The 72,089-nt window shown below is 35.5% G+C and overlaps 3 protein-coding genes and 1 long non-coding RNA gene across 7 annotated transcripts; 2 read left to right on the top strand and 2 right to left on the bottom strand.

Annotated features, from left to right (window-relative positions):
* Positions 1–34,507: 34,507 nt before the first annotated feature.
* On the bottom strand, positions 34,508–36,609 carry LOC133814126 (uncharacterized). Its single transcript, XM_062247123.1, has 2 exons — positions 36,508–36,609; positions 34,508–36,409 (listed from the first exon to the last, which is right to left on the bottom strand). Exons 1-2 carry the CDS (start codon positions 36,607–36,609, stop codon positions 34,508–34,510), a joined length of 2,004 nt encoding a protein of 667 aa, XP_062103107.1.
* A 180-nt stretch (positions 36,610–36,789) lies between these two features.
* LOC133817646 (uncharacterized) lies at positions 36,790–37,578 on the bottom strand. The gene is made up of 2 exons (XR_009885621.1): positions 37,523–37,578; positions 36,790–37,023 (listed from the first exon to the last, which is right to left on the bottom strand). It is a non-coding gene; the product is annotated as an uncharacterized LOC133817646 (long non-coding RNA).
* A 3,091-nt stretch (positions 37,579–40,669) lies between these two features.
* Positions 40,670–46,847, top strand: LOC133817645 (G-type lectin S-receptor-like serine/threonine-protein kinase At4g03230). 4 transcript variants are annotated; one of them, XR_009885619.1, is made up of 9 exons: positions 40,670–42,037; positions 42,162–42,668; positions 42,993–43,142; positions 43,239–43,450; positions 43,561–43,771; positions 43,878–44,115; positions 44,241–44,391; positions 44,500–44,867; positions 46,486–46,847. XR_009885619.1 is itself a non-coding variant. In XM_062250223.1 (8 exons), the coding sequence occupies exons 1-8, from the start codon at positions 40,765–40,767 to the stop codon at positions 44,797–44,799; spliced, it is 3,042 nt and encodes a 1,013-aa protein (XP_062106207.1). In that variant the 5' UTR covers positions 40,670–40,764; the 3' UTR covers positions 44,800–45,377. The 4 variants fall into 4 exon arrangements, 1 of the variants encoding a protein (XP_062106207.1); XR_009885618.1 differs by having other exon boundaries at positions 45,638–46,847; XR_009885620.1 differs by lacking the exon at positions 46,486–46,847 and adding an exon at positions 45,419–45,630.
* Positions 46,848–55,829: 8,982 nt separating this feature from the next.
* Positions 55,830–57,254, top strand: LOC133814125 (uncharacterized). Its single transcript, XM_062247122.1, has 3 exons — positions 55,830–56,564; positions 56,643–56,942; positions 57,195–57,254. Exons 1-3 carry the CDS (start codon positions 55,830–55,832, stop codon positions 57,252–57,254), a joined length of 1,095 nt encoding a protein of 364 aa, XP_062103106.1.
* The last annotated feature ends 14,835 nt before the right edge of the window (positions 57,255–72,089 follow it).

The raw sequence follows: 72,089 nt of genomic DNA, 5'->3' as shown, positions 1-72,089 counted from the left end.
TAAACATTGTTTCATAGCATTAATCAAACACATGAAACGATGATCATATACTCGATGATCTTAATCCTGAGGTTTTTATGAACTATATATGTCATATGATCCTCTAATTCATGCGTAAAGGTTTGTTAGAATGATCAGGCTAAGAACAATTATTTTGGGGACTCAATGATATATATGGCTGGGGACATAGTTTAACAGATATGGAATCTATACCTTCTTATAGATTGAATAATGGTTCCCTATTGGGTTGACTTTTGGAACTGAAAAGGTTATGAGCGCTCACGTCACAAACTTGTTGTTACATAACCTTCACTAGTAAAGTCAATGGTACTCTAGGAACAAGATATAGCTAAAAAGGTACAATGGTAATTTTATTCCATTTTAATTATGAACCATTAATAGATGATTAACGTTGTATGTAATGATTATATCAATAGACACTTTATTCTTTAATAAAGTACTTTGTAATATATGTCTATAATTATGAAGAGTTCAATCTCATATTTATAGTGGAGTAATCATGAGATTAATCAAAGAGCTTTGATTAATAATCAAATATTTATTGGAGCATGATATTATAGGTCCATAGGTCCCCAAGGTGTCTTTATCAACACCATATCAAGGTAAGAGTTGATACAAGGGTAAAACTGTAATTTGGAAATTTGAGAAGAATTTTATTCTTCGGGTCAAGTATGCAATTATATGATAATTGAGGTTAAATAATTAATTTGGAATTAATTATTAAATTTTTTAAAATATGTTTATTAATTTAAATATATAATTTTGAAATTCATATATATAAATAAATAAATAAATTTTGAAATTAATTATTTATTTGAGTGGAAGAAAATAAATTGGTAAGTCAAAAATAGTTTTTGATTTATTGAATTTCGAAAGATGATGATAATGATGATCATCAAATTAAATTTTTAATTTAAAATTTAAATTTTGAAATATGGTTGTCATCTTTTCCTTAAAAAGATAAATACCTTAGTTTGTGGAAGATTGATATTAGTTAAATAAATAAATAAAAGTAAAATGAAATATCCTTGAAAAAGGAAAATAGCAGTTCACGCATGACACAGTCCTAGGACTGTGCCATGCGTATAGCATTGCACTGATATTGTATCAGTGTTGTTTTTATTTTATTTTATTTATTTAATTAACTAATTATTTGAAACTATATTTTTTTTCAAATTTGGTAAGTTAGATATTTACCTAAATCAATTTCTATCATCATTATGTTATTATTATTATTATTATATTTATATTATTATTAGGAATAATAAGGTAATAGAATCATCTCTATATATATGATATAGAATAATAAGAATGAGAGACAAAGCAATACAAGTGCCATACACATGTTAGAAAGAATTCAGAATTTTCGTCAAACAAAAGATTATCTTCTTCTTATTTATTCTAACCATTCTCAGACCATAATCCAAGTTCTCATAAGTTGGGAAATACTGATGATTCCTAAATTACAAACTCATGTTCTCTATGTACCCACACACATTTTGAGTTGTAGAGAACACTCTGGAAGATCGTGGTTTGAGTACTCAAAGCGTTGGATAGGAAGATCGATATATATATACAAACAAAAATACTTAAGGACACTTGATAGGCTTCAAAAGGTAAAAACTCATGTTCTTGAATATTTATATATATGTTTATATGATATATATATATAAATATATTGTATATTTATATATATGCTGACACGGTTTTTCACCAACAGTGTATTAAGAAATAAGAAGGGAAGATTAGTGCTTAATGGTAAACCATAATGAAAATATCAAGAATTCACTCAAGAACCCAGAAATTTTACGTGGTTCAGTGATAAAAATCCACCTAGTCCACGAGTCACTATTATTACTGTTTCTCTCACTATTTTGGCAGAGTTTCGATATTACAGAATAATTCTGCTTCGTAACCTTTCCAACATTCCCAGTATTTATAGGGGAATTCCATGGACAGGTTTGGGTAACCGCGTGAGTCAATCACGTATTTACATAATGTCTATATTCAATACAAATAATTCCCATTTATATTGGTATACGATTTGATAACAGAATAAATATATTCCTGCTATCTCGAATAATAAGTATGACAACCTGGTCATACATAAACGTATAAACAGATCCCGAGTCTCTAGGGATCCCTGAATATGCATTATATTTGAATCGCCACAAGTTGGATATATCCTCCAAGCTCGGGCTTCGACAGTTATCTGATTCCCAGCTCGTGCTTAACAACCATCGTGCTCTTAGTTTGTGATAAACTCAGGACGCCTAACACCATGTCTGACATTTCTGAATCTCGAGCTGTCCATATGGATAATAAGCATATATTCTACTTGGGTATTTTTTCATGTATTTATATGCTAGTTGTACCCGAGCTGAGGGAATGAACTCGTGCTAAAAGTAGGGTACAATGTTTGCCCCCCAAGCTTCTGCTTGTGTATGATGTCCACATTTTCTGACCTACACAGTAGGGGCTTTTAGACTTCTACTACATAAAACCATGTCTGCCTACTACTCGAGTACTGGACACGTGGTCTAATGCAATTGGCATCTGTTCGGGTTTCGAGGATTGCAATAAATGTATTGTCTACTTTTTTCTGTCGTGTGGTCTGTTTGACCCTAACCCTTGGATCTCGAATCAACCCCATCGAATGATCTAGTTCAATTTCTGTGGTTTACGTATAAATAGGGTGATTAGTCTCAGACCTCATCACCGTAGCATTCAAACTTCCTTTTCTTCCCCAGAATTCTCAAAATTGTTCGTCGTGCTTAAATACTCATAAGCTTTTCAGGAGCTTTTCATGATCCGAATCTACATTCTTCGATCATCGAACACATTTCCTGTAAGTATCTCATCCTTTGCTTTGAATGAATTTCTTTATTCTTCATGATCCATAGAAACTTCTTTTTCTTCTTTTTTTTAGCAATGTTCATCATTCGATATCGTTAGACTTTTTATGAATGCCAATAGGGAATAGGTATCGGCTTTAGGCTCCATAAGTGAAACCGAATACGTTTTTCTAAAAAAAGTATCCATAGAACTGGGTAAACTTTTGGGTTAATCTGGGGTAATTCTAATCACATTTAGGTTTAGATAATACCTATTTGGGGCATAGAAATCGTAACGTCTCAAGGTCAAATACCAGGTAGCTTAAGGGTTACGATTCCTTAGGCATTTTTAAACTAAACCTCTTTACAAAGGAAATTAATGACCCGATATTTCTGACACACTGATCCCTAAATATCAGGGGACTGTTAAGAAATAAGTCGCGTAGCTTTGGATATCGCGTGGCACCAAGCAATCAGTTTTCGATAACTTTAGCTCGTATAACAATAAATCTGGCATTTCATCCTTCGTACCCTTGCAACATAGTTATAGATAATCTTAGGTCGCCTACAAACTAGGCTGCTTTGTCGTCAAGCGATCTGATGGCACCTCCCAAGAAGAAATCCACGAGCTCATCTACCCAACGCAAAGACAAAGGGAAGTAGGTCGCCCCTGACTCTTCTATTCAGCACTTCGATCTGGTTGTGGAGAAAGAATTTTTCGTCGACCCCAATGTGTTCTTCGAGGCTGAGCACATAGTCTCAAAAATCAAGACTCAAGGGAAGGTGAATAATATCCTGTTAAGTCATAACATCGAGATGGGAGCTGGCAGTCTCCTCGCCCGACATGTGTTCGAAGGGGAATGGTGGGCCTAGAACGATGAGCATCTGAAGGCTGGCGCGTTCCTTCCCCTGGACCAGTATTTCATAGATTTCTTAAACTACGTAAAACTTGCTCCCTTCCAGCTCCCCCCAAATTCCTACAGACTTTTGGAAGGGCTAAAATATTTTTTCTTGAAGCATGGGTGGGAGGTCCCCTCTCCAGCAGATATTTTATTCTTCTTCTATCTCAAAGCAAGCCCTGACAATCGAGGACGCGGTGACTGGTTTTACTACCTCACGCGATTCCCCAGCTCTGCCTTCGTCATCGAGCTTCCCAGCAATCCAAACGACTATAAAGATTTATTCTTTATGTTGAATGGCTTCAAGAATTGCGAACACCGATACTTCAACCGACCTCATAAGTCTTCTACCTTTGCAAATTCAACTCGTGAATGTTTATTCCTTGAAACATATATATTTTTTTTTAACACGTCCTGATTGAGTTTTTTTTCATGCAGCCATATTTGCCAGGACGAAAAAATTGGTGACCCTCGGGAGTCAGTACGAGAAACTGTCCAGAATTTCCCCCGGGGAAAAAGATTATTTCCAGGTCGAGAATGATGTTACGATGCTGGTCTGTAAGCTAATAGGTGAGGGTCAGACATTGGCACTGAGGATCCGAGTTCCCCTTCCGGTGATCCCTGAGGTTCCCTCCTCACAAGAGGATCTTCCAACCGCCGAGGACACCGATGAGGAAGAGGCCAAGGTGCCCCTCGTTCAAAATAGATGGGCTCCAGAAGCTGATCAGCGACCTGATCCTGACCGGGCTGCTTTTGGGGCAGCAGCCAGCCCCTCCAGCCAAGGTAACCCATAACCTTTTAGGGAGTTAGACCGAGCTGCTAGTAGTTTAGGTTAATATGTTTTAACCCCAACCAGTTAGTTCCCCACTGACCCGAATCTATATGTAACTCTCATTCAATGTGTAGATCGTTTAGTAGTACGTTACAACCACAGTTATCCCACTCACACCATTGTAATTGACAACACGCTGAACTTTAGGTCTTCTATTTTTGAAGAGTACGGAACCAACCTTAGGACATGGCCTTCTCTGCTCCAAGGAGCATTTGCTCCTGGGTTTAGGCAATATGTAGACGAATCCAGCCCCAAGGAGGGACCTGAGCCCCCTAGGGTTTTATAGATTATACCCTTAGATTCTTCCTCCCCTCCATTAATCCTAGGGCCGGAGGTCGTGCCTAGCCCAGCTCATACACTTGAGCTGGTGATAATAGACTCCACCAGCCTTGAGGGTAGGATCTTTATTTTCCCCTTTTCTTTACATGTCTTTAAAACATAACTTTTTTGGATTAACTCCCTTTGTTCTTTGCAGGAGAAGAGATGTGTAGTACACCAAATTTTTTTTAAGTTATTAAAATTTTGTGTTTTATTTTAGACTCAAGTGTTAAGTGTGATGAATTATTTTATTTATATGTTTGTTTGCTTTATTTAATTGTTTGTTATTTTATTTAATTGTTAGAATTGTTGGTAGAATTTTTGTGAAATTAAATGTTAAATGATAGGTAATTATTTTTTTATTTCTAAAATGTGATTATGTGAGTTTTGGTTGAATGCACTAAGGTACATGGTAGGAAGTGATGCACCCTAATGATTTAGTATGTGCAAGTGCATGGTAGCATGGTACACATGTGTAGATTTTTTCTACACGTTTTATAGTTTCCTTATATTAGACTTAATTGATTAATTTATAAAAAATAAAATAAAAAAAAGGAAGGGAAACAAGGCTTGGGCGTGTGGCTTAGAGTGGGAAAGGAAAAAGGAGTTTTTCATTTATTTTATTATTCAAGTAAATTAAAATTGGAGGATAATAGCTATTTTGGGTAAGGTAAGATCATATTCTTATCTTCTATCAATTTTTAATAAAAATAAATAATGAAATTAAAAGAAAATAAATAAGAAATGGGAAACTTAACTTTTCTCTTGAGTGGACCATTATGGAGAGAATTAGGTTAAATGGGGAATGAGGTGAAGAGGAGAGCCATTTTGCTTGTGGCTGCCGTGTGTTGAAGAGAGGAAGAGAGAGAGAGAGAGAGAGAGTGGCGAACTAGAGAGAGAACGGGGAAGGGGCTGCCATTTTCTAGAGAGAAGGAGGAAAGAAAGAAGAAGAAAGAAAAGAGAAACCAAGTCTAGAGTATGTTTTCATTGTGATTTTGTTTGTCTAATATTTTCTCTTGATTATATGATATTGACTTTGTTTTTATTGTTATGTGTGGTTGGATCTTTCTTCTTCTCATGGTGGATTTCGAAAAACCCTAGGTTTGAACAAGGGGTGGTAAAATTTGGTATAAGTCACCTTGTGTTCTTGATTCTATCAATCAAGAAAGGTAATGAACCCTTGGCTTTTTGGTTTATGTATTGATAGTTTATATGAATAGGAGATTTGATCTAGGCATGGTTATGTTTTTGTGTGAAATTTTGGAGTGATAATGTTCTTATGTTCATGGTGATGAGTTTGAAAGGGAGGGTTGTTTTTTTAGGGTTTTGGCCTATGTGGTTTGGGCATATTGGGTTGTTTGATTTTCTTGTGTTTCATACATGTTAGGAACATGCTAGGTTTCATGTGTATATAGATGAGGATTTTGTGTAAATTCTTGATTGGGTATCCTAGGTGTTTCGGCCTAGGGGTGATGTTCAAGCATGATTTTTTTCCTTGTATGTTTTAAAATCAATTGTGATTCTAGAAACATGATAGGGTGTATATGAGATTATGTATCAATAAATTATGGTATGCATGGAAAATGATAGGAACATGTTAGGTTTAATATAAAGGCATATATGAATATTGGTGTTTATGTTATTCATGCATGTTGTATTATTATTTTGTTTGGGATGCATGCATGAACTCATTGGAGATAGGATAAGGTTTTGGAAGTTTGTAATTGAATATGTGTTGGTTATGTTCTTGAATTGTTTGTATAATAAGAGCATGTTAGGATTTGTAATTTATTTGTGCTAATTAGACATATATGATTTTGTATGAATTTTTGAGAGGAATGAGATAAAAGATAAAATTCATAGTGATTTATGCTTGCTGATTTTGTGATGAAATGGTGAAAAGATTGATGAAATAAGGATATGTATGCATAATAATGGCTCTAATGATTTGTGGTGTTTGTGAAAATAAAATGGTATTTTAATTCACACTTAAAATGATGTTTTTGCACAAATATTTACCCACAGATTTTTTTTATATTTTGATGAAAATATGAATTTAAAAAAAAAAAAAAAAGAATGGTGATTTTATGATAAATTTGATTTTTGGAATTTTTTGTAAAAAAAAAAGTGTGAAGTGTGTTTTAATAAGAGGGATTTGATTAGTATTTGAAATAAATTAAAAAACCATAAACTATGGTAATATTAAAAATGATATTTTTAATATAGTATGAGTGTTTATTTTAATAGTTATGATTTTTCTTTATTTTGATTAAGAAAAATATTGAATTTAATTTATTGGTGATTTTTTAAAGAAATTAAATGGTGGCTGAAAGTTTAGCTTATTAAGTTTAAAATAATTATTTAATTGTCACCTATGAATTTATGTTACATAAAATTAAGCCTTAAAATAATTCAAGCAAAAATATATTTTTCCACACTTAAAGTATATATTGTTTCTCACATCAATTATGTAACACAATTAATTAAAATTGAATTGATATTTTCTAAGGAAACATGGTAATCTTGGGTATTTTAAATAAATTTCAAGCCTTTGTTATTTCTTTGTAATTTGAAAATAATAAATGGATTTATCAGGTATTTTTTATGGCTAAATAAAATTATTTTTATGAAATAAAAAAATAATGTCTTGAGAGATTTAATCAACCTAGTAATTTTAAGAAGATAATTAATAGTAAACAAAGGATGTTACAAGTCTATTATTTTAAAAAACGATAAAAGTAAGACGCATAGAATTATCATTTTACACGCCACAATTACGCAATGTTCCCACGTATGCATGTTACATGCAAATTCACTTTTACATCCAAACTTATGTCTATTATGCAACCATGTAGTTTTTATAGAAAGATCATGCATGCAATATAGGTAGAATGTGCATTATTCTTTTATGACATTATGTGTAATTATGCATATTTGTTGTGAGTAATTCTCACCATGTGTGCATGGCCCATGCACACATGAGTTATATGAGTGGGCAAAATAGTGATTATGTGAAGCTAAGGAATGTAATTTTTATTATGGTATAGGCTCGTTGAGAAGTTGTCGTTTTACTTAGCTTAGACCTGAGGTAAGGAAGTCAGATAGAATTTTATTTACTTATGCTGTGAATGGTGAGATTGTTTGTATGAATGAAAACGTTTTGATGTTTTGCGCTATGAATTATGATATGCTTGGCATGATGATATGTTTGGATTGTATGAATGTTGTATGCTATGAATGGATGTTAGCGTAATGAACGCGACACATCAAAAAGGGGTTGCTGAGGATATGAAGACATAACTCGAGTTACTAAGGATATGAAGACGTAGCTCAAAGGGCGGACGCGCCGAGGTTATTCAGGGACCAGAGATCATGTTTACCTCAAAGGGTGACATGGACAAGTTAGTGGGTCAGGTTCACAAGGAAATATGTATGATAAAGTTATTATGTGTTGTTATGATGTTTATGATATGATGATGATATTATGTTGACGTGAATATGCTTATGTTTATGATATTTACGCCATTATGACCATGATGCTATGATGTTTAAAGATGGAAGAATATGTTTGTGTTTTGTTGTGCTTTACTTGTTTGATGTTTGTACTTCCTTACTGGACTTTTAGCTCACCCCCTTAATTTCCTTCCAGGTAGCAAGGTTTCTCTATGGCACGCGTGGTGATGTGGGGAGTTCTATCGTCATGGTGTGTATGGCGTGGGGCATCCTATGAACGATAAACGATCAATCAAAACGCCATTTTTCTTTTAATAATGTTATGTTTAATGGGACTTTTACAAACTTATCAGTGGGATTTGAATTTTTGGTTGTTGTAAAAACTTTGCATGAAAAATGATATTTTCTTTTAAAACTATTGGGCCTAACTTGCATGTTTTTAGCAAGACCCCACTAGGATTTTATACTAAGTGCCTTTTCTCTCATAAACTTATGATTATGTGAATGATTTTACAAGCATTAGACTAGGGCGTTTTACAAGATGGAATTGACTGAAGCTCTCGACCTACGAACTACCTTTCAGGCTAACAAAGTCGGAGCAGGCCCTGTCATGAAGAGGCCCAGAGTGGCGAAGAAGACCGCCCCTAAGATGGGGGATACTACAAAATTCCCTTCTAAGGGTAAAGACACGAGCTCCTCTCGGGAGCCAGCTCAGGTGACTGCTGTCGTCGTTGAGCAACTTCCTCCTCCTCCTCCTTGACACATGCCTCCACCTCTCGAATTCATTCAAACTGAGGCCCCCATCGTACGAATACCGGTGGAAACACAAGACCTAGAAAAGATCTTCGAGGCCTTTCAGGGTATAGTATATGAGGCTGCGACTCATATGGTGGGCCATGCATACAAAGCCAGTGTGAGAGACCTGAGAGCCATAGAGGAGCGCAACCCGGAGAACGTCCTCGAATCTGCCATGGGGATGAACATTACCATGAATCCTTCTCCCATAACTGAATTTTTCCTTTTTGTTTAATATGTTCTTCCTTTTTTTTATTTTAACTTGTTTTGTTATTCTGCAGTCTGTCCTAGCCCAATACCGAAGCATAGATCGTGCTAAGGCCATAAATGAAGAGATTTGAGCTGAGCTGTCCATTGCCAAGGCCACCCTGAATGCTGTTCAGGAAGGTGGGCAGGCCGCCAAAGCTGCCTTGACAAGTGCTCAGAAGAATAAGCATGCTGCTAAGGCTGCTCTTACCTCTTCCCAAGAAAGTGAGCAGGCCGCAAAGACCTCACAATCCGCCTCCCAAGCTCAGACTGCAGAAGAGAACCATCGTGTTGAACAACTTCACGTCGAGATTGGTGAGCTCAAAGCGAAACTTCTCGAGGCCAATGCTAAAGCCAAGGAGGAAGCGGTCATGTCAGCATCGACTATGGAGGAGATGCCTTACCATTGTTGTGTTTTCAACCTGGATAGGAACTTCTCCTTCATGGAGCCCGGGCTGTGGGATCCGTACCTTGCTAATTTAAGGCTCAATTTTCCAAGAACCCTCGGAGACTGGTGAGGCTTCCGGAGTGGCAGAGGGAAATGGCGAGGAGGTCACTTCGACGGGGCGAGCTGACGGAGCCCAGTGATCTCAATTATAATTTTCTTTGTATTTTTCTAGCAATCTTTTGATATTAAATATTTGCCTCTAGGCTTAGTTCGAGGTTATTTCTCCTCAATGTGACAATGTATTTGTTTGTCTTATTTTTAATATATATCTAAATTTTAATCCATTTCTCTTTCCTTTATTATCTTCTCATGCTTATAAATCCTTAGACTCTTGTACATTCGAGATTTTGGGAATCTACTTTTAGATCGAGATAGATTTTATCAAACTTGGTTATGTCCAAGTTTTTGTTCTCTTATTTGCATCGCACCTGTTAAGAATCAGGCCTCGAACCTGGTTACATCTAGGGTTTTTTTTTATGATTTAAACTTAGTTCGCGCTAAGTTTATTGAAAACTCGAGCTTTTAAAAAGTCGCTGAATAATCAATTTTTCCTAGCTTCTAAGTTTTCGGACCTGGTTACATCCAGGGTTTTAGAAGAATTAAACTTAGTTCGCGCTAGGTTTATTGAGAACTAGAGCTTTTAAAAAGTCGTTGAATAATCAATTTTTCCAAGCTTCCAAGTTTCTTAATCTTATCCGAGTAGGCTTAATTTTTCCAACCTCGGTTATGTGCCCCCCAAGTAACCAGAATGTATAAAATTTCTAGGTTGCTTTTACAAATATGAGAACACGAGATTGCAATAACAACACTAAGAAATAGTTATTTAACAATCCATCTATTATTTAATCGAAATAGCTTTTATAAATAAGCCTTGCATTGATGGTGGTACTATTGATAATACTTTTTCAAATGCAGAGCATTCCAGGTACGTGGGACTACTTCCCCATTCAATTGAGCAATCTTGAAAGTTCACTCATGTAGGACTTCTACGACCTGGTATGGTCCCTCCCAGTTCGAGCCTAATACACCATCCTTGGGGTTTTTATTTTCCAAAAAGACCCTTCGAAGAACTAGGTCGCCCAATCCAAGTCTGCACCTTTTAACTTTAGAATTGAAATAGAGAGTGATTTTTTGTTGATAATGGGCGAGATGTACTTGCGATTCTTCTCATTTTTCTTCGATCAGATCGAGAGATGCGTTAAGTTGCCCGTCATTTTGTTCTTGATTAAACACCCTTTGCCTGTGAGTAGTTACCATGGCTTTGATAGAAAGCATGGCCTCGCTTCTGAAGTTAAGGAAAAATGAGTATGCCCCGTGGAGGTCCTGTGAGAAGTTTGGTAGGCCCAAAGTACTTGTGGGAGCTGTTCAGGCCATAGTCCTTTGGCTTCATCTAACCTCTTCTTCAGGCTTGCTTTAAGGGTTTTGTTTACAGCCTCGACCTGCCCGTTTCTTGTGGGTATGCTACCGACGAGAAACTCTTAGTATGGCCATATTTTTCACAAAAGTCCGTGAAGAGATCACTGTCGAATTGTGTCCCGTTGTCTGACACGATTTTCTTAGGAAGTCCAAATCGACATATAATACTCTTCACCATGAAATCCAAAAATCTTTTTGAGGTGATGGTTGCTAGAGGCTCGGCTTCTACCCACTTCGTGAAGTAATCGATCGCCACCACAACATATCGAACTCCTCTCTTTCCCATCGGTAGGGAACCTATTAGGTCGATTCCCCACACTACAAATGGCCATGGGGATGAAAGCATCATTAGCTCAACTGGAGCAGCTCGGGAAACTATGGCGAAGCGTTGGCATTTGTCGAACTTCTGAACATACGAGATCGAGTCTTTCGTTAAAGTGGGCCAAAAATAGCCCTGTCTCAATATCTTCAATGCCAAGTTTTGCCCCCCAGCATGATCTCCACAAAAGCCTTCATGTATCTCTTGTAAAATGGTTTTGGCCTCCTCGGGCAGAACGCATCGAAGGAGAGGCAACGAATGACCACGCCGATATAGGGTTCCATCTACTATTACGTAGCGTGGAGCTTGATAGAGTATTTTTCTTGCAACTTTTCTGTCATCAGGTAACTTTCCTATTGTGAGGTACTCCATTATGGGAGTCATCCAGGTCGGTCTTATGTCAATCATTCCGACCTCTATCATTTCTCCTGTCACACTCGGACTCTCCAAGAACTCCACTGGCACTACATTCAATGTCTTAGCCTATTTTGTGGTAGAAATTCGTGCCAAAGCATCGGCATTAGAATTCTGTTCGTGGGGTATCTGTTCAATAGAGCTGTACTCAAATTCAGATAATTGTCCTTTTACCTTAGCTAGGTAGGCTGCCATCTTGGTACCTCGAGCTTGATACTCTCCCAATACCTGATTAACTACGAGTTTGGAATCACTATAGCATTGGATGGCTTCCGCCTTGAGCTATCTTGCTACCCTCAGTCCTATTCGGCTACGTTGTTGGATGCCTCAAATCCAAACCTCAAAGTTGTATGAAATTGATGCCCTTCCTAGGGAGATTAAGATGATCCCAGCTCCTGATCCGTTCTTGTTTGATGATCCTTCAATGAAGATTTTCCATAATTCCTGCACCGGCTTCCTCAAGAGCTCTTCTTGGAAACTGGTGCATTCAGCCATAAAATTAGCAAGGGCCTGACTTTTGATTGAGGTTCGTGGCATGTACAATATCTCGAACTGGCTAAGTTTGATGGACCATTTTAAAAGACGTCCCGATGTTTCAGGTTTTTGCAAAACTTGCCTTAAAGGTTGGTCGGTCAAGACGTTGATTAAATGGGACTGGAAATATGGCTGGAGCTTTATGGAAGCCAATATGAGACAGAATGCCAGCTTCTCTATCAGTGGATATCGTGATTTGGCTCTGAGAAGTCTCTTGCTTACATAATATACTAGTTTCTAAGCACAGTCTTCTTCTTGAACTAACACGACATTGACTACATTCTCTGTCATGGCCAAATAAAGGAACAGAGATTCTCCAAACATAGGTTTAGATAATACCGGGGGCTCGGCCAGGTGCATTTTTAGGTCATGGATTGCTTGTTCGCACTCCTCGGTCCACTCAAATTTCTTGTTTCCTCTGAGCAAGTTGTAGAATGGCAGACACTTGTCAGTGGATTTTGAAATGAATCAATTCAAAGCCGCCACCCTTCCAGTTAGGCTTTAAACTTCTTATGTGACCTGAGTGAGGGCATTTCTAACAACGATCTGATTTTCTCAAGATTCGCCTCTATTCCCCTTGTGTTGACTATGAACCCCAAGAATTTTCTAGATGCCACTCTGAAGGTACATTTCTGGGGATTCAGCTTCATGTCATACCTCCTTAATATTCCAAAACATTCTTCTAGATCGAACAAATGGTTATGGGAATTTTTTTATTTGACAAGCATGTCATCGACATACACCTCCATATTTCTCTCAATCTGGCTAGCAAACATTTTGTTGACCAAGTGTTGATATGTAGCCCCAACATTCTTCAGCCCGAAGGGCATAACTTTATAACAGTATACATTATGTTCGGTCATGAAGTGTAATGACCCAACTTATTCTAGACTTTGGACCATTAATAACTACTATTCATAGGCACTAATCTTTAAGAAAACATACATATGAAATAATCATAACTTCATTAAAACTGTAAAACAAAAGTTAAAATACATACAATTCAGAGTAGGATATGGGATCCCATTGTTTTGAAAATAAAACATAGCATAACTTAAATCTTAAATAAATTGGTTACAAAATCAAGTGTGGAAATACATAGAAATCATAATTTAAAAGACTCAAACAACTTCATCCTCGAATCGTTCACGTAGTCCACCGAATCCATTCTCCTTCAATACACATTCCCAAGCCGGCCAAGAATCTTCCTGCCGCCATAACTATTTTCCTGCACATATAAAACATAAAGGAATGAGCCTAATGCCTAGCAAGGAAAATCTACTACAAGCATGTAATATAATCATACACATATACTATGAACATATATCATATACTATAACACATATATCATAATTCTAACCCATGTACATGGTGACTATTGGGGTTTGCTAACTAAGCAAGTATAAGCCTCAAACTACAATGAGGTTTGCTAGTTAAGCAACTATAAGCCCCAAAAACATAAAAGTGTTGGGGTTTGCTACATAGCAACTATAAGCCCCAAAACATACATTTATCATAACACATAAAATCATACTATAGCATAATCATAACATATTAAAATCATAGCACATATCACATAGGAACTATCCTATTTTCCTTACCAAAAACCGGGATGTGAGAACAAGGACGAGATTTTGGAACACTCCTAAAAACCATAATTGAGAAAGGTGAGTATTCTAAAAGAAAAAGATGAAAAGGAATGAACTAAACCACCGAGAAGGTACTTACCGACAAGAACCTCAAGTTTTAAGAACTTAGATGCCTAACCATGAATAAAAACAGAGAGTTAGGAAATGAGTAGAGAAAAACTATAAGAACTAATGAAAAAATACAGAAAGGAACTAGAAATAAGAATACCTTGAATGCACTATAACCGAACTACACCTCGATATCGGAATACACACTATTATCCTTACTTCCCAAGTGTTTAATAAGCTTATAATGATAAAGATTATAACCCCAACCCAAGTGTTTAACACTCTAAAGTAAACTTAGCAGCTTGAAGGCTCTGAACTCAACTTGATGAATGAAGAAATGGCTGGGTACTAGGTCATATTTATAGAGTTCAAGAATGAAAAGATCTTCATTTAGCTTGAATAAAAATAATGACTTTTAATTGAAAATCATTTGAATATTCGTTCAGCAGAGGCTTAAGACTCGGTCAAAAAGATTCTGGACTTACCAAGAGGTTAAGGATTAAAAAGGAACTCGGCTTCAAAATTATTCAAAATTCATGCCCTAGAGCCAATATATTGCCCATGCTAGGCGATATATCGCCTGGGCTGATATTCCCGAGGCTCGTTGAAATGGTCGTGCAAAGTTACTTGTTTTTTGTATCCCCGTGTGGCGATATATCGCCCCCTAGAGTTGTGATATATCGGCATATGCTGAAATATTATACACGTAATTACATTTTTTTCAACCTAATTTGAATTGAGTAAACATCTTCCACTAAGTCCTATAATGATTTCAAAGTTGCTGGCAGACTCTGGGATTTTCAAATATTACTCTTAATAAACTATTCCTCAAAAATACTTAATTTCTCATTAAACATGCACATGACAAATGTCATTATCTTATTGGGTCTATCTAAACCTTATAGTATAATAAATATCATCTTCATAATCAGTCATATTAATCAAACCTTAGGTTATAATTAATATTCTTAAACTATAGGTTAAACTTATAAAATCTACAAGTGTTGCTTCGAGTGTCCAACTAAGTCCCGGCTTGAACCAAAATCCACAATCATAAACATACTATAACTACTACTAGCTATTACTATTACTAATACTATCTAACTCACTAAGTAAAGTTCTTGGACTCTACATGAAGCTAGTATGTTCCTGGTCTGCAAGATTCATCGCGGTCTGGTTATACCCATAATACGCATCCATGAAGGACATGAGCTCATGACCTACCGTGGCATCTACCAACTGGTCAATCCTTGGCAGTGGGAAAAAATCCTTGGGACAAGCTTTATTTAGATTGAAGAAGTCGATACAGGTCCTCCCCTTCCCGTTTGGTTTCAGGACCAGCACGGGATTGGCGACCCAGATCGAGTATTTTGCCTCCCGGATAAACCCGCATTTTAATAACCAAGCTACTTCTTCCTCAAGGGCTTCAGCTCGGACCGTTCCCAAACGTCTCCATTTTTGGGATTTTGCAGGCACATTCTTGTCCAAATTTAAGGTGTTCATGATTACATTCAGACTTATTCCCACCATATCTTCATGCGACCAAGCGAAGACGTCCATGTTTTCCTGTAAGAAATCAACCAGCTCTTTCTTCCTTTTATCGTCAAGATTCTTTCCAATCTTTACGATTCTTGAAGCTACTTCGGGGTCGATGTTTACTTCCTCGAGCTCTTCTAGGGATTGGAACTCTAATCTATCTTTGCCAACCCGTGGGTCAATGTCGTCGCGTTGGGCGACCTCACTATCCCCTTTTTGCTGAAGTTCTTCCGTCCCGTGAGTAACTTCTAATTCCTATGACTCCTTACCTCCATCATTTATGACCATCGCTTGCTACCCGGGTTGTGATTTTCCCTTCATAGAAATGCTATAGCATTCCCTGGCAGCGAGCTGATCACCTCTGTCGGTGCATATTCCCGCAGCTGAGGGGAATTTCATTCCTAGGTGGCGGATAGAGGTTATGGCTTCAAATGCCATCAGCGCAGGTCGGCCCAAAATCGCATTGTATGCAACTGGACAATCGATTACCATGAACTCGAGCAACTTGGAAACATTTCACGACTCTTCTCCCAATGTTACCACCAATCTGATCGTCCTGATGGCTGCCGACCCTTCACCAAAAAACCTGTACAGAGTCATCAAGTTCGCCTTCAAATCAGTTATGGATAACCCCATTTTTCCAAGGTCGACCTAAAAAGTAGATTCATAGAACTTCTATTATCCACTAGTGTTCTTCGGACCCTCCGGTTGATGAGCTGAATGGTTACCACCAGCAGATCGTTATGTGTGAATTGGATGTGGCTAGCATCCTCTTCTGTGAAAATGATTGGTTGCTTTTCCAATTGCTGTTGTTTCGATAACTGTTGTTCCAGAACGAACTCCACCCCATTATGGGACTTCAGTTCGTTAATGTACCTTTTTTGGGCCCCACTGCTCGTGCCCGCCAAATGAGGTCCTTCCAAAATGGTGGTTATATCTCCCCCTACTATCGGAGGAGGGTCGACTTGATTTTCTTGAGCTTCAAGTTGGCTTGTCGGAGCTTCCAGAATAGGTAGCGGGGTTTGCCCAGCGGGCTGACTCAAATTTACCCAATTTCGGGCGTACTGGGCCAAAGGTCTCGCCCTAATGAAGGTTTCAATCTCATCATTCAGTTGCCGGCAATCATTAGTGTTATGACCGATGTTGTTGTGGAACCGACAGAACTTTGAGGGATCCATCTTCGCCCTCTGGTTCTTCAATGGTTCTGGCTTCTTCCATGGTTCTGGCTTCTTCCATGGAAGGTGACTAGAATTGGCCAGAAAAATGTGCTCACGTGTATTTGTTAGGTCGATATACTTGGCATAGATAGGCTTGAACTTCTCTACGGCCTTATTTTTCTTCGCCCCGCTCTGGTCAGGTTCACAATTCCCTTTTCTTTTGTTATTCCCCCCTTGGTTATTCTGGGTAACAATTTAGGCCATAATTTCCACATCTGTTGCTGCTCCAATGGGTTGGATAGGGGTCTACCTAGTTCCTGCAATAGAAGCTCGCACCTCCTTGAGATTTATCCACTCTTGAGCCTGAGCTAAGAATTCTTCTACGCTCTTAACTCCTTTTCTTTAGAGTTCCTGCCATAGGTAGCCCCAACGAGGATTCCCCTCCTCATTGCCATGAGTTTGGAGCTGTCATCAGCATCCCTAGCTCGTGCATCAACATTGGCAAATCTACTTAGATATACCTTCAACGTTTTGCCAGATTGCTGCTTTACGTTGGCCAATGAACCAGGCTCAACTCGAGCTGCCTGTGAAGCATGGAATGTTTTTTTGAACTCAGAGGAGAACTTCTTCCACGAGCTTATGGAATGTCTCTTGTATTACTTAAACCACTGCCTAGCTGGCCTGACCATAGTTGCAGGGAACAAAATACACCTTAGGTCAAGCTCGACATTGTGGGCCATCATCATGGTGTTAAACAATCTGAGGTGATCCGACGAATCTCTATCTCCATCAAATTTCGATAAGTGTGGCATCTTGAAACCCATGGGATATGTCACCGCCGCAATATTTGGAGAAAAAGGCTCGAGCTCCTCGTCTGAGTTGCAATTGTTTTTTTCCTTTCCGGACAAGAGATTTTTCATTTGCTCTTCCATCAGAGCTAGTCTTTCGACGATTTGGTCCCTAGTCCCTAGGTTAGCTTGGGGTTGTTCAACAGCTCTGATCCTATCATACGCGTTTGATGGGTTATTGTCCCTCCAAGCTCGAGCTTGGTTTTGTGGGGCATTCCCATTATCGCGTACTATGGACGGACCTCCCTCTTGTAGAGTATATCTAATATCTCCATCCCGAACTGGATACCTTCTGTGCGAGTTCAGAAGATCGTGCAAATTGAGTTGTGGGTCATACCGAGGGCTCTGTGCATAGCTCAAATGATTCCTTAGATCACTCTCGAATCTGCCGCTTCGATGGCTTTCGGTCCAGTAACTCCCGTTTGCGAAGCTTGTAGTTCGCGGCTGGGGCCGAGGACCTGGATTCTCAACACATGTTTGTGGGACGTAAGTATTGGCCGATGGGGGAGGATTTCTCCTACTGTCTCCATGAGCTGGAATGTCTCGTTGAGGATGAGGTGGTATTGGATGTCTTATAGGTGATGGGGGATGCCTTATTGGTGAGGCTATCCTCGTTCCATCAGGATGGACTAAATTAGCCCGCCTCAGTTCTACTCCAATGTCTCTAGTTCTTTGTGTCTGGTGATCTGATTGTAGCGTAGGAGGATTTTTTGGAGCATTTTATCTTCGTGAGCCTGTTCCAGCCCCTCCTCATGGATTGTCATGGGCATTCCTGGGGACCTGTAAAGAAGGCATCAAACTTGGGGTTACAATCCTAAACGACCGACTGACTTGCTGACGACCCCTATAATGGTCGTTGGGTCGAGCATTCTGGTGATCTCGCCCCACAGGTATAGAACTTGGAGTGGCGGTTCTGACTGATCGACTCGGTTTGGATCGATTATTCCTGTGGGACTTATGAGACTCGCTTTGCCTCTTTCCGACATTAACTTCGGTTGTAAGAGGGGATAACCGAGCCAAAACCTCCTCAATCTGCTTGCTTTCCCTAGCGAGATGGATCCTCAATTTTATGTTCTCCATCTCGACGGCAGTTAGGTAGTCTAGGTTTGGGTTTGGCAGTAATGACGCCAAACTCCCATTGTCGCCTTGAACCACTGGTTGTTTTCCCAGACGTTGCTGAATCTCAGGGCCACGTTCGTTCGGGACATCGGTATGATGGGCCTCCTGCCCACCGGACTGTTCCGTCTTATTATCGTGCATTGAGCGGGTGAGCACCATGATCGACTGGGATTTTGGTGAAGCACTAATTTGCTCTCAATGAAAGTAGCAAACTGTTGACGCGGTTTTTCGCCAACAGTGTATCAAGAAATAAGAAGGGAAGATTAGTGCTTAATGGTAAATCGTAATGAAAATGTCAAGAATTCACTCAAGAACCCAGAACTTTTACGTGGTTCAATGGTTAAAATCTACCTAGTCCACGAGTCACTATTATTACTATTTCTCTCACTATTTTGGCATAGTTTCGGTATTACAGAATAATTCTGCCTCCTAACCTGTCCAACATTCCCAATATTTATAGGGGAATTCCATGGACAGGTTTGGGTAACCGCGTGAGTCAATCACACATTTACATAATGTCTATATTCAATACAAATAATTCCCATTTATATTGGGATATGATTTTATAACAGAATAAATATATTCCTGCTATCTCGAATAATAAGTATGACAGTCTGGTCATAAATAAACGTATAAACAAATCCCGAGTCTCTGGAGATCCCAGAATATGCAATATATTTGAATCATCACGAGTTGGATATCTCCTACAAGCTCGTGCTTCGACAGTTATCTGATTCCCAGCTCGTGCTTAACAACCATCATGTTCTTAGTTCATGATAAACTCAGGACACCTAACACCATGTCTGACATTTATGAATATCAAGCTATCCATATGGATAATAAGTAGATATTCTACTTGGTTATTTTTTCGTGTGTTTATCTGCCAACTGTACCCGAGCTGAGTGAATGAACTCGTGCTAAAAATAGGGTACAACAATATAAGTTGCATGATTACTGATATTGTATGTTAATGTTTTTGTCTGTATGTTTTCTTGAACATATAAATTGTTTATATGAGAGATGGAAAATTTTATTGTTGTATACAATGGGCCCACCACGCCTATTCCCCTGCGTACTCTGATTGTTTTTTCCAACACTAGTCATATTTATAGTGACGTAATCACGGTGGAATATAAATATGATTATATGTTCAAAATAAGTTAATCCTAAGATTAGTCAATGCACAGGATTTACACTGACTTGCTAATCTACGATATAATATACTTACACATTGTAGTGTTATGTTCTTTCCAGAACATTAGCAAAGTAGATAAGATCGGATGTATTTGTTACATCGGACTGGATCGATATTGACAGTAAATATGATAAGTAAACATACTATTATTATCTATTCTAGTCATATGATATAGTTGACAATAGGTCAATTCAATCTCAATTCTGAGTGGTTAGTATTCTATCTGGTTGTATTATTTGAGTTCTTTGACTTGTTCGTTACCAGCTTACCCTACGGAGTAGCCCATACTTACATCTTGGGAACTCAATAGTATAATTGAGCGGGAGTGTTAATCATAAATATGAACATCTATAGCGTCTGATGAGGAAGTAAAACGATGATTTCCTTTTAGTTTGGTTAAATGTGCTAAATGATACAGATCTCATTTCAGTAATTAATATTAGTTTACTGAAATATCAGTTACAAGGAACTAAGTGTTTTAAGGATAAAATACAATGAGGGGTAAAACAGTATTTTAGTCCCATCTTATTGTAGACCGTCTATAGAGGATTGAGTGATAATTATGGTTGTAACAATTGATAACTAATAACGTATCTATATTGCTTATAAAGTGTTTAATGAATTCAAGAGTGCAATTCTGACTCTTTAGTGGAGTTGCGAGGAATTAATAAGTTAGTAACTTTATTTGTTAAATTTATGATAACTTATTGGAGCTTGATTGCATAGGCCCATGGTCCCCATGTACCTTAGATAAAATCGTCTAAATAGTCTCAATTAATTGATTTAATTATCAATTAGAATTATCAAAGTTGACCAGGTTAATTTTGGATAATTTCACAGAGTTATGCAATTTAGAGAATAACAGAGATTTTAGAGCAGATTAAATAATTAAGACAAATTGGTTTCTAAATTAATAAATAAGTTTAAATCAAGGTTCGAATTATAAATAATTAATTTGATGAAGGATTTAAATAATTAATCAATAGAAAATAATACACGCCTTGAGTTTTAAGTCCAACAGGTTTATAATTTAATGGGAAATTTCACTGGCCTAATGCTCGTGACAATTTCGACCTAATGGTTGATATTACCTATTATTTTTTTTATTTTTTAATTAAATAAGTGACCTAATTTAGCCTATAAAAGGAATGTTATGTGAGAGTTGAAAATAGATGATCATAAGATCTATTCTTGATGTTTTAGGGTTTTAGACTCTCTCTACACTAAAGTCCTTTTCTTAGCATCTATCTTCTCTTCTTCTCTCTGTATCTATCTCATGTGTTGAGAATTGCCTGCTATAGTATAGGTGATTCTAAGGATACTTTGGAAAACTGTGAAGAAATTAGAAGATCAGTTCAGTTTCTTGGTGCCCTGCGATTGAAAAGACACAAGGATTAGAGAAATTGAAGGAAGGACTTATTCATTCAGCTGCATATAATGTAAGTGTTCTTATGATTATATATGTTTAAATTCAATTATAGAAACAGGTTCTAGGCTTTTCTTATATTAATTTGTTTGATATATGATTTACATGAAAATAAATAAGATCCTGTATAAGTTTTCCCAACACTGCTCCCCCCACCAAACCAATCTGTCAAGTCTGCTTGAAAATTGGGCATACAGCTGCCGTTTGTCACTACCGATTTGACAAAGCTTTTGTTACTCCTAAAGATGGTAGCACTCAACTTCGGGCATATATCACTGAGTAGGAACTGGATCATGATCCTAATGCCTATGTTGCAACTTCGGTACCAGATTTTGGTTATGATGGTGGATGGTATGCAGACACGGGAGCAAAGAATCATGTTTCCTATGTTATGGAACACTTGGATTCGGTTGTCCCTTATAATGGTCATGACACTTTAGCAGTTGGAAATGGTAAGAAACTCTTCATCTCTCATGTTGGTAAATCCACTATTCCTTCCTCTTCTTCATCTCCCTTAAAATTAAACTTTGTTTTAATAGTCCTATGCCATAACTAAAACTATTGTTGGTGTGTCTAAACTAACCAAAGACAATGATGTGTTTCTTGAGTTTCACAATTCGTGTTGTTTTTTTAAGGGCAAGCAAACAAGGAATGTCTTGTTCAAAAGGAGAGCTAGAGATGGGTTGTATATGCTTGGAGATGATCCTAAAAGTCCACAAAGTCTTCCTTCGAAGTGCAATTTAGCAACCCAGTTAAAGCCCAAGTCAGAATCATGTTTTCAATCCAATTTAATTCATGAGTCTTGTATTGATTCCAATTGTTTAGAGAGTTGTAAACATTCTGTTTTTCACCATTCCAATTGTAATCATTCTATCATTAATAAATAACAAAGTTCCATTTATTGTGCTACTCTCAATTCGACAATTTACTCTTGCTCAATACAACAAGATTTAAATATATGGCATAATAAACTTGAGCATCCCTTATCTAGAGTATTAAGCAAAATATTTTCTAGTGTTCCTAACTCCGGGTCTATAAAGATTCTAAAATTTTGTGATGCTTGTCAACAAGGAAAGAGTCATAGATTACCATTTCCATTGTCTTCAAGTAGATCCCACCAACCCCTAGAACTTATTCATACAGATCTATGGGGATCTTCTCATGTTGCATCTAAAAAGGGGTACGAATATTATGTTCATTTTATAGATGATTATAGCAGATTTACTTGGATATTCCCCTTGGTGCTAAAATCTCAAGCTTTTGATGTATTCATTCAGTTTAAAAGCTTGGTGGAAATTTTTTTTGGCTTATCGATAAAGAGCATCCAAGCTGATTGGGGAGGAGAGTATAGAGTTTTTGAAAGATACTTGAGGGATCAAGGAATAAAATTTCAGTACCCATGTCAAGGAACACATGAACAAAATGGTAGGGCACCATGGAAACATAGGCACATTACAGAAAGGGGTCTTACTCTTCTTGCAGAGTTGGGTCTTGATCTTGTTTATTGGTGGCATGCTTTTCAATGTGTTGTTTACTCCATCAACAGACTACCAACTCCATCTCTTGATGATATCAGTCCTTATGAATGTCTCTTTGGAAGAAAACCTGATTACTCATTTCTCAAGCCTTTTGGGTTCATTTGTTTCCCTCACTTACATCCATACACAATCATAAGTTGAGTTTTCAGTCTGAGCAGTGTATCTTCTTGGGTTACTCACCTCAACACAAGGGATTGTTAGGAACGAGTTTCCTAATACGCAGCGGAATGGTGGTGGGGTTGGTCCAGTGTACAACAAAAATTTTGTAACATATTTAAACTACCTTTAAATATGCGAATCCATTAATATACATACATTAATCATAAGCAAGTTAAGGATAGAATTCATACCTCTTGAAGCCTATCAAGTGTTCTTGCTATCTTTTCGTATTTAAAACGATCTTCCTATCCAAGTCGCTCCCACGTACTCACACCAAGATCTTCCAAAGCATTCTCTACCCCTCAAGAAGTGTGTGGGCACTTAGAGAATGAAGGATAGTTTATTTGTGATTCTACTTGATGTACTCAACACATGAGATCAAGAGAATAAGCCTGAGAATTGGTTCTTTATTTTCAGGGAGAGAAAACTATCGTTCTATTTTTCACAGAGCGAATGTTCTGAGTTGTTTCACATATCTGAATATTTTTCTGATTAGTCATACTTAAAAGAAAATATTCAAATTTAAAAAATAAATTTGTAACCATTTTACAATTTACTTTTTAATTAATTAATTATTCTATTAATGAAAAAATTCAAAAACCAATTTTTGAATTATCCATTAATTAATTAATTAAATAAATAAAAATGAAAATCCTATCCCTGAAAATTACCCTACATGACTGTGTGTGCACGTGTAGCCTCTCTAATTTTAGGGATGTTGGTTTTTCAATTTTTATTTAATTATTTATTCAAACTACTTTGTCAGATAAGATCTAACAACCTGATAAATAATTCAAATTTGAATTCAAATTTAAATTAATTATCTTTTTAATTAATTATTTGAATAAATATTAATCTTTTAAATTCAAATCCAATTTGAAATTATCAAATTATTATCTCCCACTCAAATAAAGATATTTAATTAATTCTACCAATTAATTAAATCCAATATTTTCGAAAACAAATATTTAATTTATTATAATTTCAAAAATTATAATTAATTAAATTTAGAAATTAATTTAATTATATAATATAATTTTGAAAATTATACAATAATTCAATATTAATTAATTTTATTAACTACAACTAATTTGTAATTAATTAATTAATCACTATTATCATATAATTGCATATTTGGCTTGAAGAACAAATTTCTTCTTAAATATGTCTTTAAACTATTTTTCCCTTCATATCAACTCTTACCTTGAATAGTGTTGATAAAGCTGCTATGGGGACCTATGGACCTATAATTCCAAGCTCCAATAAATTTGAGATTATTAATCTCATGATTATTCCACTATAAATATGAGACTGCACTCTTGTAATTATAGACATTTCATTTACTGAGTACTTTATAATCATAAATCGTCCATTGATATAATCATTGCATACAACTTGACCTTCTAATAATGGTTCATAATTAATCAGGAATAAAATTACTGTTTTACCCTTTTAATTATCTCTTATTTCCTTAAGTACCATTGACTTTACTAGTGAAGGTTAATTCATAACTAAATTATGAATTTGAGCTCAATAACCTTTCAGTCCCAAAAGTCAACCCTGAAGAGAACCATCATTCAATCTCTTGCGAGAAGGCATAGATTCCATATCTGTATACTATGTCCCCAGCTATCTACATTAATGAGTTCCCAAAACAAAAGTTTCTAGCCTGATCGTTCTAACAGACCCTAACAAGTGAATCAAAGAACTCATACAACATAAACAGGAGTTCATAGTAACTTCAGGATTAAGATCTATTTGTATATGATCATTAGTTGATATATTTAATTAATACTTTGAAACTGTATTTAACTAAGTATTAATAAACATATCTGGTCTAGTTCTATATATTCTTTAATATATAAAGCACCTCCACTAAAGTGTCCTTCCACACCAGTGATCCGGATCTAGATCACATGTATTCATAATACTAGTAGACCGTACTTGCAGTAATTAATCTAAAGATTCCATAACTTTATTTTACTGCAAACTATTCAAGTTCATTTATCTCAAACACAATCCTTCCGTACCAATACGTATTTGAGATCACATGTATGAACTTAGGAATTTTCCTGATATTTACATAATATTATCACAGAATAATATAATCCATAAAATATATGCATAACAAATTCAATTTATTTATTTATTTTATAAAACAATGTCTACTACATATGCTTTCAGGGCACATTTCCAACAGGGATATCTATGTGAAAGTGCTGCTGGAAAGATATTCATTGCTCGAAATGTGGTGTTTAATGAAGACAAGTTTTCTACCTCTTCATCTCTGAAAAACACTCAGGTACAACATTCGTGTTCCTCTACTCTTCCTACTGCTCACTTTAATACAACACCCCTTTTTCCAACCACTAATGTTGATAATGTTGTTGTTGACAATGGTGGTATCACGTTGCCTACTACTGCCCAAGAAGTCAATCTTCCAGATGCACATCACACTCTAAATGCGCCTACTACAGCAGATTAAGTAGACAATGCTACGAATATAGCAGATAATGTGTCAAATAAAAACAAATTCGCACCTACAGCTCCTATTCCAACTGCAGTTGTTGATGATACTACAATACAACCTCAACAACTTACAGAATCTGCCCCACTTCTTATTCATCCAATGACTACTTGTTCACAAATAGGAATTTACAAACCAAAGGCTTATCATGCGATAATTCATCCTCTTTTGGAGTCTTTGCTTCCAGTTGAGCCATCCTCTACATGTGCTACCTTAAAAGATCCACATTGGTTTGCTTCAATGTAGGAAGAGTATGATGCTTTGATTAAACAAGGAACTTGGTCCTTAGTTCCTTATGATCCCAATATGAATCTCATTGGAAATAAAGTGGATTTTCATAGTAAAGTTGAAGGCATATGGCACGCTAGACAGATTCAAATCTTGACTTGTGGCCAAAAAGTACTTACAAACTTCGGGAATAGACTATGAGGACACCTTTATTCCGGTGGTCAAACCAGCTATGGTACGCACTGTTCTAACACTTGTTGTCTCTTCGAATTGGAATGCAAAACAACTCGATGTTAGCAATGCTTTCCTAAATGGCAACCTATTGGTATATTCAACAACCACAAGGTTTTAATTATCCTTCAAAGCCCACCTATGTTTGCAAGTAACACAAGGCTCTCTATGGATTGAAACAAGCTCCAAGAGCTTGGAATGAGAAGCTAAACCAAACACTTTTTCAATGGGGATTCAGTGTTTCCAAATTTGACAGCTCTTTATTTGTCTATGGTTCGAGTTCTCAGTTGGTTCTTCTACTTGTGTATGTTGATGACATTCTAATTACAGGGCCAAATACCTCTTATCAACAAACTAATTTCATATTTGAATGCTACGTTTTCTTTGAAAGACTTGCGTTCACTACACTACTTTCTTGGTGTTGAGATTCATAGGAATCAAGCTGGTATGTATTTTTCTCAAACTAAATACATCACTAGCCTGCTTGTAAAGTTACATTTTGTAGGTGCCAAACTAGTTCTTCTCACAAGCTTTCCCTTACTGATGGTGCTCCATTTGAGGATATAACTTTGTATAGGAGAACTTTTGGTGCTCTTTAATATCTCACACTAACCAGACCTGATTAGGCCTTTATCATAAACAAGGTGAGCCAATTTATTCATGCTCCAACTGTTACTCATTGGGAAGCTTGCAAGAGATTACTTCGGTATCTAAAAGGAACAATTTCAGAGGGCTCGCTACTTTGACCTGCCACTTCAATGACCTTACATGCATACTCGGATGCTGATTGGGCAAGCTACCCGGATGACAGATGCTCCACTGGAGGTTATGCCATGTTTCTTGGTAGAAATCTCATCTCTTGGTCAGCTAAAAAGCAGTAGGTAGTGGCCCGATCAAGCACTGAAAGTAAGTTTCGAGCATTGGCTAATGCGGCAGCAGAAATTCGGTGGTTAGTCTCTTTACTAACTGAGTTGCAAGTAACAATGATAGGCTGTCCAATTTTATGGGTTGACAATCAAGGTGATGCTGCTATGGCTGCTAATCTGTGTTTTACGCACGCTGCAAGCACATTGAAATTGATCTTCATTTTGTTAGAGACCAAATTCTAGCTCAGCAACTTTCAGTTTGATATGTTCCTTCTGTGGATCAAACATCTGATATCTCACCAAATCTCTTCCTGTGGACAGATTTGTGTATCTCAAATCCAAACTCAAACTGGTCTCAACCTCTTTTCGTCTGAGGGGGATGATTACCATAAGTTTTTAGCTGTCCAAACAGTTAATTAAGTGTCTTAATCTTGTTATTAGTTTTTTGTTAAGAGTACAATAGTAGCTAGATTTGTTGTAACCACTTTGTTATTCTTTTTTGTAATTCTGTCACTCTATAAATAAAGACAAAGGCACTTAGAAGATTTCTAAGTTCAATATTAATTCTTCAGATTAATTCCTTTTGTTCTCTGCTTTCACAAGTTTATTCAATTTGCTGTAACGTGATCATATGGCACATGTATAGTTGCAGTAGGAGGGTCTACTTAACTAACTGAAGCTATCCGAAATCAAGTTTATTGACACTAAACATACAAATATTAAGTCTAAGAATGTAGATATATATATTCCTATAATTTGTCACTAGACCAGTATCTATGCATGTATTTTCCACCTGAACTCTAGAATCACATCACATTAGCACCACATTAATATTGCATCAAAAAAATTGTTAGAATGTAATAGAAGAGTCACATTTTCAATAATGTATATAATTCAAGGGGGATTTTATGTTATTATTATGTACATTGAAGATTTCAGATCCTAGAAAACCTCTAAGTGTATATGTAGGGATTTATTTTTGTTTTGATAGTATTTTGTATGGGTATTTTCGGCATAAATACCACATGTTTTCAGTTTTATAGACTTATATACTACATCTTTTTTTTTTGACGGATTAAATACCAAACGCTATGATTTGGGTAATTCCATCACTACCACTCCGTTAAATACTATTATGGTTGATTAGGATGTCAGGTGTCATGATCTTATTAGTCCATTTCATATTACTTTTTTTTTTAAATAACTTCAACATTATTTAAAATCAGAAAAAATAATTAAAACATTAAAAAATATATTAAAACAGATCCCTCTCTATCCCTCCTTCCTCTCTTCCCCTCTCTTTCTTCTTCCCGCCTCTCTCTCTTCTCCCTTCTTCTTCATCTTCTTCCAGATCTTTCTTTCCCTTTCTTCATCTTCTTCATCTATTCTACTTCTTCTTCCCTATGGTTAAACAGGTGGCTTCAGGTGAGGGGTAGAGCTTCAGGCGAGGGTCGCGAAGCTTCAGATGAGGGGCGGAGCTTTAGGCAAGGGTCGTGAAGCTTCGGACGAGGGGCGGAGCTTCGGGCAAGGGGCAGAGCTTCAAGCGAGGGGTGCAAAGCTTCAGGCGAGGGGCGAAGCTTCAGGCAAGGAGCGAACCCAAAGGAAAAATTCTTAGGGTCAAACGAAATCTAGGAAATTGATCTGAGATTTGATTTGTGGTTTTGGGATTTCTGGGATTAATTTGAGTTTTGTGATTTTTTGATTTTATCTTGGCATATCTGGGTTTGATTTTTAAAATGGGATTGATGTTGTTAAATTGATTTAAGATATGGATTTTGGAATTATTTAGGTGTTTGTCTTTCAATTGTTTGTGATCTGATTTGATTTAATATAAATTAATGTTGTTAAATTAATTTTTTTAACTTTATTAAATTATTGTAAAATATATAATATGGTTTAATAAGAAAAGTGAGTTCTTTTTTTTAATGTTTTAATTATTTTTTCTAATTTTAAATAATGTTGAAATTACTTTTTAAAAAATTAATATGAAATGGACTAATAAGATTATGATACCTGGCATCTTAATCAGCCATAATAGTATTTAACAGAGTGGTAGTCACGAAATTGTCTAAATGATAACGTTTGGTATTTAATCCGTCGAAAAAATGTAGTATATAAATCTATAAAACTGAAAACATGTGGTATTTATCTCACAAATACGCTATTTTGAATGGGTAACTCCATGAACTAACCCTATTCAGCCTTATATTTATAACTCTAACCCTTAGTTAAAGTTTTTCACATTTTTAACTCTTTAAGACAAAATTACCCCTTTTGTTAAACAAATAAAACTCTTTCAGTTTCTTACTCTTCCCCCTTCCCGTCCATTGAAAACCCTCCCTCCCAAACCCAGATTTATTCCCGTCGAAGCTGCGGTGGTACTCTGGCCAGCACCCACCTCGTCCCTCCTCCCACTTGCGTCATCATCTCCATAGCCACCAGCCCCTTTTACACTCTTGGTCCCGAATCCACGAACCCATCCCCTCCACTTGGTCCCGACGCCGAACCCACCCACATTTCAGCCATATCGTCGAGCCCACGTCGCCGGAGCCCATGTCGCCGGAGCCCAAGGTTTACAACACCTAAGACCCCACACTCCCCTTGCAAGCTCGATACCCTAGCCCAAGGTATTGTTGTTGGGATCCCTTGTTGTTATTATGACTCCTTTGTTTATTTTGAATTTGTACTTTGGTTAAATTTCTAACTACTTGAGGCATGTTTTAATTGGGAAATAAGGAGTGAATTTAGTGTGAATTTGGTGTGAAGTGAAGTTATTGTGAACCATATGTAATTTCAGTGTGAACAATGTGTGAAATTGGTGTGAATCATGTGTGATTGTGGTGTGAATTTAGTGTGAATCATGTGTGAAGTGAAGTTGTTGTGAACCATATGTAATTTCAGTGTGAAATTGGTGTGAACCATGTGTGATTGTGGTGTGAACCATGTATGAAGTGAAGTTGGTGTGAACCATGTGTGATTTTCGTGTGAATAGTGTGTGAATTTGGTGTGAATAATGTGTGAACGATGTGCGAACCATGTTCCGAAATTATGGTGAACAATGTGAGAATGATGTGTGAACCATGTGTGAATTTGGTGTGAATGGTGTGTGAGCCATGTTCTGAACTTATGGTGAATAATGTGTGAATTATAAAAGGAAACTACACTAACTAACCCTATTAAAAGTGATTGTTTAACCTTTTCTTGATTATAATAAGCCATTATTAGACTTATTTCCTTGTAGTGAGGCAAGAGTATGATGAGAAACTTGTACATACTGTCAATATCAAATTGTACTGTCTTATTTTGAAGTGTTGAAATAATTTCTAAGTGATGTGTATTATGGTATGGCCTCGGCTGAAATCATGAATATATATATATATACATATATTTCTTTAATATAACCAAGAGAAGGTTGACTAGAATGAGGAATGGGACTGTATTTTGGGAACTTTTGAGGAAATAATATTCTGGTTGTTGTGGGGTATGCACTATGATTAGGCTTGTTTTAGTTATAATAACTGTTATTTAAGGATGTCTCTCACATTAGTTACCATATGTACCAAGTGGTCAAGAGTAAGACATAGCTTATGGCAATGCTGGCCAAAGTTGCATTTGGTTCTGCAATTGCAGCCAATGGGAAAGCAACAGTGAGTGAAAAATATTTAGAATATGTGTTAATATCTCACAGTGTCCAAACAATTGTCTTGAGCAATATTGTTGAGGATCATAATCATATTCAGACCACATGTTCTGATATATATTTATGGCAAAGCAAACAACTCAACAATGGAGAAAAGGTGGTTTAAAATTAAGTTGACAACTAGAATTTGCAGTTGGTACACGTGGGGTTGCAGAATTGGTTTGGCAATCATTTTCTGATGTGTTTTAATCATTACACCTCTGATGCAAATGATTGGCTGAGTTATGGAAAACTTGTACGGTAGATGGCTGGTGAAAAAGGTAGAGAATAGAGAAAAAGAGAGAAGAGAAGCTCTGTAACTCTTTGAGAATAGCGAATTGAGATGGCAAGACTAGCAAAATGAACTTAGGAGACCTTTATGCTCTGAACTCCCCTGTGTTTTCTTTTGTCATTGCTGCAGTGTTTGGTATTTTGGTTTTGGTGTGATTTGGTTGCTGTAGAGTTTCTAAACTAGTGTACATAAAATGTACCTCAATAGTAAATTTTTATATGACCCCCAAATGTATTACCGAAAATATATATTTTTACTCTTGTTGTAAAAGTTGTTTAAATGTGGAATGGATAAATCTTTGTCACTTTTATCTTATTAAGTTATGTGTGAATTGGGTGTGAATTAAGTGTGAATCAGGATTGAACTATGTGTGAACTATGTGTGAACTATATGTGAACTATGTGTGAACTATGTGAGGTTGGTGTGAATTTGGGTGAGCTATGCGTGAACCATGTGTGAACCATGTGTAAATAATGTGTGAACCGTATGTGAAGAAAGTGTGAATATATCTGAGTTATGTATTAAGCGCTTATTTAATTTACCTTTTCAGATGTCACTCCTCATGCTTCCTACTGAAAGGCATTATCCAGCAAAGGCTGCGTATAGGGGAGGGAGCATTATGAGTACAATAATAGCGAAGTTCACGACATTTGACTTGTTGGAATGAGCGAAACAGTCACCATTCAAGCAATTCTTCTTAGCTCCGCCTCTACAATATTCTGGAGTTATTATTCACCAGCTACTGCTTAGGAGAGTTGTTGGTAGAGGAAAGAACGAATATTGCTTGAATTTTAATATTTGTGGTCAGAATACAAGGTTTGGAATTAGTGAATTTGGTTTGATCACTGGATTGAATTGTGGAATTTCTCCGAATCAGGCAAAGTATAAAGAAATGACCAAGAGTAAAAGACTTCTCCAGACATACTTGAACAATAAAGAATGTTTGTCTTCTGAAGAGTTGGAAGATGGATTCAAAAGGTGCGATGTGAAAGAAGACATATGGAAATTAGGTCTATGTTTTTTTGGTAGACTCTCTTTTATTAACTAGTGAACCAAAGAAGAAATGCTTTATTGATGTCCTTTCCATGGTGGAAAATGAAGATGACTTCTTCAACTATCCTTGGGGGAGATTATCGTACGAGAAGACATTATTCGGCTTGACAAAAGATATGGAAAGGCTAAGGAATAAATACTTGAAGAATGTTGAGCAAAAGAGAAAAAGACCAGCACCTCAGTACACAATTTATGGATATGCCATTGCTCTGCAATATTGGGCCTATGAAATTTTCACAAATTTCTCTGCATTTGCTGATCAAAAACCCCTTGCCTTTCCAAGAATGCTTAGCTGGTCAGCGCATAAAATGCTGAAAGAGAAAGATATTGAAGGTGTATTTAAGAAAAAAAGTGTAAGTCGTTAAGATTTTATTTGAGTTTGTGATTTATAAGTAATGTTTATACCTTATTAATTTATTATTTTGTTGCAGAATCTTGTGAAGGCCACGCTCAATCCAAGACCTGAAGAGAAAGAATTTCATGACTCTATTATTCATGGACCAGATGAACTACTCATGGGACGTGTTATTAGCTTTGTAGACGATGATGTGGAATTGGAGTTTGAAAGGGAAGAACATGAGGAATCTCCCACAAAGCCCGATGTAGCAGATGGGCATCGTCACGAGCAAGACAAGAAAGAGATACCAACTCCAATTAACACCCACCATGAAAAGTTGTTAGCTGATATTGACACTTTGAAAAGTAACCAACAAAGAATGGAGGAGAAGTTGGATTATCTAATTGAATTAGTGCTCTCGCAACGTAAAGGTAGTGATTCTGAGGATTCATTATCAGATGAGCATCTTGCTTCACCACACCGTACATTTATTATGGAGCACGTTGTTGGAGAAGATAGCCCTAGCTGTAAGGTGGTATCTCCTGGAGATATGGATGGGGTGGAATTCAAGAGAAGGAGGGTTCCAACGAAAAGAATTTTTGGTTCCGAGTTTACTGATCCAACTAAGAAGAAAAAGAAAGCAAAGACAATTGTAACTGATCCTTGTGAAATTAATCCCCTACAGCCATATGACGAAAAGCAAATGAGACGTTTTAAGAAATGGGTAATTGGTTTAAAAAAGAATGATAAGCCTATTTCTCTCTTGGCTGGTTCGTGCACTGCGAAATGGTTTATTCAGCTACTTACACCACGTACATGGCTGGACGGACTGGTAAGACTACTGAAATAATTTTTTTTAAAATATATATAATTTGAATGTATATATACTTATAATATTTGGCATGCAGCACATTGATGCAGCTTTAGGGTTGATGAAAGAACGAGTGTACACTTACAAGAAGACTTACTCCGAAAGATTCACCATCGTGGATTCTATGTTCCAACAGTTCTTCGAACCACATTGGGAACAATTCAATAAGAAGAAAATCAAATCAAGCTACATTTGGCCACAAGAAGTGCTTGATTACTTGGTAGGTGATGATAACAATTTCAAAAGGAGTTGGAAAGACATTGACGAAGTGTTTACCCCAATTAATTTTTCTGGGACACATTGGGTGTTGTTAGAGATATCATTGACAAGTTGTCTTATAAAAGCTTATGACTCTGATATCATTGTGGTCTCCAACAAGGAGTTTGAGAATAAAATGAGCAGATGGGGAAAAATGCTACCATTTCTAATTCAATCCAGTGGGCTGTTAAGCCATAGGAAAGATGTCCAACTACAAGCAGAGAAAGTGTGTTTTGAGTTCACAAGACTTGGCACAGAAAAAGTGCCACAGACCAAAACTAGGTATAACTCTGTTAACCATATTTATATTAAAAAACTTTGGTCTTCCAATAATCAAGATGGTCTTCCAATAATTAAAAAACTTTATTTCCTTTGCAGTGGCGATTGTGGGGTATATGTCATCAAACATCTGGAGTACTTGCTAGCCAAAAAACTGCTATCCGAAGTAAATGACGACAACATGGATTTCTTTAGAAAAAAGACTTGTGTAGATTTGTTTTACCATAACTTACAACCATAGTTGTCTTTTATTTAAATATATGTATCTTACTTTTGAATGTATGAATAAACTATGTCAACTTCATCTCATTAAATGGTATTGAATGACTTCGTTTATTTCATCTTAATAGTGGAATGGATAAATCTTTGTCAATTTTATCTTATTAAGTTATGTGTGAATTGGGTGTGAATTAAGTGTGAATCAGGATTGAAATATGTGTGAATCGGCATTGAACTATGTGTGAATTAGGTGTGAACCAGGTGTCAATTATGTGTGAACCGCGTGTGAAATATGTGTGAATAATGTGTGAACTATGTGTGAATTAGGTGTGAATTATGTGTGAATATGAATTAGGTGTGTCCGAAACAACAAACTTTAACACAAAAAGTCGTATTACCGAACCAATCTAAAAATTCAAATTCCGCAATTGAAGAGTACAAAGTAAAACAATAAAAGTACAAACTAAGCATGTCTAGACGGCGGGGGACAAACAGTGGTGCACGTCACTCGATTGTGGCCCAGGACACCACATCTACTACATCTATGTTGTTTGCTATTCTTCTCACCCTTTGATAAACGTCGTTTCTTCTTTGGACGACCAGCCTTCTGCTTCACTAAAGGAGGAGCTATCATCATACTTCCTATGTCATTTGGTATCACCCAAGATTCTTCATTACCCAGCGTATATACAGATCCACCATAGGTTGACAACCACGCTTCAACTGTGTAGAATCTGGAGCATAAACTATATGGACTAATGCCACGATCTCGAGCACCAGCTAGAGCGTGTTCACAAGGAAGACCTGTCAAATCAAATCTTCTACAACTACATGTTTTCCTCCTCAGGTCGACATTTCCATCAAGATCACCATCCAATACTGTTATTTCATACTGACTAGACGGAAAAGAGAACGAGGTAGTGGACTTGTCTGCTAACTTTCGCAAATTAGCTTCCACTTCTGTGGCAAGAGGACTTGTAGCCGCTGATGCTGCAGTTCGACGCTCGAAAAACCATTTTTGTAAAGTGTGCCTCATAAATTCCATGAGACAAGTAATTGGCCACCCACGTGCCTCAGCAATGACATTGTTCCAACTTTCGGCAATACCTGTAGTCATTAAATTATATCGATGACCAGGAAAGAAAGAACGAGCCCACTTTTCAAAACCCATTTGATTCTCTAAGTATTGAGCAATTGCAAGATCTTTGAATTTAATCTTCTCAAAATGGCGTAAAAACTCTCGCTTTCTATAAGCTTTCGCTGCAAGGAAGAATTCTTCATGGCAATGGTCAGTTTTGAACTTCGCACGGATATTCATGCTAACATGATGTATACAAGCACCGTGGTGTGCCTCAGGAAATTTTTTAGTCAAGGCACTTGCTATACTAGTATGTCTATCAGACACGAATACTAGATTCTCCACTTCACCAATCGCTTCCTTCAACCTCAGTAGAAAATACAACCATGAGTCATTATTCTCTGAGTCAACTACTGAAAATGCAATTGGATATATTTGCTTGTTAGCATCTTGTCCAATGGCACATAACAAAGTACCTCCACACCGAGTAGTCAAGAAGGTTCCATCTACACATATAACTGGGCGAATATATGTTTTAAACCCCATTATAGAAACACCTAAGGCCATGAAGCAATATTTGAACCTACCTTCATTGTCCATCTGCAAATGAGTAACAGTTCTAGGATTTTTTTGCTCCATCATGTATAGAAATGAGGGAAGTTTCTGAAATGATGATTCTGGTGTACCTCTTATGTAAGCCAATGCATGCTCTCGACACCTCCAAGCTTTAGCATAGCTCATATGAACTCCATATGATAAACTCATATCTTTTACAATTGACCTTGGCTTGTAATTAACATCATCACCCTCAAATTTTCTCCTTATGACATGTCCAATAAGCCATGGGGATGCCTGACGGTGATCTTTATGTCGAACATCCAATGAGCATGTGTGTTCACCGAAAAATTTACGAACCTCGAACATATTGGAATTAACCAATTTTGTAGCCCTCAACCTCCATTTGCATTTATCATCAACACATACTGTACACCATATATTTTTCGCAGACTTCTTTACTTTAAACTCAAAGTTTTTCTTTAATGCATAAAGATGGAGTTTCATCTTCAACTCTTGTTTGTTCTCAAATATTTGACCCTCTTTTATTTCCCACGAATTGATACTCGAAGAAGATGTCAGTAATTGAGCTGTTGAGGCTGAAGTAGAGCCTTTTTCCCCTTGATTCAACAAAAGTGGAGTACTCCATAGATTATCTTCACCAACCTGTCTTACTTTACGACCTCTATTATTTGAGGAATCATGGCTCTTCAATACTTCATTGGAGGTTGACTGTTGTAAATTATGCTTCACAAGTACATCATTGCAGGTAGACCTATCAATATTTTCATTATCATCTGAGCTTAATGCATCATTATTATCATCATCACAACTGTCTTCATTGCCATCTGCATCATTATTATCACCATCACAACTGTCTTCATCGCCATCTGCATCATTATTATCATCATCACAACTGTCTTCATTGCCATCAATGCAAAAATCATCATTCACTTTGGTTGCAACTGGAGGAATAGTATACAACTCACGTGTTTTAGTAACCAAAGGATCATTACTTCTCTTCTCTATAGTAGACACACATAGGGGTGTCCGATGATTGATAGATGTTCCTATCTCATCAAGAAAAAAAGCAACATCATCATCATTACTAATTAAAGATGGAGGGATACCTTTACTTCCAAAATGATAGATTACATTTAAGTCAAGATCAATACGAGACTTGTCAGCTCCGATTAAAGTATACAATTGATCAACAAGACTATTGTAAGTGATAGTCTTTGGCACCTTCATACCCTTGCTTTGTTTAGCACTAAATGACCAACCTTCGTTCAAAACTTGTTCCCACGATCCATTATATAACACCACAATATTTATATGTGTTTGACCTGTATAACATATGACAAAAGGTTCGAAATCCAAAGGTTATTAGGTAAAACTAGCCAAAAGAAACAAGAAATAAATGTGTGAAGCATCTGTGTGAACCAAGTGTGAAACGCGTGTGAACTGTGTGTGAACCCAATGTGAATTATGTGTGAACCAAGTGTGAATCATATGTGAACCAAATGTGAATCATGTGTTAAGTACTCGTGAACCAAGTCTGAACCAAGTATGAATCATGTGTGAACAAAGTGTGAATAATGTGTGAACAAAGTGTGAACGCAGTGACCTAAATTGCGAAAATGTGAACCAAGTGTGAACAAAGTGTGAATAATGTGTGAACAAAGTGTGAACATGGTGACTTAAATCGCGAAAATCATTCGAAAATTCGTCATCTCAACATAAAATTATTTCTTTTCACAGATTTTTTAGTGTATAGTAGTTCCAAAATTCTATTTAAACTATTACACAAGACACCCATAACCTATAAATAAAAAAAATACTTACTCATTATCAAATCAAATGTTCAATCTTCTTCAAGTTTGGGAGATGATTTTTATTTAATTTTCTTCAACTTGGGTGAGAAGAAAAGAGATGTGGGAGATAACGTCACTTTCTAAATCTTGGTGCGAAAAAATGGTGATGACCTTTGAGATTTGATGATTTGAGAGAGAATATGTGTTTGCTATATTTTGTGAGAGTAGATCATTTCTATGACTGCTAGGTACGTGCAAGACAAACAAAAGAGAGAACAACTTAATATCTATTGAAGGGTATTGATGTCTTTTTAAGTGCCTATAAGGTCATTAATATGATAAACATTAATAAGGGGTTATATTCATAAATATATGGTGAAAAAGGGTTGATTCATGGAGTTACCCTTTTGAATAATAGCTACGGTATTAGACATGGCTTTGGAGTTTATTTTGTTTTAGAGACTTGTTTTGACAATACTATGCATAAGTAACAGTAGTATTAGATGCCTCATCAAATTATTATTTTTAAAATGATTATTGGACGCTATTTTAACGAAAAAAAATCATCTATCCCAAATTCCTGTTCCCTTCCTTGTCCCTCCAATCATATTTTGACAACTTAATTAAAATTACAGCTACACATTTAACGGATGTTTGAATTAATTAGCTCCGTTTTATTTATTTACATATAATTTTTTAATTATAAAAAATAAAATCACCACCTCGTCCCTCTATTTCTCTCACCTCGATACTCACTGCTTTTCTCCATCTCATTGACAACGCTTCATCTTCTTCAATTTTTATTTGTATTTTTTCAGTCAAATTTGTGAGTTTAAAACTCATAAGACTGTTTCTTCTTCAATATCTTGGTTTGCTTATAGTGTGTCTAAGTCGTGGATCTCTATATACAGAATCTGAAGATGGGTCTGCATTTCATTTTTTTGGTCTCTGGTTATTGTTGATAGTGTGGTACTTTGAGCTTTTTTTTTCTTGTTATCCGAATAGATTTTTGTTGGGGTTTTTTTTTTTCAGACTTTAGCAATTAAGTTCACTTCAGTATTGTGAACTTGATCTTTAAACAAGTACTCTTGAGAAATGTCTTCTCTGTCGATTTGCTCTCACTTAGATTTTCTCCTACTTTTAATGGATAATATATATTATTATTTGCAAAAGATGGTATTAAAAGCTGCCTTTATAACTGTATTTGGTTTCTTTAGTAATGTAATTTGTAAAGGAATTTTTATCTATTTTTCTATGAGAAACTCTCACTCAGTAATAACTTGAAAAAAAAGATTTCAATCACCTTAAATTAATTGTTGAAGGGCGCACATGAAACAAATAATATTGTTAGTTATTCTAAGAAGAAGAAAAGAGAGAGGGAGAAAGTTGACTGAGATGAGAGAAAGAAAAAGGCGAGGTGGTAATTTTTTTATAATTAAAAAAATATATGTAAATAAATAAAACAGAGCTAATTAATTCAAACATTCGTTAAATGTGTAGATGTAATTTTAATTGAGTTGTCAAAATGTGATGTAATTTTAATTGAGTTGTCAAAATGTGACTAGAGGGATGGAAAAAGGACAGGAATTTGGGACATGTGATTTTTTTCATTATTACAGTTAAATCATCGACACGATCAACTACATCCCAGTATACTAGCGAATAAAATATAAGAAATTTAATAAACTCACATAGACTTCATATATATATATATACTCACTCGAAATTCTGAGGCATTAAAATAATCTTATCCAGAAAAAAATTGGCAATACTGGTAGTAAAAGTCTGCGATAATAGTTTGGTGGGCATGGTCCTTTCTTTTCTTTTCTCTCTGGAATCATAATAATATGATTTGGAAATGGAATATATTGCCTTAAAAGTTGTGGCAAGGACTAAAGTCAAGGTCTTCGAAAATTGTTATGTAGTCATTGTAGTAACGCGGCTTTTCATGCCCCAGACGAGTCCCATTCAACTTTAATGAAACTTCTGAGATATATATTCACTTGTAGAGAATTTTCATTCATGGAAATTCCGTGGAAATTACATGCTCTCCTTATGTGTGTATATATATATATATGAGAATTTTTATTCAGGTATCACTTTATCCTCTCAGAATTTTCTATCGGTAAATAATTTTTTAGCCGATTTTTTTTATGACTGTGTATATTGTAACTATTTAAAATATCTTGCAAATTTTTATAAAATTCTGAATAGTTTATAGTACTGAAAACTAAGTTTAAACATGTTGTTGCACGTGTGACTAATTTTTTTATGCGCATGGAAAACAACATGTTTGAACTTAGTTTTTGCTACTGTAAACTATTCGGAATTTTCTGAAAAATTTGCAAGATGTTTTAAATAGCTACAATATACATGGTCATAAAAAAAAATCGTGCCGAAAATTGTTCGCAGGTCGAGAAACACTGAGAGCCCCACCGGTAGGGCTTAAAGTGAAGCCCCTATAAAAGAATTGTCCTATATATCCTGCAAATTTTCAAAAAATTCCGAATACTTTACAGTACCGAAAACTAGATTCAAACATGTTGTTTTCTATACGCATAAAAAAAATTAGTCACGCGTGTAACAACATGTTTGAACTTAGTTTTTGGTGCTGTAAACTATTTAAAATTTTATGAAAATTTGCGGGATGCTCTAAATAGTTACAATATACACGATTATAAAAAAAATCGTGCAAAAATCTATTCACGGGTCGAGAACACTGAAAACCTAACTGATAGAACTTAAGGTGGATCCCTGTAAAAAATATTCTCATATATAATAAAAAATCCTCCTTTAACTAAACAATTTAATTAGTATAAATACGTCAAAAGTAAAACACCTACATTTGAGTTCTATTAATCATCAAGTATTTGTTTTTCAAAACAATCAGTATTATATATTTAATAAAAAAATATATTTATGTTTATAAAAAAACAAGTAGTGAAATACGTTTTAGATTTTCACTTTATAAAAAATGGCAATTATATATTTTTTTAAAATATAATCTTTATAAATGATTGAATTATTTATTAATATTTTTAATATATATCTAATAGGTGAGACACTCAATACCAATCACGTCCTTTCAATATCAATCTCATTAATTATTTTTGAGACTTTTGGAGCTACTCTATGTTAAAATAGGAATCAGACTTTTCTACACTCGTGATTTCTGTGCACGTTGACCTGGTCATCTCATCTTCTGCAAAATAAAATTGTTGATTACTACTAACGTCACCAGACATCTCTGTTCTTTTCACTTCCCCTGCCAACATGGCTTTTCTCTGCTCTACACCACAGCTCTTCTTTGCCATGTTCTTGCTATCATTCTCCTTTTCGATGTGTTATTCTAGATATGCCATCGTGAAGGATGACTACCATCCCCATGTTTCACCCGGAAAAAGATTCGAACTGGGGTTTTTTACCCCAAAAGGAAGCTCTTCTAATATGAGGTACTTGGGCATTTGGTATTTCAACGTATCACCAAAGATTGTCGTATGGGTTGCCAACCGCGATAAACCACTGCTAAATACCAATGGAGTTCTTGTCGTTTCAGATGAAGGACAACTTAAGCTAACGGATGACAACGATGATTATTGGACAGCCGACGGTGTTAGTGATATAAAGCCACCTGCCAAGAGGGAAGTGACGCTCATGGATTCTGGGAACCTTGTTTTGAGTGATGTATTCCATAATAGAAATGGAACACATGTATGGCAAAGCTTTCTTAATCCTACTAATACATTTCTTCCTGGTATGATCATGACTAGCAAGATGAAGTTGACTTCATGGGCAAGTCAAAATGACCCAGCACCGGGGAATTTCACCTTCCTGCAGATTGATCCAAAAGGAGAAGCGTACCAGTACATGATACTGAGAGGGTTTTCAAACGTGATACATTGGAAAAGTATAAGTCAATCCTCAGAATATCCATACAGCTTTAATGAAATTTCACCCGTCGCATACGACTTGCTAACGAATTTCAGCAGAATTTCGAAGCAGTACTCTAAGAAGCTATTACCAAATGTGTCTAATCACATTAACAGCAGGCTGGTGATGAGCGCCGATGGACAGATACAACTCCATACGTGCTATGATGGCGTAGCTAACTGCTCTACTCTTTCGGAACCAAGTGATCCTTGCCATGTGTTTGAAGTTTGTGGTAAATTTAGTGTCTGCAATAGTAAGAATGCCATCTTGTGCAAGTGCTTACCTGGATTTCTACCCAAAGACCAAAGTAGTTGGGACTCTGGAAACTTTACGGGTGGCTGCAAAAGTAGATCAGATAACCGCTGCCATGCGGTAAAAGCCTTCATAAACTTGAAAAATATTAAAGCAGGAAAGTTTGGTGAGAGTGTTCATGCAGACGATGAAGAAAAATGTAGCAGTAATTGCCAAGATTGTCGCTGTGACGCTTATTCATTTGTAAATGACTCCTACAGCAGAACACCATTGTGCTGGATATGGACCGATGGACTAGACAATATTCAAGAGGACAATGGTCGTGGCCTTGACATCAATGTTCGTGTGGCTTTTTCTGATACAGGTAGGTACAATCCATTCATTCTCTCCGTCTTAAACTGATAAACTGAGTGATCTAATTAGAATTATAGTTTATTTGAAGACATTTGCTAATAATCAAAATGTTTATTTTGGTTATTGCGTTACAGAAACGGGTTTAAGAAGCTGTAAGCCCTGTGGTGCAAATCTAATCCCCTATCCTTTGAGCACAAGCTCTGGTTGTGGTGATCCGATATACGGCAATTTCACCTGTGATACCGATTATGGGCAAGTTTTCTTTAAGGCAGGCGATGACAAGAGACGAGTCACAAACATCAAACCAGAATACAAAAAGTTCTCTGTTCATGTGGAAGAATTGGATTGTGAAAAGTTTATCATGATGGTCAACCAGTCTTTATCATATAATGTCACCAGGGGATGTAGTAGTGAGCAGAGTACTCTTCATTCTAATATTTTCCCTTATAATTATAGGAGACCAATAGAGGTAGAACTCCAGTGGAAACCGCCAAGACCACCAGCTTGTGATGAACCTGCGGACTGCACCGATTGGCTAAATTCACATTGCGGTAATGCAACAAAAGAAGAAAAAAGAAGGTGCACTTGCAATGAGCATTATCATTGGAATTTGGAGCGTATCTCGTGCGATCCTTATGAGGGTACTATCTTAATACAAAACTCCCTTGACATTTTCATTGTGAAAAAATATCTTTGCTTCATGTGTTAGGAAAGTGATCATGCTGACAAATGATACAACAAGAAAAGAATTCTATAGGGCATGAGGATTGCCCCAAAAAATTTCTCTTTCAACTTAAAAGTTTCTTTCCTCAGAGTACTAAATGAATGATGTTATACCAAAGTGTAAAGACATTCGCTAAACTCTGCTGTCTGCCATAAAATAATTAGACAGATGTTTAAAAAACATGGTTGCATGTCATTCTGCTGACCTCTTACATATTTGTAGTGTTATATCTTCATTACAGGATTCGAATCTTTGAAACAACCAAAAGGATTTTCATCAAAAATCAAGTATTATGTAGTCATCTTGGGGTCTATAGCAATTGCTTTGAGCATCTCGTGCACTGCTTGTTCTGTATATTTCCTGAGACGAAAAAATGTGGTCAACATAACAGGTAAGTAGCATGCAAGTCAACATAAACATAACTTTGTTGAATTTCTTTCCTCCAAATAATGAGTAACTAGTTTTACTTAATCATCTTAACAAGCAGGAACTAGGGGAAGCATTGAAGTAAATCAAGCCGTTCACTTATATGACAGTGAGAGGAGTATTGTAGACTTTATACAGACAGGTCAATTTAAAGAAGAAGAGAAGAAAAACATAGACGTACCATTTGTTGTCTTGGAAAGCATACTGGTCGCTACAAATAACTTTTCAGAAGATAACAAGCTTGGACAAGGAGGGTTTGGCCCGGTTTATATGGTAAATAAAATGATAAGACTCATTGTTAGCGTATAGAAACCACAAGACTAAATTTTCTGTAAGTTATTTAATGAGACCTGAACTGTTATTTTGTTTGAACTTTCCCTCAGGGAAAATTTCCAGGAGGACATGAAATTGCTATAAAGAGGCTTTCCAGTGGATCAGGACAAGGCTTGTTAGAATTTAAAAATGAGGTTACGTTGATTGCTAAACTTCAGCATCGGAATCTTGTTCGACTGCTAGGCTATTGTATTCAAGGAGATGAAAAAATATTACTCTATGAATACATGCCCAACAAAAGCTTAGACCTATTCATATTTGGTGAGAAGTTTGTTATTATCAAAGGAAAAACAAAATTATTTTTCTTATAATCGTTTGTCTTATTGTAGTTTATAGTATTACTAAACTTATGTTATAATCTTGGAAGATCGAACATTATGTGTGCTGCTGAAATGGGAGATGCGCTTTAACATCATACTAGGAATTGCAAGAGGGCTTGTTTATCTTCACCATGATTCAAGATTAAGGATTATTCATAGAGATTTAAAAACAAGTAATGTTCTACTAGATGAAGAGATGAACCCAAAAATTTCTGATTTTGGCTTGGCAAGAATTTTTGGAGGCAAACAAACTGAAGCAACCACAGCCAGAGTAGTAGGAACATAGTGAGTATTTTGTGGTTAGGAGCTACACCATTCTATTTATTTACTTGCCTTTTTCACATGAAATAAGTTCACTTAATTATGTATCTTAATATACTAAAAAATAACAACCAATTGGTACTATCCAGTGGTTATATGGCTCCAGAATACGCATTAGACGGATTTTTCTCAATCAAATCCGACGTGTTCAGTTTTGGTGTTGTCATCCTTGAGATTATTAGTGGGAAGAAAAACACAGGATTTTATCAGTCAAATCAAGTTTTGAGCCTTCTAGGTTATGTAAGTGTTATTAAACTCATTTATACCTCTTAAATATTTATTCCCTCATTTAGAAAATGATTTTTATGCTAAACCTGATTAAGTTTTGAATTGGGTTGTTGATTGTAGGCATGGAAATTGTGGAGAGAAAATAGGGCATTGGATTTTCTGGATGTAGCACTAAGCAAAACGTGTAATGCAAATGAATTCTTGAGATGTATAAATGTAGGACTATTGTGCGTACAAGAAGACCCAGATGATCGTCCCACGATGTCAAATGCAGTCTTCATGCTTGGGAGTGACACAGCAACGCTCCCAAATCCTAAGCAACCAGCCTTTGTTGTCAGAAAATCTCTTTCATCTACAGGATCTTCGAGTAAAGCATTATCCGTTAACGAGTTCACAGCTACGTTAGAACTTGGTCGTTGACAGTAGAGATCTCTCTCCAATGAGCCAAGTAAAAGTAATTTTGGTGACATAGGTGCATTAAAAGAAAGGTAATTACTTGTATAATGTGTTTTTTTCGAAATACATAATTGGTAATCATGTTTTCAACCATTTGTACCCTAAAATTTAAAATTATACATATTTGGTACTCCTCAAATTTGAATAATAAAATTTTATCAATATGATCACACTGTCATCAATCATAAATAACTATGTAATTAAATTTGAATTTGAAACTCATATAATTGAGAATAGTTTAATCATATTGATATTTTTTTATTATTCGATATTTTGTTTAGGGTACCAAATATGTATAATTTCAAATTTCAGAGTACCAAATGAGAATTATTAAAAATATTTGACACTAAATATGTATTTCGATAAAACACAGAATACAAAGTAAGTATTTATCCTTGAGAGAATCATGCCTTGAAGTTTTAGTGTCAAAATATGTGTGTCAGTCAATTGTTTTGTTATATAAAATAAAAAGTATGTTATGTTAATTGTTCTCCTCTCAAAATATATTTATATAAAATTATTATTATGTTACTATTTCTAAATATTTTGTGCTTTATTATTATTTTTTTACTTCTTTTTGTAGGTTGCAAAATTGTGTTGATAGTCACAATAGTTGTGTTCTTGGCATAATTCTAAGGTCTCCTTTGTTAAACATATTTTTTTAATATAATTATGATAAAAGCGTTTACTTTGACATAATCCTATTTATAAGCAGCATGAGGGGATTGGTTAATGAGTAATTAAGATTAAAATAGTTCACATTGATTTCCCCACATATTAAATACCAAGCACGTGTCACTAGGTGGTAGGGTTGATTGGACGACCTTCCAACCTAGAAAAGGAGGTGGTCCTCGAAATCCTAACGGATTGGTACCACGGACCACTTCCCAAATGAAGTCTGTGTGGGGCGTATCCTTTGTGGCCCCAAGTCTCCGAGAATCTTGCTGAATTGTTAGCGAGATTATTCTTTGGGCTTTCCGAGATGTTGGTGTGAAGGCTTCTTTCTCGAGCTTGGCCTCGGGGGCTTCCTATACTCATGGAGGGCACCGAGTCCCTTTCTTTGGTGATTTACTCGGGTTACGATGACTCCTCGGTGTGGTAATACCTTTTTGAGGATTCTTCGGAAGATGTGCCATATATGTGGTCATGTGTCAGGAATCTACGAAGTGGAAGCATATCTGAAAAAGGCTTGGAACAATTTAAAATACTATTTTTTTATTTCTTGAAGTGATACAATGCTTACTAGTTACTACCACCATGGGCTAATATAGGTCAAAATAAAAACTTAAAAGTAATTCATTATTATTATTAAAAGAAGTGAAAGTTTTAGTAATAAAGTTTTGCAGATAAAATAAGTGAAATAGGGAAAGTAGCTGTGTTATATAAACGCTAAAAGAATTCATTTTAGAAATCTAAAAGTCTGCTAGCAGTATCCATTTCATTTTAGACATCAAACCATGAAACTAAAGAAAAAATATATAAATAAAGAAAACTAGCTATTTTCCAAGTAAAAGATTCTATGATAGTGATTTAGATAAAATATTTACATTAAAAGGATAATACATCTGAATAGTTATATACATACATATTATTTTATCTATGTGGTATTTTATTATTCCTTTAAATCATAACTGTTTTAACTGCTTTCAGTTAGAAGCTTTTCAGTTCTATTTTAGCTAGGGCCTTCGGCTGGAACAGAGGACAAGAAGAGAGTAAAAGTGATATTCAGAATCAAGAAGCAAGAGAGAGAGAAAGAGAGTGTAAGATCAAAGAGTTTTGTAGTTGAGCTAACACTACTGTTGGAAAGTGTTAGGCTCAAGGGTGGGATTGAGTGTTTGAGATATTTCTCTATTGAAGACTCTTTAGTTGAAGATCCACTTCTCAACTGTGTTGTACTCTTTGCTACAGACTTATTCAATAAAAGGATAGTGTTCGAACTAGATGTAGAGTCAAAGATCACATTGATCTTTGTTCTTGAACCAGTATAATTCATTTGTGTTTAGTTTATATGTCCGAATTGATTCTGTTCTAACTTTTACAACTCTGTTTTATGCACAATAAAAGTTTGTATTATAAGTGCCATTGTTTTCAGTGATAAGTTCTTAAATATTATAACAGTTTGGTTGTTTGATCTTGAGTTAATCCAGATTTTACAACAATCTAAGAGACAACAAAAATTATGAGCAGTACGTAGATAAAACATTTACACGAAAAGGATGATACACCTAGATATGGTTATGTACATACATATTCTTTAATCGAGGTATATAACCAAAAGTTATGAGTTACTTCCCAAAAAAAAAAAAAAACCAACAATCAAAAGCAAAGTAGCTCATGTACCTCATACTCTTGTACATTATATTTACATGGATTTATGCTTTTTTTAGACTCTGTTTTGTCTCATTATTTGTTTGGATTCTGTATTTTAACAAATTACTTTTTAGACTATGCGTTTTCTAAAATAGTTCAAATAGACATATAAACCCAATTTTGATCAAAGTTTTTTGAACTAAAATCACAAATAATTCATCAAACTAACAACTTAGAGAACAAAAATACAGTCATTCTGCCTAATAACTGTGTTGTTATATTCAATTTTTTGTTCATCAAAATCAGGTTTAGGAGCTTATTTAAACAATTTTACAAAAACAGAATCTAAAAAATAATTTATCAAAACACAAAGTCCAAATAAGTAATGAGGCAAAACACATGATGTAAAAATGTATAAACCATATTTACATATATAACATTTGCAGTTCCTGACCAGATTTTAATTGTCCGAAGACTCAGATATATCAAGTAGTTCATTAATGGTAAACTTGTACTTCCTTGTTCATGTTCCTTATGGATCATTTTATGAATGACATATTCTTTAGAGTAGGAGACATGGGCCATTGTTTGAAGATTTTGTATTCCTCTTGATAATGATATTTTTTTTTTTCAGTAGAATGAAATATAAATAATTGAATAGTACGGTAATAAGAAGCGAAGAACCACACAAAACATATAGCATTTTCAGCTAAATACTAAATTATATCTCAAACAATATGATAATTCTATAGTAGGGCATAGAAAATGTCCCTACCGTAGGTTCATTTCTATTTCTAATATTTAAAAAAATTAGAACTCAATTATTTTTTCATGAAAGTGTATACTGTAGTTATAGCAGATATTTCACTAATTTTCAGAAAATTACAAATAATTTGAGTGCCCAAATCAGAGTTTTCAAATAGTATGTTTTCCACACATATAAAAAAACTTAGTCACACGTACAATTGACTATTTGAACTCTGATTTGGACACTGTAAATTATTCAAAATTTCCCAAAAATTAGTGGATGTCAGCTATAACTATAATATACACGGTCATGAAAAAAATTAGGTTATAATTCTTACGAATGAACGCCCATACAATATGGGCATTTTCCAAAGCCTCTACCAAAAAATTATCCTAAAATAAAAAACATACTTATTTTATAATAGTACCCAACTAATGAAGTGAAAATTAAAAAATAATCACTTAAACCATGGGGAAGAGTACTATGGCATAAATTGGAAAATGAAAGATAGATGACAGCAACCTATCCGCGTTTAGGATATAGTATAGATATATATTTTTAAAAAATAATCTTTCTGTTTTTTGGTAACTTTTCTAGGTTGATTTTAGTAATTTTTTTTCATGTTTAGTTTTCCTATGTATATTTTAGGTTTCTATCTAGTTAATTTTTATAATTGAGTATATATTTTTTTTTTGGAAAATGTTGGGTATATTTTTTTAATTTAGTTTGGGTATACATACATTACTTTTTTTTAAAAAAAAAAAAAGTTGTGTTTAGTTTTTTTGTCATGTTAATTTTTAGTTTATTTTTTGTATAAGTTTAGTTGTTTTGAGATGTATTTTTAATTTATTTTTGACACTTTTAAAATACACTGGTAACTTTTCGAGGTTGCTACTTTGTTATTTTTTAGTTTATTTTGAGTTGATATAGTGAGTTTATGTCTAATTGTCTTTTAGTTAGTTTTTTGACACCGTTTTATGCAGTAGGGTTTATGTCTAGTTAATTTTTAGTTGTTTTTTTACATCGTATTTTTTGTAATTAAGAAACTTCGAAAACTCTAGGTCGTGTTTTTGGAAAAAAAAAATGAAGGAATATAAAAAATAAGCAAATACCATTTTGGATCCTATGTTGTGCAAAAGCTACCGATCGGAGCCTCTTTTTTGTTAAATTACAATTCAGACCCTGCGTTTTACAAAATGGAATAAAATAATACCTTGAACCCAATTTTTGTCAAGCAATTTTTTAATATGACAAGAATACCCTTGGGCTTCATCATTTAATAATTAAAAATATATTTTAAAAGATTTTAAAATAAAAACTAAATAAAATATCATTTTAATTAATTTAAAGTATTAAATATATTAATAAAAAAAAATATTTCTTTCTCCTCTCTCTTTCTCTCCTTCCTCTCTTTCTTCATCATGTTCTTCTCTACCCAACCTGTAATGACCCGAATTTGCTAATCGGGCTTAGGGCCTTGATTAGTGTGCCTGGAAGGCAATAAATGATTTAATATGCTAATATGTGGATTTATGTGAATATATGATAATGATGCATGTTTAGTTGAGTTAAATGTGCATGTGGGCTCCGTCTGGATATTAGGGGCATAAAAGTGATAAATGCTATATATATGTAATATGTTTGTGCAGCACGACCCGAGACAGTCCTGGGGAGCGGTTTGCTAGAAAGTCACAACGGGGTTGAGAATCCGACTCGGGGCGAGTCGAGGGGTAATTTGGGTATTGGATATATTATGGGGTAATCAGGTTATGAAAATAACTATTTGGAGATATATTTGAGGTTAGAATGTCTAGGAGGGAATATTTGGGAAATTTACCATTTTGCCATCGGGGACGTTTTGGTACCCCGAGCCTTGAGGTAACCCTATAGACTTAAGTTAAGTAAAACAAAAAGGAAGAATTATTTAGAAACTTTGGGAAACCGACATATACCTCTCTTTTCAGTTAAGGATAGATTCTCATCACTCTCTCACTCTATTCTTTCTCTAAGGCATATCAAAGGGAAATTCTGGTGGAAATAGCCAAGGATTGAGGATTTTGAGCTGTTAGAATTAAGGAGTTAAGCTGGGCACTTGGGGAAATCAGTTCAGAAGCATAGCACAGCAAGGTAAGCTCTAATTATGGGGATTATGCTTGGATTTCAGTTGTGTTTTTGGGTTATGCATGTGGGTAGGACTTGGTCTGTTTTTGGGTATTTTAGTTGAGTTTTGGAGCAGGTTTTAATGGGGTTTTGATGTTGATATTGAGCTGGAATGTTTGTGTTAATTATCTGGGTCTGTTAGATAAGCTTTGGGTGAGTTAGTTTGAGGAAAAAAATATAGGGAAGATGATGAAAATTCTGGGTTTGGAGGTGAGGGTCGCGGCCCGTGTGCGTGTGCGGCCATGGAAGGCTGAGAAGTTCATGCGCGCCGCGGCGCTTGGTGTGCGCGCCGCGGCCCATGTGGGAGTCAATGAGGTGCTAACCTCTGTTTCGAGGCTAGCCGCGGCGCTTGTGGGTAGGGCCGCGACTCTTAGTGCTAGTTTGTGTTTTTAAGGGTGTTTAGGCTTGGGAATTCAATGGTTAAGGCTCGAGATGGATTTTATCACCCGGATTGATAGAATTCAAGGTCCCGGAGGTTAGGGTTATGGCTCGAAGTTATTTAATGAATTAGAACTTGATGGATGGATATTGTTAATGTTAGAAAAAGCTTATACAGAATCTTTATTTATTTTCATGTATATCTAATATTAAACAAATTAATACGAGATAGCCTAAAACATGTTTCTAAAATTGAATTCAAAGAGAAACAAATAATATAATACTTACAGTATACGCAGCGGAATTAAGAGTCCTTCCTTCAGTTTCTCTAACTCTTGTATCCTCTCTGTCGCAGAGTATTATCAAGAAACTGAACCGATCTTCTATTTTCTTCACGATCTTCCAATGAATCCTTAGAACCACCTAGACTAGTGTGGGCAATTCTCAACACATGAGATAGATATAGAGAGAAGAAGAGAAAATAACAAAGTGGCTTAGAAAAGGACTTGTGTTTAGAGAGAATATAAAACTATCAGAAAATCTGACTTGTGACTTATCTGTCGTCTCTAAAATCTTCTCTCTAAGCACTCCTTTTATAGACTCAATTAGGCCATTTAATTTAATTAAAAAAATCAATAAAATAACAGCCATTTTGAAGCCCTAGGTCGAAATTATCATGGGCTATAGGCCTGTGAAATTTCCCATTTGATTATAAGTCCATTAGACTTAAAATCAAGGGTCTTTTTCATAATTACCCGTTTTTAAACCTACTTAACTAGATATATCCACCATCAATATCTTAACTAAATATACCCACTTTTAAAGTTGTGATTCCTATATTACCCATACTCATACCGGTTTTATAGTTACAGCTTCCTCTTCGATCGAACGATTTCTCCTTCTCCCATAGATATTCCACCACCAGCGATTTCCTCTTCACTGCACTGTTGTTCATCAAATTTCCTCTTCTGTTCCTCTGCCACAGCCACTCAAATCTGCTTGGTGAGTTCTTCCTCTTTGCTTGAGACTAAATTTCTCTCTTCCTCCTTTCACAATTTTTATTTTTTTAAAATTTTTTTGAACTGTACAATCATACATATAAATTAACATTCATGTGTGTATAAAAATTTAGTGAAGTTAAATGAAATTGAATATTCCATATTATACATAAGTTAAAATGCCTTCTAAGTGTTTGTTAAAATTACTCAATAAAACTGTGACTATGATATTGCAAAAAATCTGCCATTGGGATCATTATCATTATCATGGAGAGTTTTTCTTCATTTTCACAAATTTATAGTGCTAGGAGTTTGTTGATAAAATGTCTCTATGTAAACTATAAATTTCTGGTATAAAAAAGAGTTTGTTGATCTTTGTTTATATGATTTTCGGATTTATATGTTTTTATTTTAATGCTACATTTGGCTCTTTGATTTGGAATTAAATATACTGGAATAAATTCTTAAACTTGTCTGATGTTTGACATGTGTGCTGGCCATTTCTGGGATCATTATTGTTGTACCTATTTGTCCAAAATTGTTGGTTTAATTGATTTTATATTTTCTGTAGGTTTGTACTTGATAGAGCAAGCCTTGATCTAAGAAAACAAACACCTGCTGCCACCTTGAACAAAGAATTAGATTTTATCCTGACATTAAAGTTGAAGGTATGTAGCTTGAACTCAATGAAAGCTTTCGTTGATTGGCGTGAATATGTTAGATATTATACTAAGGTTCTGTTAAATTAATTTAGAGTTTGTTTTTATATAACTGTTTACCTAAATGAACAACTAGGTTTGGATAAAGCTGTTAAAAAATTGTTTTGGTGTATTAATGAAACTCTATAAATACAAAGCTCAGTAGCTCAATCCATTACTTTATCAGAGCTTTTATCAAACACGTTCTATTCTTTAAATGCTATCAACCAAAAACATTAATTTTCTTCTTCAGCTTTCCCTTGATTCTTTTACTTTCTTGATTCTTCAATGCCTTCCGACACTTCTCACAGAAATGCTCCAGTGGTAGAATCTCCCGCCCCTCTAATGAAAACTCCTTTGTCTGGCTTCTCTGCCCTCACTGCTCAGCTATTGTAGAATACAGAAGGATTTGTTTGTCTTGACTAGCTTTGGCATATGTTATTGCACATTGTAGCTGAACAAGCAATCTAACCTTATCACCCAAAGTAAAGGGTTTTGAATTGGCAAGAATGATTTTATCTTCAGCATTTCTCAATTTTGATTTTAGTATGTTTGTCTATGCAACAAGCAAGTCATTAAATTTTGCATTGCTCCTTTCCAGCTTGCTCAAATAATTTTCTTTAGCCTTCAATTCTTCCTTGGAACCTTCAAGCTTTGATTTTAGCCAAGTAGCTGAACTTTTCAAACTTAGCTGGGGTGTCTGCAATTTACCAAACAAATGCCATGAAACATTTGATCTAAGCCATTTAAGGCTTGCGGTTTAAATTTTAAAGAAAGTGGTTTAAATTTTAAGCATTGTGGTTTAAATTTAAAGCTTAATGGATTAAATTTCAAACCTAGGGGTTTAAAGATACTTGGTTTATAATTTAAGGTTAAATGAATAAAAATTTATAAATTGTGGTTTAAATATGATGTCATTTAAGCCTTGTGGTTCAGATTTATAAATAGTGGTTTAAGTTTTAAGACATTTGGTTTAAAATTATAAAATTTTTATATTAGATTCATACATTACATTATATAGATTAAAATAGAGTATGTTTATAATTTAAGCCTAAATGAATAAAACTTAAACCTTGTGGATTAAATTTTGATGCCATTTAAGTTTAGTTGTTCATATTTTAAGATATTTAAGACTTGCGGATTAAATTTTAAGGCAAGTAGTTTAAATTTTAAGTCTTGTGGTTTAAATGTAAAGCTTAATGGTTTAAATTTCAAAACTAAGGGTTTAAATATACTTGATTTATAATTTAAACTTTGGTGGAGATATCAGCCCTCTTGAAAGGCTGTGGTACGAGAGTTTGAGCCTCTCATATGCTCATTTGTAAATCTTTCATTGTTATTAATAAAGTTGTTCTTGAGAAATTTCATTATTGGATTTGGAAACTAAGATATAATTGTTATTACCTAAGAAAGATCTATCACATTACAAAAAATCTTATGCAAAGAATAACATCTATTTACTTTTGGAAGATCATGAACTATTTTTATTATATGTAATAAAAATGGTAACTAAAAACTATTATATGATTCTTTACAACTCTCTCGAAAGTGCATTCTTAATTCATTTTATGGATATGTCATGAGTAAGTGAGTTTTAGCGATTTTCTTTGTTTCCCAACTACACAATATATATACTTTTTGCTATTCATTTTCTTGGTCTTATAGAAGTGCAAGATGGTACTTCATTGATTATGCAACATAGAGCATTAAGCTCTTCCTGACTCCAATCTGCAGAATACTTTGCATTCAGCAGCAGAAACTCAGATTCTTTCAGCTCTTTATCAGACAATCTGACCTTATCACCCCAAAGTAAAGGCTTTTAAATTGGCAAGAATTATTTTATCTTCAGCATCTCTCAAATTGGATTTTAGTTTGTTTGTCTATGTAACAAGCAAGTCATTAAATTTTGCATTGCTGCTTTCCAGCTTTGATCTCAGCCGAGTAGCTGAACTTTTTAAACTTACCTGGAGTGTCTGCAATTGATCCAACAGCTCTTTTGAAATTCCCACTGAAACCACAGCCATATTATCCACCACAAACAATTTTTCCTGAACATCTTCTGTTTCATCTCCCATGCAATATACTTGTTCTTCTGATGAGACCAGCCTTTGCTTTAGCACTTCTTCAACTTGTCTTATTTCTGTCATTTTCTTTTTGAGATCCATTTCTCTTGCCAAAATTATTTCCAGCATCCTAAAAAATATGTCTTTGTTGTTCAGCACATTGAATCCTAATTTTAAGAACAATGTTGTAAATTATGAAAGTATTAGTTTAAATTTTTAGCCATTGAATGTTTGAGGTTTAAATTTTGTTGTAAAATAACATTATTATCTTCTTCTTCACGATAAAACATCTTTTGCGTTACTTTGATTCTTCTTATTGAGTCACAAATATTATTGACACTTAGTTTTGCAAAAATTGTGTTTGCCTTGAGATGAGTGAAGTTAAGGCAAAAAGTATATTGAATTGATTTTTTTTTTTAATTTCTATCCAAGATAAAGCAATAAGCTCTCATGGTTGTTATTTTTTATTGCAGGAAATGGATAAGATAATGTTAGTTGTAGTTTTTAACGGAAGATGGAATGCAAACAACAAATACATTGATCATGAAGTGAAAATATTGATGGTGGAAAAGGATATCAAGTATGTGGAATTGGTAAACAAGATATACAAAGAGCTCAGATTGAATGAAAGATTGATTTCAACAAACTTGATTTTTGATGCAAATATGGATACAAGCAAAGGAATGAAGATAGAAAGTGATGAGAATTTACAAGTTTATCTAAACTTGAACAAGACTGTAGAAGAGTTGAAAAAATGTCCTTTCATCGTTGAAGTAGAACAGAGAAATCAAACCATTTCTTTGCCAAGAGAAGCTAGCATTCCATCTGCTTTAGCAAGCAATGCAACAAGTCACAGTTTGACTCTCACAGACCCCAATACGAATACTGCAAGCACTAGCAAGATGAAGAGCGCCTCAACACAAGAATCCAACACATTTATAGAACACGGGCAAGAAGCTCAATCACCTCTGCATGTGTTGCCGAATATGGAGATTGAAGACATAAGACTCAATTATGTTTTCAAGAATAAGATTGATCTAAAACATACACTTGCGAAAATAGCCATCAAGAAACACTTTCAGTACAGAATTCAAAAATCATGTTCAGAAGCATTTTGGGCAAAATGCATAGATGAGAATTGTGGCTGGTATGTACGTGCAAGAAGCTCAAAAGTATCAGACTACTTTCGAGTTATCAAATACCATAAACACCACACATGCTCCTTAAATCACAGAAATTTTGAAAATAGACAAGCAAGTGCAAAAGTCATCAGTAGTTACTTCAAAGAAAAGTTTCGTGACCCAGGATCAACCTATCGACCAAGGCAAATAATAAGAGACATGAGAGATGAACATGGGGTAGGTGTAACATACAATAAAGCCTGGAGAGCAAAAACACTTGCAGCTGATGATGTTAGAGGGTCAAATGAGGAAAGTTATGCATTGTTGCCTTCATATTTGTATATGCTAAAGTTGGCCAACCCAGGAACTATCACAAGAGTATGTAAAGATGAAGAAAACAGGTATTAATAATATTTATAATTTTCATTCCTATATTAAAGGCTTTACTGATTACAATCCATATCTTACATCTCTAGGAATTGGTTGTTTTTTAATTTAAATTTTACAAGTTTAAATACATGTTTATTGCTTTTGGGGCTTCATTAGATGGATGGAAGCAATGTAGACCAGTTATAGTGGTAGATGGAACATTTTTAAAGACGAAATGTGGAGGTACATTGTATGCAGCTTGTGTTAAAGATGGAAACAATCAAATTTTTCCGCTCGCCTTTGGAATGGGGGATTCAAAAAATGACAATGCATGGATATGGTTCTTTACAAGACTAAAAGAAGCAATAGGAGATCGAGAAAACTTGTGCATAGTATCTGACAGGCATAAAAGCATCAAAAATGCAGTTGAACAAGTGTATCCTGGTGTATATCATGGAGTTTGTATTTATCATTTGAAGCAAAATCTAAGGACTAAGTTTAGGGGATTACATGTGCATGCCATATTTGAAACTGCTTCAAGAGCGTACTCAGCTCAAGAATATTATTCTGCCATGGCTGAATTACAGAAAATTAGCCCTGAAATGACGACTTATCTTTTGGAAGCAAAACCAGAAAAATGGGCTCGGCCATTCTTTCCAACGAAAAGGTATAACATTCTTACAAGTAACATTTCCGTATCTATAAATGCAGCAATTGTGCATGCGAGAGAATTGCCTATAACGTCGTTAAGAGAAGCTATAAGAGAGATGCTCCAAAGATGGTTTTCAACAAGAAAAGAAGCAGCAATCAACCAATTTGTTGAGGTGACAAAATGGGCAAATGATGAAATGGAGATCAAACTTGATGTGACATTTCGAATGAAGGTATGTTATTAAAGTTACATTTATTTTCTTTTTGTTCGGATTTTAAATTTATTGCTTAATAATTGTATTGTTTCACAGGTAGATGCAATTGATGCAATGAAATCTAGTGTCACATATGGTGATCGAGTGTTTGTTGTCGACTTGGAACAACATATATGCACAGGTAATGAATTTCAACTAGAGGGAATTCCATGTGCACATGCTATTGCAACAATTGAAAGCAAGTACTTGGACAAGTACAAATTTTGCTCAAATTGGTATAAAAATTCTGTTTTGAAAGAGACATATGCAAGATCAATTAATCCTCTTCCAGATAAAGATGATTGGAGTGTCCCAGATGAAATTATAGGAGATAGCATGAAAGCTCCAAAATTCAAAGTAAAACAAGGACGTCCCAAGAAAAAAAGAATTCCATCAACAGGAGAATTTCCCAAGCATGTTCGAATAGTCAAGTGTGGAAATTGCGGAATATTGGGGCATAATAGAAAGAATTGTAAAAGCCAACCAATTCTAAAAGAAGGATAACATTGAGTTGTGAATTGCATAGATATCATGATCATTGAGATTGATTATTGTCCTTGAGTACAGTGCATTATGCATGAAAGCATGAACTGTTGTTATCTGTTGCAGTCTAAAGACTATAAAGATGCAATGTTATACATATTTGTTGCGTTGTGGACTTGTGGATAAGAATGTTTATACATTTATTAAAGTACATTTGTTTTTTTATTATATTATTATCTATTTAATTTATGAAAAATAGGAATTGATATTAGTGAGAGATGAATTTGACAGAAAAAGGTTATAAAAGATGATAGATTATCATCTTTAAATTATGACAAATTTATCAGTTAATCTTATTTATTTAAGGCTTGCGGTTTAAATTTCTAGGCAAGGTGTTTAAATTTAAAACATAGGGGTTTAAATTTTAAGCTTAGGGGTTTAAATTTAAAACATAGTTGGTTAAATAGAGTTGGATTATAAATACAGCTTAATGGATAAAAATTTGATACCATTTAGCCTTGTGGTTCAAAATTTGATTCCATTTAGCCATGTGGTTCAAAATTTGAAGCCATTTGCATTGTGGTTTAAAGTTTTATGAAAGTGGTTTAAATTTAAAGCTTAGTGGTTTAAATTCTTAGGCAAGTGGTTTAAATTTAAAGCTTAACAGTTTAAATATAAAACTTTGTTGTTTAAAGATACTTGGATTATAAACCCTTTAGGCAAGTGCCATTTTCCCCGCCGCGACGCACAGAACCTTTAGACATTAGAGCCGCGGCGCTCAGAATGAAACAAAAAATAGCAATTATTTGTCACTGGGCGCCGCGGCTCTAATTGATATGGGCCGCGGCGCATAGTCACACCTAAAAATAAAGTATATAATTTTTTTTTTTGCCACTAACAACTTCTGGTCTAAAATTTTTGATGAATAAAGAAATTAGGTTTAAATTTAAAAATAATTGGTTTAATAGAGTTTTATTATAAGTAGAGCTTAATAGATAAAAATTTGATACCATTTAGCCTTGGGGTTTAAAGTTTAAGGCAAGTGGTTTAAATTTAAAGCTTAGTGGTTTAAATTTAAAACATTGAGGGTAAAAGAGACTTGGATTATAAATAGAGCTGAATGGATAAAAATACATAAATTTTGGATCAAAATTTTATAATATTTATCCTTGGGGTTCAAAATTTGATGTCATTTAGCTTAGGGGTTCAAAATTTGATTCCATTTAGAGTTGTGGTTCAAAATTTGATTCCATTTAGCCATGTGGTTCAAAATTTGATGCCTTTTTTTATTGTGGTTTAAAGTTGTAGGCAAGTGGTTTAAATTTAAACCTTAGTGGTTTAAATTTAAAACATAGGGGTTTAAATGTTAAGCTTAGGGGTTTAAATTTAAAACATAGTTGGTTAAATAGAGTTGGATTATAAATAGAGCTTAATGGATAAAAATTTGATACCATTTAGCCTTGTGGTTGAAAATTTAATTCCATTTAGCCATGTGGTTCAAAATTTGAAGCCATTTGCATTGTGGTTTAAAGTTTTATGAAAGTGGTTTACATTTAAACCTTAGTGGTTTAAATTTAAACCTTAGTGGTTTAAATTCTTAGGAAAGTGCTTTAAATTTAAAGCTTAACGGTTTAAATTTAAAACTTAGTTGTTTAAAGACACTTGGATTATAAAAATAGCTTAATGGATAAAACTTTTAATTTTTAGTTCAAAATTATATACCATTTAGCCTAGTTATTCAATATTTGATGCCATTTGGTTTGTGGTTTACATTCTTAGGTAAGAGGTTTAACTTTAAAGCAAAACGGTTTAAAATTAAAGCTTAGTGGTTTAAATAGACTTGGATTATAAATAGAGCTTAATAGATAAATTTTTTAAAATCGCGATTAAAATTTGGTGCCATTTTCCCCGCCGCGGCGCACAGAACCTTTAGACATTAGAGCTGCGACGCTCAGAATGAAACAAAAAATAGCAATTATTTGTCACTGGGCGCCGCGGCTCTAATTGATATGGGCTGCGGCGCACAGTCACACCTAAAAATAAAATATATAATTTTTTTTTTTGCCACTAACAACTTCTGGTCTAAAATTTTTGATGAATAAAGAAATTAGGTTTAAATTTAAAAATAATTGGTTTAATAGAGTTTTATTATAAGTAGAGCTTAATAGATAAAAATTTGATACCATTTAGCCTTGGGGTTTAAAGTTTAAGGCAAGTGGTTTAAATTTAAAGCTTAGTGGTTTAAATTTAAAACATTGAGGGTAAAAGAGACTTGGATTATAAATAGAGCTGAATGGATAAAAATACATAAATTTTGGATCAAAATTTTATAATATTTATCCTTGGGGTTCAAAATTTGATGTCATTTAGCTTAGGGGTTCAAAATTTGATTCCATTTAGAGTTGTGGTTCAAAATTTGATTCCATTTAGCCATGTGGTTCAAAATTTGATGCCTTTTTTTATTGTGGTTTAAAGTTGTAGGCAAGTGGTTTAAATTTAAACCTTAGTGGTTTAAATTTAAAACATAGGGGTTTAAATTTTAAGCTTAGGGGTTTAAATTTAAAACATAGTTTGTTAAATAGAGTTGGATTATAAATAGAGCTTAATGGATAAAAATTTGATACCATTTAGCCTTTTGGTTCAAAATTTAATTCCATTTAGCCATGTGGTTCAAAATTTGAAGCCATTTGCATTGTGGTTTAAAGTTTTATGAAAGTGGTTTACATTTAAAGCTTAGTGGTTTAAATTTAAAGCTTAGTGGTTTAAATTCTTAGGTAAGGGGTTTAAATTTAAAGCTTAACGGTTTAAATTTAAAACTTAGTTGTTTAAAGACACTTGGATTATAAAAATAGCTTAATGGATAAAACTTTTAATTTTGAGATCAAAATTAGATACCATTTACCCTAGTTGTTCAATATTTGATGCCATTTTGGTTTGAGGTTTACATTCTTAGGTAAGTGGTTTAACTTTAAAGCAAAACGGTTTAAAATTAAAGCTTAGTGGTTTAAATAGACTTGTATTATAAATAGAGCTTAATGGATAAATTTTTTAAAATCGCGATTAAAGAGGTTTAATTTTAAAGTTTAGTGTTTTAAATTTAAAGCTTAGTGGTTTAAAGAGACTTGGAATATAAATATAGCTTAATGGATAAAAATTTATAAATTATGGTTCAAAATTTGATTCCATTTAGCCATGTGTTCAAAATTTGATGCCATATGGTTTGTGGTTTAAATTTTTAAATAAGAGGTTTAATTTTAAAGTTTAGGGGTTTAAAGTTAAAGCTTATTGGATTAAATTTAAAACATTGTGGTTTAAAGATACTTCGATTATAAATATATCTTAATGGATATAACTTTATAAATTATGAATCAAAATTTGAATCCATTTAGCATTGTGGTTCAAAATTTAAAACATTGTGGTTTAAAGAGACTTGATTTATAAGTAGAGCTTAACAGATAAAAATTTATATTTTATTTTTCAAAACTTGATGCCATTTAGCATTGCGGTTCAAAATTTGATGCCATTTAGTCTTGTGGTTCAAAGTTTGATGCCATTTAGATTGTTGTTTAAAATTATAGGAAAGTGGTTTAAATTCAAAGGTTAGGAGTTTACAATGTTTCTTGTTCAAGAAAAATAATTGCTATTTAAAATTTTAGACAAACGGTTTACATTTAAAGGTTAGGGGTTTAAATATAAAACTTAGTAGTTTAAATTTAAAACATTGTGGTTTAAAGAGACTTGAATTATAACTCATATGGTAAAGATTAGTACCACTTGGGAAGTAATTCTCATTGCTAAACTCATATGGTAAGTTTATGATATCAAGCACAAAAACTCAGAGTTCCACAACTCTTGATTGTAAGGGTCAGTGAGCATTAAAAACATTCTTAAAACAAAAAGTATTGAGAATCATATTTTGTTGTTGTGATCATACATGACACAAGTTCTCTGCTGGAGTTTCATGACCGTGCTTCCTCTTGTACCCATGATCCCAAAATTCTAAGGCCATCTTCCTTCTCATATCAACAACATTGTTTGGACCAATTTTGAATGGAGACATCCCCATCATTAACAACTCAGCCATTTTTATCACGTAAATACCACAATCAAACCTGCAAATTGGTAAAAACAAAATTCAACAGAAAAAATTGAGGAGAAAAGAAAAACTCAGCATACAAAGTAATTGAATCTTAACAAACTTACGTGTTATTCTGAAAAGGAGTTTCAACCCATGAGAACCTAAAATCCTCGCACATAGGTGCATAATGTTTATGTTTTTCATGGAAGCCCAAATAATCCAAAATGAATGGAAGAATTCTGCAATATTTCTTCACGTGTGTTTCAACATCTTCGTTATTGGGACTATTAAATGAGTCATAGATATAGATAATCTTTTTATCTATATGTAAAACTCCTAAGCTCCAATGATCTAAATAAATCCCCCTTCCTGGTGGAATAAGAAATGGCATGAAAACAAAGTCAACTTCAAACCATGACTTTCCAAATTTCAATATTTTTCCCAGAATGAAATCAATAATAGCCTTCATTTTGGGACATGGATGCTTTATCCTTTTATGTTGATAATTTTTTTTTTTCATCTGAAATCATCTTCCTTAAATGAGCTTCATCACAACTAATTAGGGTCATGTAGTGATAAAAAACACAACTTGTTGTAGTACATTTCCGAAATGAAGGATAACAAGTATGAGACAATGCATTCTTTCGCAAATAGTAAAAAGATATATCAATATGCTGCAAAAAAAAATATATAAAAAAAACATAAAATATATAATCCAATTATAACATAACAAAATTGAAAATGAAAACAATCTAAAGTATGCACAATATAATAATAAATGCTAGATTGTAATGACCCACTAATCTAGACTTTTGGACCATTAACGAAACTATACATAAAACTTACAGTTCTGCGAAAATACCATACTTTATTGGAAACTTGTAGATATAGAGTTACTTACATAAAATAAGTAGGATATGGGATCCCATTGTCTTAAAAAGAAAACATAATTTAAAATAACAAAACATTACATAAATAGTGCGAAAAATACATGTAAAAGACATAAAACAGAAACTACATCCTCGAATCGAATAACGCTCGGCTCCTTGACTCCATTCATCATCGATACACAATCCCAAGCATCCACGAACCTTACCGCCTCTTAAAGCTATTTTCCTGCACATAAAACAAAAAGGAATGAGCCTAATGCCCAGCAAGGAAAATCTAACACATAGCCATAAACATAATTTCATAAGAAACATAAAGACTTTACATAACACTTAATACATACACTTATTATAATGGCCATTATTACTTGGGGTCCCATAGAATAAACAAGTCATATGCCCATGGGGTTAGTGGGATCCTACTAGCTAAGTAGGTCATATGCCCATAACCCATTTGGGGTCTTGTTAGTCATATGGGTCATATGCCCAAGCCTACAAACATATATACATACATATCATAACACATTTAATAACATAAACATATAACATATTGATTCTAGCCTATTTTCCTTACAAAAGTTACCGGGATATGTGGACAGCGTTGGGACTTTGGAACACTCCTAATAACCATAATGAACAAGAGTGAGTCTAAAGAAGGAAAAGAGATGAAAAGGAATGGGAAGGCTAAACCATTTGAGAAACATGCTTACCGAAACTTATGTGCTCAAGAACTTAGATTTCCTAACCAAAATAGGAATGAGGTTAGGAAACTGAATAGAAGGCTATGAGAAAGAAAATAACATAAAACAATGAGCTAGAGTTTTGGTTTACCTCAAAGACTTGAAAGACCAATCTACACCACAACCGAAATACTATAGAACCTCACTTCCCAAAGTGTTTGATAAGCTTATGATGTTTAAGCTTATGATTTTCCCAAACCAAGTGTTTACACTCTCACACTCACTTAACACTAGCAGCTTCTGAACTTAGAGCAAAAGGTGAATAATGGCTGGGTACTAGGTCCTATTTATAGAGTTTGGAAATGAAAGTATCTTGATTTTACTTGAATAAAAATAATGGCTTTTTAGGTGAAAATAATTTGAATAATCGTTCAGCAGAGGCTGAAGACTTGTTCAAAAGATGCTGGACTTATGAAGGAGTTTGAATGGCTGAAAGAAAAAGAATTAAAAAATGTTTGAAAACATGCTGGAGGAGGCGATATATCGCCCCCTGTAGGCGATATATCGCCTGGGCCAGTATGCCCGAGGCGACCGTGCTTCGTCTCGTGTTTTCCGTATCTACGTGCTGCGATATATCGCCCCCTATAGCTGCGATATATCGGCACACGCTGATTAATTAAACACGAAATTACACATTTTTAGCTAAGTTTGAATGGGGTAGACAGCCTTGACTTAGCCCTCAACGTATTCAAAGCGCTGACTGACCCTATAACATTCAAACTTTACCCTTATTTAATTTAATCCTCCAAAATACTTAATCTTTAATTACCCATTCATAACATGTGCTTAAAATCCTATTGGTTGATATCTAAACCTTATAATATAATAAATATTATTCTTAATATCAGCCATATAATCAAACCTTAGGTTATACTTAATATTATTAACTATAGGTTAAACTTAGAAGGTCTATAAGTACTACTATGAGTGTTCAAATAATTCCCGGTCTGAACCAAAAATCCACAGTTACAAAGATAATACTATTCATACTATAATACTACTATCTAACTAGCTAAGTAAAGTTCTTGGACTCTACAATTCTCCCCTACTAAATAGAATTTCGTCCTCGAATTTACTTACCAAATAATTCTGGATACCGGCCTTGCATGTCCTCCTCCAACTCCCACGTTGCCTCGCGTTTAGAACTATTGCTCCATAGGACTTTAACTATAGGAAAGCTCTTGGGCCGTAACTGCTTCATCCCTCTATCTAGGATGCTAACCGGTCGTTCCTCGTAACTTAAGTCTTTCTGGAGCGCTATCGTATCGTACTTGAGGACGTGAGATGGGTCTGATACATATTTGCGTAGCATCAAAATGTGGAAGACGTTGTGACTATCGGCTAGTGATGGCGGAAGGGCTAGTCTATATGCAACTGGTCCCACTTTGTCCAATATCTCAAAAGGACCTATGAATCGGGGACTAAGCTTGCCTTTCTTCCCGAACCGCTTGACACCTTTCATAGAAGATATCTTCAGGAAGACTTGATCTCCAACTTGGAACTCCACATCGCGTCGCTTGGTATTCGCATAGCTTTTCTGCCGGCTTTGAGCAGCAAGCATATGCTGTCTAATAAGCGTTACTGCTTCTTGAGCTTGTCTAACAGCTTCGAGCCCTAGAAGCTGTCTTTCTCCTACCTTGTCCCAGTGCAACGGTGATCGGCACTTCTTCCATATAGCAACTCATAAGGTGCCATCCCGATCGTCGACTAGTAGCTGTTGTTGTACGAGAACTCGATCAGCGGTAAGTACTTGTTCCACGATCCTCCGAAATCAAGTATACACGCGCGTAGCATATCCTCTAAGATCTGAATCGTACGCTCGGATTGCCCATCTGTCTGAGGATGGAAAGCTGTACTAAGACTTAACTTAGTACCCATAGCTTGCTGTAAACTTCTCCAAAATCTTGATGTAAATACTGATCCTCTATCTGACACTATCGTCTTGGGGATTCCATGCAATCGTACAATCTCTTGGATGTAGATCTTCGCGTATTGGTCCGCCGTATATGAAGTTCTAACAGGCAGGAAATGAGCCGACTTGGTTAGTCTATCTATTACTATCCAAGAAGAATCATGCTGCTTATTTGTCTTTGGCAGATCCGTCACGAAGTCCATGGCTATGTCGTCCCACTTCCATTCTGGCACGCTAAGCGGTTGCAGTAAACCTGCAGGGCGCTAATGTTCCGCTTTCACTTGTTGGCATACCAGACACTTAGATACATACTCTGCTATGTCCTTTTTCATCCCTGGCCACCAATAGACTGCCTTGATGTCATGAGTCATCTTGGTAGACCCTGGATGAACTGAGTACGGGGTGTTGTGCGCTTCTTCTAAAATTGTCTTCTTAATATCTTGATCATTCGGCACGCATACCCGATCCTTGTATCTCAATAAGCCTTGGCTAGATATTGAGAAATCTGTAGTCTTGCCTCCTCTGACTGCATCCATGTGTGCTGCTAGTGAGTCGTCATGTCCCTGACCAATTCGTATATCCTCTAACAAATTCGATTGGATAGACAAATTAGCCAGCTTGCCTACAACCACTTCTATTCCTGCACTGATAAGCTCCTGCTGTAGCGGCTTTTCTATTCCGGATAAGGCTGCTAAATTCCCATAGCTTTTTCTACTAAGCGCATCGGCAACTACGTTCGCCTTTCCTGGGTGGTAAAGGATTTCGCAGTCGTAATCCTTGACTAACTCCAACCATCTGCGCTGCCTCATGTTAAGCTCCTTCTGAGTAAAGAAGTACTTTAAAATTTTGTGGTCCGTATAAATCTCGCACTGTTCTCCGTAAAGATAGTGGCGCCAGATTTTTAACGCAAAGACCACCGCTGCCAACTCCATATCGTGAGTTGGATAGCGCTGCTCGTACTCCTTTAGCTGTCGTGAGGTGTAGGCTATCACCTTGTCGTTTTGCATCAGCACGCATCCTAATCCTAGCTTTGATGCATCACAGTAGACAACGAACTTATCGTTGGGTGTTGGTACACTGAGTACTGGTGTTGAGCAAAGCTTATCCTTAAGTAACTGGAAGCTTTCCTCACACTTATCATTCCAGTTAAACTTTTGTTGCTTCCGGGTCAGGTTGGTGAGCGGAGTGGCTATCTTAGAAAAGCCCTCTACAAACTTCCTATAATAACCTGCTAGCCCTAAGAAGCTTCTTACTTCTGACGCGTTCTTTGGTCTAGGCCAATCCTTCACGATCTCTACTTTTGATGGATCTACTGCAACTCCGTCCTTCGATATGATGTGCCTGAGGAACGCCACTTGTGAAAGCCAAAATTCGCATTTTTTGAACTTGGCGTAGAGTTGATGCTCCTTCAATCGCGTCAAAATCAGCCTTAAGTGTTCCTCGTGCTCTACTTCATCCTTGGAGTAAATTAAAATGTCGTCGATGAACACAACGACGAATTTATCCAAGTAGTCTTTAAAGACCCTATTCATTAAGTCCATAAACGCGGTTGGCGCGTTAGTAAGACCAAAAGACATAACCAAGAACTCATAATGTCCATAACGAGTCTTAGAGGTTGTCTTAGGAATATCTCCTTCTTTTACCTTGAGCTGATGATACCCGGACCGTAAACAGATCTTAGAAAATACAGTCGCGCCTCGGAGTTGATAAAACAAATCATCAATCTGAGGTAGCGGGTACTTGTTCTTGATTGTTACTTTGTTCAGCCCACGATAGTCTATGCACATCCGCATACTCCCGTCCTTCTTCTTCACGAATAGTACCGGAGCTCCCCATGGTGAATGGCTTGGCCTAATAAAACCCAAGTCTAGGAGTTCTTGTAGCTGCGTCTTTAACTCCTTGAGTTCCGTAGGTGCCATCCGGTATGGTGCCTTAGAGATAGGCTCGGTGCCTGGTACTAATTCTATCGTGAAGTCTATTTCTCGATTTGGCGGCAATCCTGGCAAGTCATCGGGAAAAACTTCTGGAAACTCTTGTATAACCTGAACGTCTCCAACTTTAAGTGATGTCTCCTTCTCCACATTCGTGATGCTGGCTAAGAACGCTTGGCATCCCTTCTCCATCATTCTCTGAGCTTTGAGAGATGACACTAACGGGGTGCGCAATCCTGAAGCTTGCCCCATGAAGCATCGTTTCTGGCCGTCAGGAGTCTCGAACATTACCTTCTTGCGTCTGCAGTTGATCGTTGCGCCATGCCATGCTAGCCAATCCATGCCTAATATTACGTCGAAGTCCTTGATCATAAGCTCTATCAAGTCCCCTTCTAGTTCTATGTCCTCAATCTTGATCGGTACGCCTCGTACTATTCGTGATGATAGAACTACTTTGCCCGAAGGCAACTCGGTTACAAACCTAGTTCTAAATCTTTCACTAGGTTTGTCTAGTTTTTCTATCATTCCTAACGATATATACGAGTGAGTGGCTCCCGAATCAAATAATACATGACATAAATTATTGAGGATAGAAACCTGACCTGTGACCACCTTGTTGCTAGCATCGGCCTCCCCTTGGGTTAAAGCAAAAACCCTAGCAGGAACCATCTTTTCATCCTTCTTCCCTTCTGGCTTTTGCTGAGGACAGTCTCCCTTACGATGCCCTTCTTGACCACAGTTGAAACACTCCTTGGTGTTGGCGCGGCATTCTCCAGGATGCTTCTTCTGACATTTGGCACATGGCGGGTACTCCACATAGCCCGTCCTATTTCCTCCATTATTCGTACGTGCCCTCTTATTCTTGTCGGATTGCTTGTTGTTAGGATGCCTTCTTTTCTGACCGTTACCGTTATTGCTGGACTGATTGTTGCCGCTATTGCTAGACTGATTGTTGTTCCAACTGGCTTGAGGTTGACTCTGCTGTCTAGGTTCCGGCTTGCTGGCTTCTTCTTTGCTTACGTTGGCCTGTAACCTTTCTACTTCGATTGCCATCTCGAGAACGTCGGCATATGTGGTGTTTCTGGGGTTTTCTAGTTTAACCCCCATCTCGATCTTCAGGCGAAGTCCTCTGACAAACTTGTTCACCCACAGATAATCGGTTGGAACCATCTCTGCCGCGAACTTTGCTAGGCGGTCGAACTGACGAGCATATTCCGCCACTATTAAAGTACCCTGTTTCAGATTGGTGAACTCCTCAACCCTCGTAGCAAGTACAGCCGAATTGTAGTACTTTTTGTGGAACAACTCCACAAATCGGGTCCACATCATGGTGGCAGCATCATGGGATTGCTGGACCAAGTCCCACCATATCCTGACATCTTTCTTGAGCAAAGATGAGATGCAGGATATGCAGTCTGCATTACTGAGGTTCATGTGGGCCAGAATCGATTCCAAATTTCTTAGCCACTCTTCTGCCTCAAAGGGGTCTGTAGTCCCTTCGAAGTTTGGAGCGTGCTGCTTGCAGAACCTCTCATATACTGGCTCCATGTGTTGTACTAGATATGGAGCATAGTTTGTCATAGGCCATCCCCCATATGGACCAACTTGTTGGGGTGCTGGGGCCATTTGCTGTGGCTGCGGTTGTGGCGGAGGCTGAGGCTGAGATTGAGCCTGTTGGCGTTGTTGCTGCAGAAGTTCCTCGACTTGCTGTCGCAGTCTGGCAATCTCCGCAGTCTGTGCCGGTGCGTTGCGGCGAGCAGTAGCACGCATTCCCCTTCGGCAAACAGTAGGGACCGCATTGGTTGCTGGAACATCGTTGGAGGCGTTTCCGTTGGTGCGTGCAGATCTTCGGAGCGACATCATAGCAGAGTTCTAACAGTTGAAAGAAACATGTTAGAACTTTACCTAATAGGCTCTAAGGCAAAAACTTATTCTAAAACAAACATATCTCGGACCTATTTATTATGACTTCTTATGAAAAATTATATAGGTCTTTATTTATTATTAGAGTGGGTTTCTATACTTAGAAAAACAAGTCATCTTTATTTTCTAAGTGTGTTTCTAATCATCCTATATGACTTAATTCTCAGGCTCGAAACTTATCTTTGTTCCAAAGTTAACCATATTGAGGGAGGGCTGGGATCAGTAAAATCGTTCCCACTACTATGGCTCCCTAACTCTCAATAAGGAAACTTGGTTCATTGATTTGTATCCACCCTCACTGAACTTAGTCATTATTCATTTTATTTATTATTTATTATGATTGTGAAAAATAAAATCAAACTCATACATGAAAATAAAATAGCATGTTATTCATTTGGAAAAAGATTTTCACTTATTTACAATCATAACATAAAAAGTAAATAAAACAAATAATAAAACTACTAATCTAAAAATCGGGATCTTCTACATCCGATCCATCATCTAACATATCATCATCTATCGCCTCATAGTCATCATTGTCATGTGCATCGAAACGTCCTCTAGGAAGGTTGGTGAGAATCCTATGTTTTTGCTCATTTGTGAACTGAAACTCAAATTTTGCGGTGAACCTAACTAAGAGGAAATAATATCTCATCGCTAATGGTAATTCATCCTCATCATTCATTTCTTCCCATATTTCTTCTAAGGCTGCTATTACAGGATGGAAATCTTTAAATAGCCTAATCACTAGTACATATTGTTCTGTTGATCTTAACATTATTTGCTTAGCCTCTTGAAGGCCACCTATCTCTTGATGGAACAAAAGCAACCTTCGAGTGATCCTTTCTAGTGCTCCTACGGTGTTTCTTGGCTCCCTTATTCTTTTTAAGGCCTTAATGGCTCGGATATCTTGGTAGGTCAAAGCTCCGTTCATTCTTAACTGAAAACATAAACACTAAAGGTGTTAGCTATACACATAAGTAACATAACTAGTAACTTAAACACTTACTTGGCGGTCAGATTCTGAGCTTTGAGCGTGTGTATCGAGGAGAACTTCATGCAAAGGAACCGTTTGCTTTGATACCAACTGTAATGACCCACTAATCTAGACTTTTGGACCATTAACGAAACTATACATAAAACTTACAGTTCTGCGAAAATACCATACTTTATTGGAAACTTGTAGAAATAGAGTTACTTACATAAAATAAGTAGGATATGGGATCCCATTGTCTTAAAAAGAAAACATAATTTAAAATAACAAAACATTACATAAATAGTGCGAAAAATACATGTAAAAGACATAAAACAGAAACTACATCCTCGAATCGAATAACGCTCGGCTCCTTGACTCCATTCATCATCGATACACAATCCCAAGCATCCACGAACCTTACCGCCTCTTAAAGCTATTTTCCTGCACATAAAACAAAAAGGAATGAGCCTAATGCCCAGCAAGGAAAATCTAACACATAGCCATAAACATAATTTCATAAGAAACATAAAGACTTTACATAACACTTAATACATACACTTATTATAATGGCCATTATTACTTGGGGTCCCATAGAATAAACAAGTCATATGCCCATGGGGTTAGTGGGATCCTACTAGCTAAGTAGGTCATATGCCCATAACCCATTTGGGGTCTTGTTAGTCATATGGGTCATATGCCCAAGCCTACAAACATATATACATACATATCATAACACATTTAATAACATAAACATATAACATATTGATTCTAGCCTATTTTCCTTACCAAAGTTACCGGGATATGTGGACAGCGTTGGGACTTTGGAACACTCCTAATAACCATAATGAACAAGAGTGAGTCTAAAGAAGGAAAAGAGATGAAAAGGAATGGGAAGGCTAAACCATTTGAGAAACATGCTTACCGAAACTTATGTGCTCAAGAACTTAGATTTCCTAACCAAAATAGGAATGAGGTTAGGAAACTGAATAGAAGGCTATGAGAAAGAAAATAACATAAAACAATGAGCTAGAGTTTTGGTTTACCTCAAAGACTTGAAAGACCAATCTACACCACAACCGAAATACTATAGAACCTCACTTCCCAAAGTGTTTGATAAGCTTATGATGTTTAAGCTTATGATTTTCCCAAACCAGGTGTTTACACTCTCACACTCACTTAACACTAGCAGCTTCTGAACTTAGAGCAAAAGGTGAATAATGGCTGGGTACTAGGTCCTATTTATAGAGTTTGGGAATGAAAGTATCTTGATTTTACTTGAATAAAAATAATGGCTTTTTAGGTGAAAATAATTTGAATAATCGTTCAGCAGAGGCTGAAGACTCGTTCAAAAGATGCTGGACTTATGAAGGAGTTTGAATGGCTGAAAGGAAAAGAATTCAAAAATGTTTGAAAACATGCTGGAGGAGGCGATATATCGCCCCCTGTAGGCGATATATCGCCTGGGCCAGTATGCCCGAGGCGACCGTGCTTCGTCTCGTGTTTTCCGTATCTACGTGCTGCGATATATCGCCCCCTATAGCTGCGATATATCGGCACACTCTGATTAAGTAAACACGAAATTACAAATTTTTAGCTAAGTTTGAATGGGGTAGACATCCTTGACTAAGCCCTCAACGTATTCAAAGCGCTGACTGACCCTATAACATTCAAACTTTACCGTTATTTAATTTAATCCTCCAAAATACTTAATCTTTAATTACCCATTCATAACATGTGCTTAAAATCCTATTGGTTGATATCTAAACCTTATAATATAATAAATATTATTCTTAATATCAGCCATATAATCAAACCTTAGGTTATACTTAATATTATTAACTATAGGTTAAACTTAGAAGGTCTATAAGTACTACTATGAGTGTCCAAATAATTCCCGGTCTGAACCAAAAATCCACAGTTACAAAGATAATACTATTCATACTATAATACTACTATCTAACTAGCTAAGTAAAGTTCTTGGACTCTACATAGATAGTATACAATCTTACATCGTTATTGATGAGACCTTCTGCATCACACAAATCAAAGAACCACTTTTTGTTGTGAATTTCTATTCCTCCCAATGATAAAGGCGATTTTAATTTGGCATGAAATGCAGCATATGGAGATGATTTACTTCTACAAAATCAACAAACATTTATAAAAAGATATATATAAAATAATAAAAAAAATTGAAAAGAAAACACAAACACAATTCATTTACCTTTTCTTATTCATACCATGAGTGTACTACTCCAAGAAGAACGAAATTGCTTCTGGAACAGGCATAACTTCATATTCACTCTCAAATGGAAATCTGCCTAAGAAATGACAAGTATTCTTTGCTTCTGTAGAGTTCACAGAAGAACAAAGAAATTCACTTGGTTCCACAATAGTTGTCATGGATGGTGGGGAAGCCATGATTGCACTTGAATCATCATGATCACTTTTCATTTGCTTCACTTCTTTTACTTCTTTTTGTTCTTCTGTTCCTCTAAAGTTCTTTGCAATATTTTCTTCCTTTTGATAGAATTTTTCATTGACAACCTACATATAAAAAAAAATCAGCAACTA

This window comes from Humulus lupulus, chromosome 2, assembly GCF_963169125.1.
Source record: "Humulus lupulus chromosome 2, drHumLupu1.1, whole genome shotgun sequence".
NCBI lineage: Eukaryota > Viridiplantae > Streptophyta > Magnoliopsida > Rosales > Cannabaceae > Humulus > Humulus lupulus.
Note: the sequence above shows the minus strand (reverse complement) of the source record. Positions and strands in the feature narration are given on the sequence as shown.

What these genes read in the sequence shown, in the direction of transcription:
- LOC133814125 (XM_062247122.1), top strand. Translation starts at nt 55,830, where the DNA reads ATGTTTATTGCTTTTGGGGCTTCATTAGATGGATGGAAGCAATGTAGA. An exon ending in ATGTGACATTTCGAATGAAG is followed by an intron (nt 56,565 to 56,642) that starts GTATGTTATTAA and finishes ATTGTTTCACAG; the next exon opens with GTAGATGCAATTGATGCAAT. An exon ending in TGAAAGCTCCAAAATTCAAA is followed by an intron (nt 56,943 to 57,194) that starts GTAAAACAAGGA and finishes TATCTGTTGCAG; the next exon opens with TCTAAAGACTATAAAGATGC.
- LOC133817645 (XM_062250223.1), top strand. Translation starts at nt 40,765, where the DNA reads ATGGCTTTTCTCTGCTCTACACCACAGCTCTTCTTTGCCATGTTCTTG. An exon ending in CTCGTGCGATCCTTATGAGG is followed by an intron (nt 42,669 to 42,992) that starts GTACTATCTTAA and finishes TCTTCATTACAG; the next exon opens with GATTCGAATCTTTGAAACAA. An exon ending in AAATGTGGTCAACATAACAG is followed by an intron (nt 43,143 to 43,238) that starts GTAAGTAGCATG and finishes CTTAACAAGCAG; the next exon opens with GAACTAGGGGAAGCATTGAA.
- LOC133814126 (XM_062247123.1), bottom strand. Translation starts at nt 36,609, where the DNA reads ATGGCAATGAAGACAGTTGTGATGATGATAATAATGATGCAGATGGCG. An exon ending in AGATGGCAATGAAGACAGTT is followed by an intron (nt 36,410 to 36,507) that starts GTGATGATGATA and finishes AATTTACAACAG; the next exon opens with TCAACCTCCAATGAAGTATT.